Source organism: Boleophthalmus pectinirostris, unplaced genomic scaffold (assembly GCF_026225935.1).
Source record: "Boleophthalmus pectinirostris isolate CB_2022bp ecotype Guang Dong unplaced genomic scaffold, ASM2622593v1 HiC_scaffold_23, whole genome shotgun sequence".
Classification (NCBI taxonomy): domain Eukaryota; kingdom Metazoa; phylum Chordata; class Actinopteri; order Gobiiformes; family Gobiidae; genus Boleophthalmus; species Boleophthalmus pectinirostris.
In genome coordinates this window covers 10460404-10532492 of record NW_026571207.1, presented here as the reverse complement: position 1 = coordinate 10532492, position 72089 = coordinate 10460404, and the positions used below count along the sequence as shown (strand labels likewise).

Here is a 72089-nt window from a genome sequence, read left to right as displayed (position 1 = left end):
ATTATTATTCAGTACTTGCCTTTACTCGTCTGTACTTGACTTTGGTCTAGTATTTAGGGTTTCGTCTGGTGCAGGGGATTATAAAGAGATCGAGTTTGACAGCTGAAAAATTTTAAATGAGTCTCAAAGTTCAGACTGTGGCCTTTAAGTTCTGCTCATCACTCAGTGCAGTGCAGAACGTTCACTTTGACTTTGTTTACTTGAATATGCGGGACCATCGAGTGAGTCAGTGTGCAGGCAATTGTTTGTTCCTGTTCCATTTCCAAGAATATTTGAACGCTGATTTTCTATTGATACTTGTCCAGCAGTTTCCATTGTGACACAATGCACACATGAGCATCGGCCATAAATGGTTTGAGATTGACTGAAAACCCAAGAAAAAATATTTTAAAAAAAAGTTATTTAAACAACACATTCTTTTCAGGAGCCTGCGATCAATACAAGTGAGTAAGTACGTTTCTTATTTATATAGCGCTTTTCACAGACATTTGTTACAAAGACACTTTACAGAGCATTATACAAGCATTCATCGTTGCTACGTAACTTTTGACTGTAATGTTATTTGGGAGGGACTTGTTAAAGAGCACAAATTAGATCGCCTGTTGTATAGTCAGATTGTGTTAAAACAAAGCTCAGATAAAAGTCTAACTTGACAGAGCAATGCCTACAGTTAGCATCACACCCCCAAGGGAATGTTGATGGCATCAGCTCCAAAGTATCAATACTGATCCAGGGTCCCATAACATTTTGCATAGAATTCTTATCTCTTATGTGCAAAACTTCCACAAACTGTTTCACTTTGGGTCTCTCTGAGCACGATCTTCTTTCTCATCTCTGAAAATCCCAAGGCCAAAAGTTCTGAATTTTTGGCCCAGGTCATTCATTTCCAGAATACACTTTCCAGAATCATCAAGCAAACAAAATAATGGGAAAAAACTATGACACTTTGGCTAAGTTCAGACTGCAACCTGAAGTGACCCAAATCCGATCTGATTTTTTCAAATGCGACCCATTCAGTCTGAACGGCCAGGTCACATTCATCTCACCTACACGTCAGGCTCGGAGTCTAATCAATGGACGGAAAGCGAGGTTAGTGAGTTCATATTCATTCAATTCATATTTGGGGGGATCTCTGTATTCAAGCTAGATTGGAGGGTGTCAGGGAATTCTACCCAAAAGACATTAAAAATACATTAAATAAAGAACACACCAGAAAGAGACGGTTATAATTATACTTGCGCAAGGAGAGTCGTGAACACTGTCTGTCAGCTCCCTGACCGACTCTGCTCAACAACTCTCCAAGTCACACTTTTATTGAGAATCATTTCACAGATAAGCATACTTGATGACATCACAATACATACATTTCACATGTTATCTTATAACTAACAATCGTCAACTGAACCACCCTCCCATTTCACACTTGATTACATATCCCAAAGATAGACAATTGCGTGGCTCCCCAAGGCCTTTAGTTTTAACATAAGATGGGACAAACCCAGAATTGTTGGCGCCCATAGTAGATTAGCTTAATCGGTCAGTTGACATGTCATTCATCTGTTTTCATGTCACGTACATCCTGAACTAAACCAGACCCAAAGCAATGTTGATTACACCATGATTAATATTTAAATGTTTCACCCTTTAAATGATTAATACTTTAATGAAAGAATTACATATATAAATGAGTAACACTTTAATGAGACTTTGAATCAAAGAAAATACATTTATATCATAGAATTCTCTAACAGAGGGGTCTTATCGGAACCGGGCGTTTTTTTGAAATGGTTGCCAAAGAAATGGTCAAGCGCAGCTACAGGTGGCCCTGGCTCCAATGTAAATGAAAAATAAAGAGCCAAATACAAGGAGCCTAAAGACTCAAACAAACAAGGCCACCATGGACGTGTAACCTGTTCATTTTACGAAGAACTGGACCCTATTCCAACGTTTAGGCTACTTCTGTAAACACTGAGTATGCTCACTGCGTGGGACGTCGTCATGTCCTCCAATGTGCATGCGGGAAACTTTGGGTTTAAAGTCCACACTGGAGATCACATACAAGTCAAATTTAATTGGAAATGTGAATAACCTCGCAAAAAAATTTGGATTTCACAAAAAACCTGAGGGGCAGTGTGTGGAGTTAAAAGATCAGTGAGTTCAGTGATTTAAAAACAAATAATAAAACTAAATAAATAATACAATTTTGAAATCAATACCGCATTTAACAGGTAACCAGTGGAGTTGGGCTAGGATGCATGTAATCAGGTGGTCTTTGTTTTTGGAACCGGTGAGCAGTCTGCCAGTAGCATTTTGGACTAACTATGACCTATTGCATGATTGTTTCAAAGTTAGGAAACAGGGTTAGGATTGGTTTTAAATTTAGCGATTTATTTGTCTTACCTGAAAAAAAGCTAGTTTTAACAACATTTGAAATTTGTTTCTCAAAGTTTAAAAGAGAGTCAATAAGGCTCTTTACAGAACTGTGCAAATTTGAAGCGGCCCAAGGTCAGATATGTGGGTGTTAGTGTAAGGTCCAAATAGAATAACTTCAGTCTTATTTTCATTTAGCTGGAGAAAATTAAAGGACATCCAGTTTTTCATTTCTGCAACACAAGCAAGGAATGAGCAGTTTTTTTTGGCCCCAATTTTAGCCCTAAATCATACCAGTTAACTGAACTAACAGCACCCAAAGATACCATACTTATCTGAAAGTTATGACCAGTCCATATTATGACCATAGACTGTATAGATACCATATTTTCCAGACCATTGAGTGCACCTGAATATAAGCCACATCAACTAAATTTTAACAAAATTTTAAAATTGTACATATATAGACCGCACCTGAATATAAGCTGCAGGAGTCCACGTCTTCAAGAATGCTTTCAAGTTCGGGCCGTCTGCTTTTATCGCCTCTGAAAGCTTTTGTCATCTTTTTGCATTGAGTCAGTTCATCGCTGGCGTCGCTCAAATCTCACCGACTCACTGATGCCGAGCTCACGTGCAGCAGCTCGATTTCTTTCTTTCTTCCATAGCCACATCAATTGTCATTAACTTAAACCACAGGTGTCAAACATAAGGCCCGGGGGCCAGATGCGGCCCTCCAAGACCTTTAATCTGGCCCTCGGCTGATTTTCTACTAAAATATTTTAATTATAGTTTTCTATTAAAATATTGGTAATTTTTTGCGGTGCTTAGCATAGTGGCCCCTCCTACCAGAGCAGCACAAATGAAGACTTGCCTCTTTCCAAACACTCTTAAAGGACGATCGTTTTGACCTCATCAGCAAAATGTCAAAAATGAGAAAAGTGGACGCCAAGTGCAGGATTTTCCAAGAAAAATTGACTTATTCCTATTTGCATACAAGTTAATGTTAAAACATTGTGTTGAAATTGCATTTTTTCCTAAAGTTTCAGGTTGTTCATAATATTATAATGTTTTGTAAAAGAAAGAGTTCATCAATTAAAAAATATTTCTGTAATAGATTTGTGTTTCTCTGCACAAATATTTGAACTTCATGTGTTTTCCATGAGGAGGGTGTGTGTATGAAGTGCAAAATAACTGATCAAAATACATCAAATGAGCTTCTTCCTCTGCGCATCTTCCCCATCTCTCCCCCGCAGTCTACGGTACATGACTCCAGCACGAGCTGCTGTCCTGTTTGTCTTCATGTAGGATTTCAGGTAATTTCAGACTCTCTCGGGGGCGGGGCTAGTTCTATCAATGAGGTATGAGTGGATGTCTGGCTACTGAAGTTTGAGACGTTTCCTCTTGTCATTTACGCATACGGGTAAGACGTATCTCCCTCACTAATGTTAATTTAGCATCATAACTTACTTTATCACATGGCGATAAACTATTTGAATGTGCTGACAATATTGCCCGCTGGTGTAGCAACTTAGATCAATGTGTTAACCGCACAGACAGCAGCGCTTTCTGCACTCAGGCTGTGCGTATACGCTGTGTTGCCAAACCATAGACCGTATATAAGAATGGACAATGTGCCAAACAAAGAATCCGTCCATATATTCGATGTATCATTTTATTAGCTGCAGGGTTCAGAGTGTGAGAAAAAAGTAGCGGCTTATAGTTTGGAATTTATGGTACACATATAAATGATGACCACATTTAACATTATGAAATATGTCTATGCAAACACACGTTCAAATTTAAACAAAATATGAAACATAACACAAAATATTGACCTTATTATTTTTTATTTAGGTCAAGTCAGGGAGTGTGGCACACTTGCACCCTTTATTGATCAGCCGCCACTGCCTTTAACCTTGCCTAATGCTATCACCTCTTTTTGGAGATATGTTTAATGTTGTACTGTGGAACATTCTAGGCAAAGCAATAACATCTACGTGGACACAAGCAGGCGACTGACCCTTCTAAAGAAAAGTTATGATACAGTGTGCCTTTATAAGCCACCAATTTACAATCGTATTTACTATAAAGAGTTGGGGTTAGGTATTTTTCCCCTGGTCCATTAATCACAATATTTTAATGTTGCTTTTCAAATCAGGGGAGCAGGTTCCTTCACTGTTGCAGCCCTCACCAACAGTGTGAAATGTAGAAATACGATTAAACTGTACACTCCTTTGACAGCCATCACTCAGTCTTGAGAAGGGCAGTGTCAAAGACATGTCAGTACAGCTCCTCCATGTAATCAGGCTCTGTCACTGTGCACTGGGCTCGACACAGTACTGAGGATAATGGCAGGTGTCTGGGAACAACTTCACATCAAAATATAATAAGCCATATAAAACATTAAAGCCCCACTGTTGACAATTTCAGACAAATAAACTAAAGCATTGCACTAAAATACGTTGATGTAGATTTTTGTTATTATATAGTGAGTTCTGGGGTTCACTCAGAAATGATCAGGTTTAACATTTGTGAATCTATTTTGTGGACATTTTTCATCTGGTGAGTGAGTATGACATTACATTCTAAAATCTGATACACACAACATGAGCAGTATTAGTTTTACCTGGTAGTCTGTAAAAATGTTACCTCCTGTAAAGCCCTGTTAGCGCAGGATAAGTACAACCTGGGGATGTCTGGTAATTTGCAAATTACCGCCCTACCTCTGTGTTACTTGCAGCACTTTTGCACGAGATAACCAAAGTCTGTAAATTACTCTATTTTACTGACAATGACAGAGAGATTGAAAGAGAAAAGAACGTGGCAAGAAAAGAAAGAGATAGAAAAGGTGTGCCAATACAGCAACAAACACTGAGATGCACTAGTGTTATCACTGGATGTTTGTGTTTGGTGAAATATAGTAGGTAATTTGCGGCGAAATTTTTACCCTGCAATTTACAGACATGGCACATTCGCACGGGATTCAGCTCTCAGGCATCCTCCGTGATTATTACAAATCACCAAAGGTCTAAAGGTAATACTAATCCCATACAAATAGGGCATAAAACTTATAGTGATACGGCCAATTTTAGGTCCAAGTACCAATTAAATCAACAATATTTATTCTCCACAAACAATACTCTAACCCAGTTATTGTATTTTTCTGCTATTAAAAAGTAAAAAACATAAATTAATCAAACTACGGTAAAGACATGACCCGTATATACAATCCAGTTGTTGTGGCAACTGAGGACCAGTAACATAGAGCCTCTATGGATAAGTTTGTAATGGACAGGCTGTACGGTATGAGTGGATTAAAAGAAAGACTGCAGCTGTTTCATAAGAAATCTGGTTGTGTGGATGTAACTGCGTCAATGTGTAACATGGTGTTTGAAGGTGCATTCTGCTGAAAAGAAACTTTTAAAAAAAGCTTTGTTGGCGACATGATGGCTTAAAAGGTTCTTGTTTTGTTGTGGTGTGTTTATCAGTCGTCCATTTTCTAAATAAAAGTCCTATTCACTTGGAATTAGTGTTACCATTTGGACATTTGGTGATTTGTAACAATTGCAGAAGATGACTGAGATCTTAATCCCGTGCGAATGCTCAATGTCTGTAATTTGTAAAGTAAAATGTCTGCCGCAAATTACCTACTATATTTCGCCAAACACAGGCGTCCGGTGATAATACTAGATCTGCATGAATCTGCATCTCATTGTTTGTTGTTGTAATTGCACACCTTTTCTATCTCTTTCTTTTCTTTCCACGTTCTTTTCTCTTTCAATCTCTGTGTCATTGTCAGTATAATAGAGTAATTTACGGACTTCGCTTATTCCATGCGAATGCACTGCAAGTAACACAGAGGTGGGGCGGTAATTTGCAAATTACCAGACGCCTGTGTAACCTGTAAAAATACAGGTTGTATTTGTCCCATGCAAATAGAGCCCAAGTCTGTAAAAGCAGGTAGTTTACTGACATGGATAATTCCAAACAAATGTCATGGGGTCATTTGAATTTCACAGATGTCCCTAGGTAAAACTAATCCCATGCAAAAGGGGCAATGCAAAGTCCAGTTACAAAAGAACCCAAGTGCTGAGTTTCAGATGACTTCACAACATTCTATAGGCAATAATAATGGGCCACAGCTAAAACGTTCAAATGTTGATCTTTGTTGAAACATCGCAAGTTCGATTATCAGAGCACTAATAGAAATGATCTGGTTCAACATTTGTGAACTTTTGGATATTTTATCACAAAGTACAAGATAATGAGTAGAAGGATAAGGAAAACTGTCTCTTGCCACCATCTGGGAGAAAGTACCCACTTAAACTCCAGTTTTCGCATTATTTTAACCCATTTGCACGATGTGGGTCATACCTGGGTTTCTGCATGGACACTTTAATGATTGTGTCTTCATCAATGGGTGCGCCAGATGGATTGGATTTCCCATCATTTTATTTCAGAGCCCAAGGGACACATTTTGTCCACCACAATTCTCAAAGATCTGTCTGTCAAACACATCAGTGCTTTGTGAAAAGGCTCTTATATGGAGCCTCAGATCAAAGCTCTCAGTGCTGTATGGTTACATCATATGTACAGGGCATTACTTATGGCAGTTATATCACAATACTAAACCAAAGTTACAGTGTGGTGGCCATTTTATAATTTTCCATACAAATAAGTCACTGATGGAAACATGCCATCTACAGCCATTGTATACAATGATGTACTTTGTATACTGCTCAAAAATTAAAGGAACACTTTGAAAACACATCAGATCTCAATGTAGAAAAAAAAAAAGAGTTGAATATCTATACAAATATGGACAAGGCAATGTCTTATGAAAAAAATAGATGGCACCTTTGCAACCTTGCATCACATGAATCATTGCATGTTGAGGGACTATTTTCTCAGCAGCAGCAGCAGCAGCAGCAGCAGCAGCAGCAGCAGCAGCAGCAGCAGCAGCAGCAGCAGCAGCAGCAGCAGCAGCAGCAGCAGCAGCAGCAGCAGCAGCAGCAGCAGCAGCAGCAATTTTACTTTGCCGGCAAGGTAGGTGCTAGGTGATATCAGTCCGCCGCTGCCAAGCTTTCTATCAGGAAGTACAACTCACTGCTGCTGCTCAGACATAAATCCTTCAAATGTAAGGTTGGTTTTACTTCTAAAATTATTCTATCAACACAGACATTCGCGTCAACAGTCTGGTGTTATAATTGTTTTGTTTCGCGTGCTTGGTGGAGTGGGTAAGACTGTTTTTAGTGGCAGGATAACTATGGTCATTGACATGCCTAGCACCAGCGACCTCTGCAAATACAAGGACTGGATGGAATATTTAAAAAAGCGTCTTCACGCGTCTCCTACACTCTGGTTAACTAGGAAATGAGGTCCTATGTCCAAATTTCTGGACTGTCCCTTTAACCATACAGAAGTTGCACAGATTGTCCAACTTCTCCAGGTCCCCTCTGCTGCTTTTGCAGAATTTAAAAACACGTTGGCACTAAGTAATGTCTGGCACATATTAAAAGCTTATTCAAGAGAATATAGGTTCTGTTCAGAAGTCTAGAACTCCTTTTCAAGAATTGATTACCTGCTTATATCAAAAGAACTTCTTCAGAACGTGGTAGACTCATGGATACAGAGTGTTATTATCTCAGATTATGCCTCAGTGTCAACCTGTTTTTCTTTTGTGATGACCAAACACAAGTGTGAGCAGTGGAAAATTAATAACTCAGTTTTAAAAGGAAGATTTTACCAGTCACCTGCATGTTAACATATTAGAATTTATAAAAAAATATCTAAACTCTGAACCCAATATTCATCCTTTGCATTGTTACGACTATGCTAAAAAGGAAAAAAATAAAAAATGGGAACAAGGTGGGAAAGATGTTAACAATACAACTAAAGCAAATTGAATATAGACATTGCATTTACCAAAATGGCACTCTAATTCATGATCCAAAGGAAATAAATCTTTAGACAATTTTATTCAGCAGTTTATAAATCAAAGTACAAAACTAAAAGTAGTGACACAAATGCATTAAAAAAAAAAAATAAAAATCTTTCTCCCGACCTTAAATTGGGATCTGAAGCATAGGTAAAATATGCTCTCAGAGTCCTCTTATCTCCAGGTGAGGATGGATTCGGTATAGAGGGATTATCAGACTACATCACTTCACACTCTCCTGCGCATGTCTCCTTCAGAAAAAGCAGCTGTCCTGTCTTATCTTGCCAGTATCCTGTAGGATTTCAGGTGATTTCAGGCTCTCTTGGGGGAGGGACTAGTTGTATCAATCAGATATGGATATCTGGCTACTGAAATTTGAGACATTTTCTTGAGACATATTTAACACATATGGGTCATTAAGTCATATCCCACTCACTAATGTTAATTTAGCATCATAACTTATTATATCACATGGTGATAAACTGCTTTACTATGCTGACTACACTAGCTGGGGTTGCAGCTTCATGTTAACTGCACACACAGCAGTGCTTTGTGCATCCACTGTGCATCCACAATCCATCTATAGAAATCTTTAAAAGCTTCCAGGACATACTCGAACATTGCTGTTCAATGACCTAATATCTAACTAGTAACAATGCGCTCTGCTGTCATTTCTTTGATTCCAAACCCTGGCAAGGATCTGCTGCAAATGGGAAACTATCGACCATTAAACCTACTAAATAAAGATTACAACATTTTTACAAAGATTATTGCCACAACTTGGAAAAAGTTATTCCTTCTTTTTATATTGACCCAGGGGCTTATCCTTGAACAATATGACAAATCTATTTCACGTAACGTCAAAGGCTTCATCATTTTAGCATCCAGCGGCAGCTGTATCACGGGATGCTAAAAAACCTTTGATCAAATTGAGTGCCCTTTTTTATTTGAAACACTGTCCAAGTTTGGGTTTGGAACAAGCTGTATGAAACAGATAAAGGCCCTCAATCATGCACTAGTGGCACATAGTAAGTCTAATGGTGCTATATCCCATCTCTTTCAACTCTTTAGCTCGAGGGGGGTGCCCAGTCTCCGCAGCCCTATTTATTTTGGCAGTGGAACCATTAACTTGCGCTTAAAGGGCAAACCAAAATATAGAGGGTATTAACCTGGGAGGACATCATTTCAAAGCCAACTTATATGCAGCCAGTATTTTGTTAACATTAACCAACCCAACCTCTTCTATTCCACAGTTACTAAATCCTTTGGGAAACTGGCTATAAAGTAAATTGCACCAAAAGCGAAGCAATTCTCCTTAAGCGCCACACATTTTCATTCCATTTAGGAACTGCACCTTTTGTCTGGAAAAAACTACAATATTAAAAATTGCTAGTGGGGATCCAATTTCTTTTTCTCATTTACCACTTATCACTTTTGAGACACTTTCAGTGGTATGACAGATATTAGAAAAATAAACTGAGGCATTATGTTCATTTTTTATTACCTCTTTATCTTTATTATTACCCTTTTACATGAGGACAAAGACATGGCTGACCACCTCCTTATGTCATCTTTAATGGTCTTAAGGATGTTTGGGTCATTTAGTTCAAATATTTTATCAACTGGTGATTTGATGATGACTCTGAGGCATTTAATTCCTTGTGGTTGCCATGTCCACAATGTAATGCATGATTTGGCACAAGATCTGCTCTTTGTAATCCTCCTCTAGCAGTCTTTCATCCAGGCCAAAAAAAACCTTTTTTTTTTTTTTGTGTTTTTCTGCAAAAAGTCTAAGTTAAAAAAAAAAAAAAAGCTTGAGAGAAAGGTAGAAAATGCCAGCCTGACTGTCCTTGAACCCACTGTCAGACCCTACGCTGGTGCAGTAGGTCCTGAGTTCCTCCTGATGCACAACCATGTCTGGCCTCATGTGGCAAGAGTCTGCAGGCAGAACATGGAGCATGGAGTTGATACAGTTGAATGGCCCTCATCATCACCTGACTTAAACCCGATAGAACACCTCCGGGACATAATGTTTGGGTCAATCAGACGCCGCCAGGTTGCTCCTGAGACTCTACAGGAGCTCAGTGATGGGCTTACACAGATCTGGGAGGACATCCCACAAGGTGCCATCCGTCATCTCATGAGGAGAATAATGTCAAATATGCATACATGCACAAGAAGGCCACACAACAGATTGAGAAGCATTTTGAGTTGCAAAAATTCAATTTAGGCAAAATGGACTAGCCTTCCACATTATTTCACTTTGATTTTCCATAAAAAAATGTGGCATGCATCTGGTCCTAAGACATTGCTCTGTCCATATTTGTATATCCAATGTTTTTTATTTATTTTTTACATTGAGATCTGATGTGTTTTCAAAGTGCTCCTTAAATTTTTTCAACAGTGTAGCTGTTTGCGTATTCCTTTGAGTGCACAGAAATGCCATATCTGCAGAGAGAACAGGAGTGTTTCCATCATTTGCACAAGCAATGTGCATGTTATATACCTATACATAAGATCTTAAGAGGTTATCAGGCACCACAGAGTTTAGCTGCATTTGCATATACTTAACGGTTACCATGGTAACTTGAGATTTAACATTTGCTAGAACATATGCAATCCACAGGATAAGACCCACTACAGCCACTGATTCCTGGATAATTTTAAAAGGAACTGTATGTCTCCTGTGGACCACAGAGCCTTAACACTGTATATAGAGACACATAGACTACAAGATGTCTTGTTTTTCATTAGTGTATGGACAGGCCATGCCTCATGTGAAAGCTCAGAACCTCCGATATTCCCTGACTGGGCTGCAGAGGCTGCACTAGCACTAGGGTTTAGGTAGTGACCATTCAGATCAGAGGCGTTTTAGGTTTAAACCAGCTGGATTTCAGCACTGAAACTCTGATAATCACTGATAATCATCTTGAGAACCAAAACAACCAAATTCTAACTAATAACTTGGCTATCATTTCCAATGTTTTTGAAACGGAAAGAAAAGATCAGCATTACAACAAGCTATATCTATTCAAAATCTTACTAGTGTTTTCTGACTACGATGACCTGAAGAGGAAGTTAACACTATTGATAAAAACACTGGTAAGACTTAAGTCTCAAATGTGTTAAAAACAAGATGCCAAATGTCTGAATGCTTTATTTAAGATTAGAGGTTTGACAAAGTAGTAAGCAAAGATCCTGCAGTTAAAAGAGACGCTCCAAAACAGAAGGTGAGGCAGTTGGCAAAGTCCTGAAGGAAAGAAACACATGATTAACTACATTCAACCAAGTACTTTAAAAATCTACATACCAATTTTTTACTGCCTTAAATCTGGGAAAAACAGAACTAGTTCATTTCAAATAGTTTGCAGTGGTACAAAGTTATTCCTCACCGACATTCTGAGCATCCTAATTATTCACCTTGATGAGTTCATAAGCACATTTCACAAATTTGATAGAGTTTCTAAATAGATACAGACAGTACACAGCAGACTTCTTTTGACCTCAAGAGCTGCTTCCACACAATATCTGTACTGGGTCAAGACAAGACATGGAAAATCTTTTTTTTTTTTCATATTTGCACAAAATATTCATTTAAAACACACAGATATTGTGGCCTTGAACAACAAGTCAAAAAATAACTTCAGGAAAGAAACAAGAGGCATCCAAATATAAAACACTACAGCGGATATAAAGGAAAGGGTAGGACCATGCCTCACTGATGGGACAGAGGTGGGCTGTCCACACTTTAATTTTCAGCTTTAATTCCAGCTGGAACATACAGTAGATGTAAAGCCATAACTGTTTCCTCGCAACCATAAGGCTATAATGACATGGCTGAACTGTTCAATAACCATGATTAGTTTATCGATAATTAAAATACCTTTATGTTACAAAAATGTCTGAAAAACATCTTCCTTGTGTGTAAATGACTGACAATTGATGTTTCGGTGTTGATGATGACATAAAATGTGTTCAAATATCCACCCTAACCCCTGAAGTCTCAAACACTACATAACCCAGTGCTATTAAGCGGACTATTTAGTGCCCTCATTCACAGAACGTTTTGGACACTCCGCTCAATAATTTCAGGTCACACTAAATATTGATTTGCAATAAATTATCAAATTTGGCACACAAGTATTTATGGATTAATAATAATCATACACTTGTTTGTAAAGTCTGTAAATCTCATGTAAATTGATTGGTTTGTGGAAATCATTGCTCTTTTAACTGCTCATGTTACAGTAAGCGACTAGCAGCATTCTAGCAGCATTTCACAGCAACGGTTTATTTAAGAGTGGTTTATTCATAATCACGGGCCAGGGCAATGCACCAAGATACTGACCGCTCTATTGACCAGCACTGGGCGCTACTTCTCAGGGTGCATTATGGGAGATTTTTAGTTCACTGCTTCACTGGACACTGGACACTGAGATGGTACTAAAAACTGTGTGACCCTTGAATAGTGTGAACATTTGGACCAGCCATGGGTACAGGTAGCCAGGCTGGCGCCACCTAGTGCCTCAGTTTGATTTCTCTCCAGCAACTAGGTCAGGAATCAGAATACACTAGACGGTTCGCGAAAACCTTGGAAGTGCAAGTTCGGGCACCAGCCAATCAGTGAAGAGTGCTATATTCAGTTTCGTCAACGATTCCCGAGATTGAGGATTTAAAGCCAGAACAAAGAGAATGTTTGGTGAATTTTATCAAGGGCAAAGACGTTATTGCCCTTTCTTCCTACAGGATTTGGGAAAAGCTTAATATACCAGTGAGTCCTGTTAGCGGTGCATTACATACTTCACAACCAAATAGCAGGGATTGATTAAATGATTAAAAAGTACCCGCCTACTGCGAGCGAATGAATTCTAACACTGTGAGGTCAGACGGTTTCAAGTGAAACCAGCTGATGAATTAGGCTAGGGTATAGGTACTACTTTCTGTATTTTTTAACCTTTACTTTTTTCCACAATCTGCCACTTGAAACTCTGATACTTACAGATTCTATTGGTAAATGATCATATGTTTATATAGCGGTTTACATCAAGGAACGACTCACCCATTCACACACATTCATACACCAGTGTACACAGACACTGGGGGTGGGTTAAGTGCGGGTTTAGTGTCTTGTCCAAGAGCACAATGACAGTATTCATCTGTGGGAGCTGGAATTGCAACCAACAATGTTTATGTCAAGAGCGGGATTCAAATTGCCAGCCTTCGAATCAATGGACAAACACTCAACTGAGCTACTGTCGCCTTATTGCACCAAACCACTTAGTAATTAGAAAAACATGAACATCTGTACATCACATGTGCACAGTCACAAAATAAAACCAGAACAGTGAATTCCTATGACACAACCCTTTCCATAATCTTTTTTTATTTATTTTAGGGTTTTGGAATTCAGTATTAGTTTACATTCTTTGTGTTTCAGAATTGGTGTGTGTGACTAGCCATGTTAAACAGGACTGATAATCTAAGCATTTGTTTTACCTTAATCTCCTTGAACACGAGCGATCCCCAGAGAGCAGCCACCAGACCATATCCCTGTGAACAGAGGAGACGATCTGCAGTGTAAATGATAAGGAAATGTTTCCAGTTATCAAGAGGTTTTAGACTCCAACCTAAATGGGTGGATTTATAACTTTTTTGTTTTGCTGATATAGCCCATTGAGTTGTCAAACCATTATGTACAGTACTTACAGTGTTGACAATGGGGAAGGTATTGGCTGGGCTCAGGTAGTGATTGGCCAGGGACCAGCTGTATGTGGCTAATGTCCACATGAGGCCGGACAATAGACCTGCAGAGCACACAAAGTACACCTGGGATGTGACAGCGGTACTTATCCTGTCCATGAAACAGCCAGACACACAGACAGAAGAGATGCTCAGTCTTGACACCTGTATGGCCTTTAGACACAAATACCACATGTCACTGTCACATGTCAACACGCTGCTGCTTTCAGAGGCCATGGACAAAAACATATATTCATCATCAGTGATTTGTTTGAGTGCACTTTGGCTTTTGGACTCATGATTAGCATATGTACACAGGCAATTCATTAAGACCAGAGAGAGATCCTGTCTACAGTGTGGCCGTGTGCTCACCTGGGAGAATCGCTCTGGAGTACACTCTGGGCCGGTTACTTCGGGCAGCGCAGTAGATGGCAAAGTATACTGTACTTGCCAGGAAGATACCAGAACACTGAGCATAAATATAGTCTAGATCTATAAACAAATAATCCTCCAGTCATCACATTCAAGAGCTCTATATAAAGAAAGTAATGATTTTATTTGAAGCATACTGATGATATTTACCAGAGGGATACAAAGACCCTTTAAGCTCTGGGTAATCAACAGAAAACTCACCGTACACACTGGCTCCATGGAATATGCTGTCATGACAAGATGAATGGCTCTTAATGTAGAGGATGGGGACCAGTGAAGATCCATACAGCAGGCCTGATAACACTGCGAGCAGGCAGCCGCTGAGCATTTATGTATGTAGTTTTACAAAAAAATAAAAAATAAAAAAATCTCATTAGTCTCAGGGATGGCTAAAGGCAATGTTAAAAGCCTGAGGCTTGTTTCAATTGCTTATGTTGTTGCTGTTCCCTGAATATGTGCATGAGTCATCCTTACATGAAGCGTCTGCTCTTTGGGCCGATAGAGTCCATCCAGAACTCTGGGCAGGGAGGGCCAAAGCTGCCAGAGTTTGTTCTCTGCAAGAGCACACATTCACAGAGTCAAGCACAAACTAATAGCGTTCTTTAAAGCTTTAAAAAAAAAAATAAATAAATATATATACATGAAATGGTAAGTGTTTTAACAAAGTTTTTGTGACTCAGAAAAGTTTTACATTTCACAACCAAAGCAGTGACTCGCATCTAACATTGTGAAGTGATAAAAAAGTGGCACACTGAAGCCAGCTCTGGGCTGATGCAATAGGAAAGGAGATTGAGCAGAGAAAGCTCTGGTAATTGCAATCACAGCCTTGCAGTGACTACAGTCTCTTCAGTGGACTGCCCTAAACAGATTAACAGCGGTGTAAAACACCAGCCTGGTCATTCTCTCACTTTAACCTTAAGGATTACTATAAAAACTTCAATCACATCTCAGGTCAGATACTGAGTGAAAATGTCTCTTCAGTGCTGCTTATTCATTGATAACCTTAACAACCTGAGCAACCTATCACTGTGTGCAGTACCACTGGACTGCACTGCAGTGCTACATTCACAAGTTCAATAGAAGAGTAGTCCAACCTGCTATGTGTACTTTAAGGCTGGACAAACAGTGACTGCGGGTTCAGATAGAATCAGTCTTCAAGAAACTGATGCAAGTCAATGTAATTTCCTCATAAAGCATGGTAAGCCAGCGAGTGAGTTTTGAAGAGTCACACTCACCCTGTCGAACAGCAGGGGGGTAGATTCAGGTGGAGGATGCAGCTGTGCGTCGGTTTTCACAAAGAACAAGATCAGCACACTGGGAGCACAAACACTTTCAGTTGTATTATACTATATTCTAACAGTCACTATGGTAAATGATCACATTTTATACAGCACTTTTGCACTGTCAAGGCATTCCAAAGCACTTTACAACAAGGAACCACTCACCCATTCACACATGGGTTAAGTGTCTTGCCCAAGGACACAATGACAGCAATCTGTGAGAGCTGGAATCACACCAGCGCCCTGTGGGTCAGTGGACTTGACCACTCAACCAATGATGTTTATGTCAAGAGCGGGATTTGTACGGCCAGGTAAACCGCATAACTGGCCTAGTCCAACTTAAATCGATTTATCAACATGAATATCAACCCAGGAATGAATGACCTGTGATTTAGATGTTGTAGTTCAAACCTCCAAAATCCCAATAACACATCTGTAGAAGCAGATATGAACTTGGATAACTGTTGCACGTGACGGTGCAGTCCATTACATGAGGCAAACACCAGCTGATAAACCACACTCCCTCTACAGCAGAGCAGCACATGTTGTGTTTTGGTCTGCTATGATAAAGTGAAAGTGAAATCTACTGTAGCTGCAATGTGTTTATTTGTGTGGAGGAGAGGTTTGTGTGTAGCATAGTTCTACACATGTCTGAAAATCAAATAACATAAAAATACAAAAGTGTGGTTATGATGGTCATTTGAATTAGCATTAGTCCCCCCGTTCACACCCATTTGTGTCTTTGACCTGCTGTACACTGGGAAAAGTAAAAGGCAGTGGTCAAAAGTAATTAATTTGGTTGTGTAGTGCACTCTGAGTTCTCTGTGCATGCAAACATAGTGAGTAAAAAAGATTTAAAAGGAACACCAATATATTCTGAGTACACTGTAGCCTCTCACTGGAGAAGGTGAGCTAATCTAAGAAATCCAATGTGGATAATAGTCTGGTGCAGATCTGGGGGAAGATACTCCACTAACACCATCCCTCGACCTCTAAAATACAAATAGAGGCACATGAGGGCCATACAAAATGACTTATGATCAGTACAGATTAACCTTATGCAGTATTTCTACATCAACCTTTCTCGAACTCTGCAGTGCCTTGTCCATCTGAAGATCCCACAACAGTACTCCTGAATAAAAATGATTTCTACCTCGATTTACATGGAAAAATAAAATGAATGACTGTATGCTCATCACCAACTGAAGCAGAATAAGAGTGAAGCTAAGAAAAAGAGCTTTTGTGTTGCGTCTCTAGAGTTTGCGTGGCTCCCCCTAGAGGCTGGTTGTGTGATGTCCAGGCAGCAGGACACGGGGGACACTTTGAAACTTGACAACTTACTCTACTCAGAGAGGATCTGCGGACCCTACCTGACCAGTCCTCCTGTTAAGATACACTGAGACCTTTGACTGAGATGTGCGGTGGAAATGTTTGTGCAGCTGAGCTCAGTTTACTCGGTGTGCTTCTGAGAACTTGGGAGCCCTTTGGGAACCATTGCCTGACCATTTTTGGGTCTAGATGTTTATAATTTTTTCACTTAACCTTTCACAGCAAGATGTATTCTCACGATATTTGTCAGTTCACAAACTCATGAGACCCTCTCATTGGCAATCCTAGAGCGTCGGAGACTAGACCATTCACAGAGCATCATTGTGGTTTGGGGCCAAGGCCAAGCTCCCAAAGAAACCAAAACAAATGGCAACGCCAACAGACATGTTCTGGCCTATTTAAATGAAAAAGACAAAACAAAACAAAAACTGACTGATTTGTTTGTGAAAAATGTATAGAAGGCAAAGCTTTGTGCATTTGTGGAAGGGAAAGATGTCTTGTGCTTACCTGTCACTTCAATCTAGCACTTCAACAAAATAGACAGGGGAATTCAAACATCCCTGTGGACCTGGCTACCTTCAGGGAGAGTTGTTCCAGATAGATAATGTGCAGAATTTAGACTCATACACAGATCACTACCTATTCTATAATAGCACTTTTTTGTATTCACAAACATTTTTCTATGCCTCACCTGAGCAGACACATTCCAGCACCGCTGTAATTCAGCACAGGCCTTGACACTGGTGAAGCAGCAATGCCGAACCAGCCAAACCTGCAACATGACTGAGTCTGAGATGCCTATTTATTCCACATGTTTTTTATTCAATGTTACAATGTTCTGCTGACCTTGAACTGGCCCAGGCCATCAGCAGACTGGAGGTTCCCCAAATAATGATCCCAAGGCCAAAACCTACAGTTTTCAAAATGGAAACTGCTGCTATGTTGCCTGAGAACAACAACAAGTACATGGAGAGTTAGCAAAATGAGAATCAAGGCTTTGCAAGTTATAGTATGTGGTTTCTCCAGTAAATTACAAAAATGCAATTTTTTGGACATTCATCAAGGACCATCTTTTAATTAAAAGACTACAGCAATGAAACCCATCTAATTTACACAATAGCTGACAGATTAACAACTTATTTGGTTAAATTCATATTTATGTGCATTAATTGCCCCTGCATTTTGAATGGACAATACATTAGATTTATATAGTGCTCTTCAGGACACTCGAAGTGCTTTACAGTGCATTCACTAGCAAGGACCACGCCACAACAATGGAATATCATAAGATATTTACTGACAGTGAATAAATGCAATGGCTGGGAGGAGACTCTGGGTGGGGACTTTCAGAGGCCCCTTTCCTTAAAGATTGTTTTCTGACAGAAGGATGGACGAGAGACACAGGGTGACCTTAGATTTGACGTCACGTCCGAGCTTGAAGCGTATTATTATGTTTTGCATGTCGGACGGCCATTAAATCAAGTATTTGTTCAATATTGGTCTCACCACAACACTGACTATCATACCCATAGGCAGTGATACGGACACAGTAAGGTATTGCAGTAATAAGAGTGACTGAAATTGTCATTTAAACCACCGAAGTGTCCAAACAAAATGAAAACAGTTCATATTGCTTGGTCTACTTTTTCCGCCACCGAGGCCTGAGTTGCGCCATTTCAGGAAAAGGGGTGTGTCACGTGTGTCGCCAAGCAACTTCCTCGGAAAACCAATTTGGAAGGATAACAGAAGGCAGAGTAACTCCACTTATTCACTTACACCACACTTTGTGTTGGTAAGCCACTACTCTAACCACAGCTGCCCTAGGAACTGATGGAAGTGAGGCTGTCAATCTGCGCCAATCACCACCAACACTCACACACATTCATATTAGGCAAGGTGGATGAAGTATCTTGCACAACAACAGTTTTTGGTACTGACATCCCACTGTGGCACCTAATTTTCCCGGTGGTCTCCCATCCAAAGCTTTGTCAAGCTGGTATGGCCACAAAGACAGAAGAATTCCTTTTTTAGAACTCTGTGCTACCTCCAGTTTCTTCCCCCCCCCCCCCCCCCCCCCCCCCCCCCCCCATCTCTTTACTGCCTCTTCGCTTCATATTTATTATGATAAACAGCATGTTTTATTCCACCAAATGAAGTCATAATTTTAAAAAAAATATAAAAATGTCATACTCACTTTTAAGATCTCAACACTGAGCAGATGGGATGTTTTAATTTAAATCTAGATGTGGCAACAGACTGATAATGATATATTTTCAAAAACCACAGCCTCAGATGAGGTGCTTACCTGTGGCCCAGATGACTCCTCCAAGCATCGCCAGCGGGTAGAACTTTGGCGACTGAAGCATCAAATCTCCAATCAAAGAGACTAGCCATATGGCAGAGCAAGAAACCCAATGAAAAAACATCCCTAAAAAGTAAAGTATTTTAGACTTGACGCTGAAATAGTAAATATAAAATAAAACAGCAATGAAAACTCTTACCGTCTCCCATTTCTATTCTCTTCACAGGGACATAGTTGGTTCCATACAACAGCACTGCAACAACGTTAGCTGAAACTCCATAAACAAAGTGAGTGACATTTGTAGAGTTGAATGCGTATTCCATTATTTCTGAAAAAAACAACAACAAACAAACAAAAACAAAAAAAAACACACCACAAAAAAAAAAAATTAAGGCTTAAATTTAGATAAATTAATTTGAGGCCTTTTCTATAACCCAAGAAAATCCCAACCCAATCATCAAGCTTCCTTCTGTTAGATCTATAAAATGTACACAAGTACACATATTGCATTTTGTTTTGGAAAATTTGCAAAACAATTCATATTTTGCCTCTGCCTGGAATGTTCTACCACCTAGTGCCTCTGCTCAATTTCATTTCTCTCCAGCAACAGGAATTGGAATACACTAGACGATTAGCAAGAACCACAGAAGTTGTAGACTGCACGTTGGCCAATCAGTGAAGAGCTGTGAAGCCATGACATCAAACTCAAACGCCTGTCTGGGTCACTTTTATGGTACAGCACAACAGTAAACAAAGCGGTCGAGATGGATGTAGGCGAAGCCATACATTCTGTGCAATGATTCCTGAAATTGAAGATTTAAAGCCGGAACAAAGAGAATATTTGGTGAATTTTATCAAGGGGAAAGACTTTATTGCCCTTCTTCCTATGGGACCAAATAGCAGCGAATGGTTGAACAAAAAAAGTACTCGCCTACTGTTGAGCGAGCGAATCCTAATGCTGCGAGATCAGACAGTTTCTACGAAGTGAATCTGACTGATGAATCAGGCTATGGATGTTCCACAGTATGGCATTAAATGGCTCTACTTTACATTTATTAAATTACAGCTTGTTTTACAGCTCAGAAATACTGTCACTTGGTCTGGTTTGGTCTCCAAGATGACAGAAAGGTTTAATACCAAACTGTGAAACATTGCACCTCAGGGACCGGCCTCGTGCTGGTGCCCAGAGTCACGACTAAACAAGGGGAGTCAGCGTTTCAGGTTCATGCAGCTAAAACCTGGAACAGTCTTCCTGAACATGTGAGACAGACTCTTCTGTGACGCTGTTTAAATCCAGGCTCAAAACATTTCTGTTTAACTGTGCATATAACTGAAAGGTTTTCATTACGCACTCTTCTCTCCAATTTATGTCTCTTTTTTAAATTTTAATCTTCATGATTATTTGTGTTTTGATTTGTTTTTATTATAATTTTAATGTATTTCTTATTCTGTAAAGCACTTTGAATTGTGCTATACAAATAAACTTGCCTTGCTTTGCACGCAAAGCAATGACAACTCCATGGAGAAAAGCATTAGACAGACCCTCCACCAGAAACTTACTCAATACACCTTTAAATTAGGCTCTTGTGAAAATGAAGTACAATCATCTTCAAAATCTTGTGAAGTACTCTGGGTCCCTTTAAGTGATTGGACAAGGTTGAAAACAAACACTACGCTACTAGTGGTACTTCAAAATTGTCAAGCTCAATTAACCCAAGTAATATTAAAAGTATTTTTTAGGCATGTAACACTTTATGCAGTACCAAGTATTGATGAAATAATATATATTACTATTACATATTTTAAAGCCCATGATAAATGATGAACTTCAACAAATAACACATAATTTTTTTCAAAATAGTGTCTGTAACTTGTACTTTATGATAGCTGATAGGGAGGCCAAATAATTTAAGTTATCTTACCCACCTTTTTGGACGTTTTAGCCGAGGATGCAAATTCACAAATGTAGTACACAACTTGTCAGTGAAGAAGTAAAAAATAACATTGTGCAGTTTCCATGCTGTATTTCATAATTCATGGAGATATTGAGCAGGAAAAGAGGTCATGAAGCAGGTCCCAGTCCACAGCAGGAGACAGGTGGAGCCAATGGATAATCAGACAGTGTGTGTGAGTGTGTGTTTGTTGTGTGTAATTGGGGGCCTGCTCTACTACTGAACCGGTGTACTGCGTGATTGTGTAACCTGTGGAAATTGGACTCTTTTCCTCTACAAGCGCAGATGGAGGAAAAGTACTCTGCTTTGATGTACCAGTGCAGGGAGTTTTCTCTCATTGTCCTGACCTTGTGTGTGTTCATGTGCTCTGGTGGGATGCTGAGTACACACTAGAGTGGGCTGTATATGTTTGTGACTCACTGTTCTGAGCAGAAACTATAGAACTATAGCTCACAGCATTGTTTCCCCAAAGACAGGGTCATGACCGTCGAGTGATTCTCAATTTTAATTTTATTTATTTATTTTTTTTATTCAGTTCTGTTCAGTTCAGTTATACAGTTCTGACACATGTTGAAATGTTAAGATGTGTTTTTTTATTATTACCTCCGCCAAGGAGGTTATGTTTTTGCCGGCATTTGTCTGTTTGTCTGTTTGTTTGTTTGTTTGTTTGTTTGTTTGTCTGTTAGCAACATAACTCAAAAAGTTATGGACCGATTTTGATGAAATTTTCAGGATTTGTTGGAAATGTGAAAAGGAAGAACTAATTTCATTTTGGGGGTGATCCAGAAGAAATCCTGGATTCTGGATCACTTTGAAATTTTAGTTAACATTGTGGTAAATGGGGCCAAAAATTTTGTTTCTCAATATCTCGGTTAATTATTGACCAAACCCCATGAAATTTGACTCAGGGATGGACAATGGGATCCGCTTTCATATTCCAAAGGCTGATCCGGATCTGATCCAGAAGACTGATTTTATCGCAATTTATATAAAAAATGGGGGTAGTCCTTGGCGGAGGTCTGCGCTCTCTGAGTGCTTTTCTAGTATTATTATTATATTACTCATATTACTCTCTTGCATTTAGTTGAGTAATTTTTTGAAGAAATTATTTTAAAGAAACTTTCGGAATAGATTTCTGACATCATACATATACTCCAGTTTCAGTAATATTTTGTCTGAAGAAGTGGTACTTAAAGCCTCTCTGAGTAAATATTTTTGGTTACTCTTCACTTTTATAGTGACAAATTGAATTCCACACAGTTTAAAGATTTGAACCTTTCGCTTCTAACACCTTACATTCAGACAAGATTGTTTTGTAATATTTGTCTGTTATTTTTCCAAAATATGTCCGAAAACTTTAACTCATAAATCAGATTTTAAATACATTTTATGTCCAAAATGTTACTCAGTACTCCACTTTGCCAAATACTTTAAAATGGTAAATGGTCACATTTTTATAAAGCGCTTTTCCACCTTCAGGCATTCATCAAAGAGCTTTACACCAAGGAACCACACACACACTCACACACACACCAGTGTACGCACACACTAGGGGCAGGTGGGTGAAGTGTCTTGCACAAGGACACAGCACAGGACGACAGCATTCATCTGTGGGAGCTGGAATTGCATCAGCCAACCTGTGGGTCAATGAATCACACCAGCTCAACCAATGATGTTTGTGTCATGAGCGGAATTCGAACCACCAACCTTTGGATCAAAGGACAAATATTCTTACAACTGAGCTACTGTTGCCCCACTTTATAAACTACTTCTTTAAGTAAAAAAGTAATGAGCAAAAAAAAAGTTAAAAAGAAAAAAGGATAGCAGGTGTGTTTAAGATGGGCCCCTGACAAGCTGCAGGCGCCTGACAAGTTGAGTGAAGGCAAGTGAAAGCGGGCGAAGGCGGGTGAAGGCACCTTCACTCGTCTTCACTTCATGGACTACAAAGCAAATGTATGATGGGAAATGCAGTACTGTCAAACACATGCACTCACGGCTCATTGGACCTGATCTGTTTTGATGAAACGTGATGCCCCGCTCCTCTGGAGTGTCCTTCCTGACTCTTTCTTCATCTCATATCTCTCCACTTTTATATCAACACAGATGTAAGAAAGAGACAGAAAAGGGCCCAGGTGATGCACAATAAAAGTAAAAGTTATTTTCATCCTGCCAAAGCATGAAATAGGAGAATGCATTGACAAAGTTTGATGCTATTTTATGGAGTGCAACACTTTAAATAAAGCTGAGATCTGTCCTGTCACCAGGAACACCTGGTTGTTCTTAGACTTGTGGAGTGACCAAATTGATCTGAGCCTTTTCTTCCTTCCCTCTGGTGTAGCCGCCTGCTCTCGTGGACGATCCAGGCGAGGATTTTGACATCTTAAACTCACGTAATATCTGACATGTGACAAGTATGAAGTCACAGAATAAAACCTCCCACCTTACGCCAAAAAAATAAATAAAATAAAATAAATAAATAAATAAAGCATGCATGAATGTCCTGTATGTCCATTGTCTGCACTAGACTGGACTCTGACTATATTAAGAATGAAAAATGACACGTTGGCATTTCAAAACACAATAGGAGACGGGTTATTTTGGTATCATACTCTTTAAAGCAGGATGTCCTCTGGCTGCTTGCACTGAGCTGTTTCCTGTACCATGAAGACTGCACAACCTTACCACCAAAACCACTTTTAATTATATCATTTTAACACATCCATGGCTACCTTTTGTGCATTTTACTTGTTTGTCAGGTCTCAACATTTGCATGGGTTAAAGTAATGGCCAGCAGGTGTCATCAGAATCACAAAGATGACCCAGTTATTAAAGTAAAGGTCAAAACCCCAAACCTTGAGTGTCTAATAAAAAATAAATAAGGAAATAAACATGGATGGGTAGTACTCTTTTCCATTTAATCAAGTACTTTTATGTAAGTACCTTATTAAGTGTACACAGAATAGTTCTCTGACACCATACTTTCACTCCAACTTGAATAATATTTCACACTGTGACATTACTCTTTCTGGAATAAATGTGTATCTGGATATTTTTGCTGCTTTCATTCATTTGATTTTTATGACCATTATTTATTATTCTTTGTTGTTATAATTTATGAGCTACTGTGTCAAAGTAATTTCCCTGGTGCATTTATAAAGTTTGTCTAAGTTTATTAAATCTTTTTGGCTTCCTTCCATCACTCCTTTCTGGAAAATACCAAATTCTGTGAGTCATTTGTCCTCAGAATTACTTTAAATTTAAAGTATAAATCATGTCACATTCAAACTGTTATTCTTACGATTAGTTTTGAGTAATTTCTTCAAATACATTTTACTGTCACCGGTAATTTCTTGAACCATTACTATGTGCTTCTACTTGAGTAATTTTTGAAGTATTGTCTGTTTGTTTATTTCATTTATAAAGTATAAAAATACATCAACAGTGTCACAACATCAAACACACAAGAAATGAATAAAAAGGAGCAGAAAGAAGAGTCACCTTATGTTATCTGCTCCCTTTTCCTTTTTCCAGACAATACATCAACACCAATAGTTACTTTAAAATATTTCAAATCAGTACATTTTAGTTCAGGCACAATTAAAATAACGGTAAGTAACGGTACTCTTACTTGAGTAAAACGTTTGGGTACCCACCTCTGGAAATTAAGACAACTGATTGCAAAAAGTATTCTCAATAATCAGAGGTGGGTAGAGTTGCCAAAAAGTTGGTCATAAAGTAATGTGAGTTACTAAAGTTAAAGATAATTAAACATAATATTACTGAAGTAGAAGTACAAAGTAGTGGTCTGAGAAACTACTCAAGTAACAGTAAAACAGTATTTGGGAAAAGTACGACGAGTCTGAAGTAGTAACTGTTGGTGTAGCATCTTATTTATAACTTAAAGGTAGTGTAATTGGAAAAACAAAACATTAAATCTGCAAAAAACTTGTAATTTCAAAGGAAAGATACTTAAATGAGAAAAACAACATTATATCTAAAGGAGAGATACAAAGTAGAGGTCCAAGAAACTACTCAAATAAAAGTAAAAAAAAGTATTTGGGAAATGTATAACTCAAGTAACATTAGAAGCACGCACATGTTGTATTTTTAAAGGAAAGATACTACAATGAGAAAAACTACCTAGAATCTGAAGGAGCGACGCAAGAAACACAAATGTTCAAATAATTTCATAATGTCATAAAGGTTTTGCCATTTGCAGACTTGCTCACAGTGGGAAGAGTCACCAAAACGCTGTCCTTTTACTCAAATCAGAGTACTGTTACTTTAATAAATAAATATATATTACTCAGGAGTAGGTTGTAGGAGTAAAAGTATGCTGCTAGAAAAATACTCAGGTACAAGTACAATTTCTTATGTGTTGTCAAGTAACTGCAACTGAGTAATATCTATATCTATCTCTCAATAATTAAGATACAAATGGTGAAAACAGCTTCCACATCCACCATTTTGCAATATATAAAGACAAATGTTAATCCCAAGTGTTGTCAACTCACCAGGGATAAAGGAAATAAACTAATGTTAAAACTGACCTAATAGTTGGCTAATAATAAAGCAGTGGGCAGTTGCTTAATCCGCGCGTGGGAACTCCATACGTGAAATTCCTTCATGGTGGGTAGGAGGGGGTTTCCCAGCTGACCCCCTCTGAACAGATGTCTCATCCGGCCCGTCCTGCCAAAATGCGCTCGGGAAGTTGTCTGCGCTCCTCCCTGCTAAGTTTGGGCTAAAACTTCTCCCAATGAAAGCCAGATAGGTTCTAAATGGGGAAGTGTCGCTCTACGTGGCGGCGCTTCCCTTTAACCAAACTGACCAAAACTTTCCGCAGGAGCCCCTTATTGAAGAAAACTTTAATTATCGCGAGCGTTTGTGCGGTTTATCTCATTTTCGTGACTTCGCACTTCGGAAGTTCGTCGCAGGACAGAACGACGGCGCACGATGACGACAAGAGTGGACATTCGCGTGGATTGTATCATGCGGGAAACAGTGAATCGATTCCCGTCGCTGCCGTGGCTCCGACCCGGCCCAACGTGGTGTACATAACACTGAAATCGAAGCGTCTGAAGCCCGCTAACATACGAGGAACTGTCAGGCCGAAGCTGAGGAGAAAGACGAAGACGCACAAGACTGGCACGTTTGCTTTTACGCACGGCCGGGGTGATTCTTCGGAGCGTGACGCGAACCAAACCATTGCGCTACACACTCCCTGGAGCGATATAAAGAAGCTGGATTACAAACACGTGGATATCCCTGGTAAATATGACACAAACAATGATTATAGCAGCGTGAGCACTATTCGGATCTACAGCCAAAAGCCCCCGCCATGGTTCACGTCAACGGATGTCCAAGCCATGCGCTTTCTAGCCGGTGCCAAAGTTTTAGGCGTCGGAAAAGTCACGCACGGAGACGCACAATCTGTTCTGATATTCGAGGGGGAGATGAGAGAGTCTCCCGTGTCTCCAAAGCGCGGAGAGTGGGATAGTAGCGTGTGCGTGGGCCGGTGTGGGATCATCCGCAGCCCCGTGGACAATACCGAGGTGTTCGCTTTTCACCTGGACAGAGTGCTGGGGCTCAACAGGACGCTGCCGGCTGTCAGCAGAAAGTTTACGCTTTTTGCACGGTAAGATTATGGGAGCGTGCCTATGTCCACACAGCCTTATGTTCCCTCATTTCTAAGCTTTCCCCCCCCCCCCCCCCTTTCCCAGTGTAGGCCATATGTTCCCACGTTTCCTTTAATCATCAATTTGCATCAGATTTCATCCCAGTTTTTCCCAGTTTGGTAATCAGTCACACCCAACCTATGATTCAGCAGCATTTGACTACAGATGTAATGTAGAGGTCATGGTGCAATGGACTCTAGGTTGAAATGACTCTGAATCATTCCCTTGTGGTATAAAAATAAAAATGTAAAATCTTAGAAATGAGGGAACATAGGGCTGAGGTAACTTCTAACACACATAATGCCAACAATGTGACATAAAAGTGGATTTTAAAGTTGCAGAATGGGACTTTTCTGGTGAAGGGTCACTGTCTCCATGGAGATGTTATTCAATTTCCTGTTTAAAAACGTATGCTGCCCCCATGGAGTCATGCAGGAGAAGCAGCCCAAGTTACAGCTCAGATCAGTGGAGAGGCAATCCCTGTCGTGGTGCTATATATGTTTTATAGGAATTAAATACAAGATGAATACATGTAATGACATACTGTAAAACAGGAGTGTCAAACTCAACGTTCACAGAGGGCCAAAATTAAAAACTGGCACTAAGTTGTGGCCAAACTAAATATTTATTGAAAAATTTCAACAACATCTGCATGTTTTCTCTTCTTTCGAGATATGTAATGTTAAACTTTTTACTTATTAAAATAAGTGTTTAATAATAGTATTGCTTAAACATTGAATCCAGAACAAGCATATGTAGCTTTTGGACTCCTTTTAAATTATTATTATTTTTTTTTTTCACAAGCCAACAACCAGTCAAAAATAACAACTTGCTTCAGTGAAAATCCAATCTTTCAACTATGAACAGTCAAAAATCATAAAGAAAACATTCATCTAAGCACAGTTTGCTAAACTGTGATTTACTCTGATGCACATGGGTCTAAAGCAGATACAAATACTTGGCATCTCTTCTTAGATACAAATTCATCAAAGTAGTATTATTATTAGTAGTTGTAGTATTAGCGGTGCATGTGTCATACTGGAGCAGCAGCCAGCGGGCAGTTCTAATACATATTTGATATGAGCTCATGGGCCAAATATAATTCTACTGCAGGCCAAATTTGGCCCCTGGGCCTGAGTCTGACATGTCTGATGTAGAACATGCCGGGAAAGCAATAATATCTCCAGTTTAAACAAGCAGGTGGCTGACCCTCCATGGGAAAAGTGACATAGTGCCCCTGTACACACTCATGGTTAGATGGTTCTTCTTGTGCACACAGAACTGTACAGATTTAGTTCAATACTGTACAGAAGTCTGTCATTAAGATCTGGTTTAGACCCGCTTTTTACTTTTGTATACCTGGTTTTTAGAGTTAAATTAGACATGATGAAACCCTGGTTCAGCCATGATTATAGTCTTTGCTTAGTCCTGGTTCAGTCCTCAATTGGTCCTGGTTCAGTCATGACTCAGTAATGATTTAGTCCTGGTTAAGTCCAGTAATGGTTTGGTCCTGGTTTAATCGTGGTTTAGTTCTGGTTAAATCCTGATTTAGTCTTGGTTTAGTTCTGGTTCAGTCATGGTTAATCCAGGTTTAGTCATGGTCTAATCCTGGTTTAGTTTTAGTTTAGTCCTGGTTCAGCCATAGTTTAGTCCAGGTTTAGTCATGGTTCAGTCCTGGTTTACTCCTGGTTTATTCCTAATTTAGTCCTGGTTCAGTTATGGTTTAGTCATGTTTTAGTCCATTTTAGTTCTAGTTTAGTCCAAGTTTAGTTTTGCCTCAGTCATGCTTCAGTAATGGTTTAATCCTGGTTGAGTCCTAGTTAATTTGTGGTTCAGTCCTGGTTTAGTTCTGGTTCAGTTCTGGTTCAGTCATGATGTAGCCCTGCTTTAGTCCTAGTTTAGTCCTGCTTCAGTCATTGTCCAGAAATAGTTTGGTCCTGGTTGAGCCTAGTTCATTTCTGGTTAAGTCCTGGTTTATTCATGGTTTAGTCCTGGTTTAGTCCTAGTTTAGTCCTGGTTCTGTGAGACCTCATTTGTTTTCTTCTTAAAACTTCATAAATGAATCCCTTTTATAATAATTTCAAAATAAATACCTTTTACATCAGGTCAATTATCAAACAGTCAACACTGAACAAGATTTCATTTGAAACTCTGCAATGTAAATGCAAAATTACTAGAGAAAGTTTCAGGAAATACAACCGTAAAAGTCATTTTCTTCGACCCACACTCACTTAGACAGATGGCAAACACACATTCATTTATTTCTGACATTTAACACAAGATTACTGCTTTCCCAACTTATATTCATTCTTCGAAATATTCCAGTCAAATTTCATCGCAAAAACCAGTCATATAATCATCTTAAAAGGGTCATTGCCGGTCAGCCGTGTGGTTTGTCTTTTGGTTCTGATGTGGCTAGGCTTGGTCCGCCCTGGCCTCAGAAAGCACAGGAGGACACAGTGGGTGGGCACAAGCAGAAGACTTACAGACAAAGCAGCGGAGATGGTGACTCAGTTTTGGAGAGATTTCATTACTGTAGTAAACACGCTCTGACTGGTTCAGTTTGACGTCAACCTATTCTGCAAAAAAATATTTTTCAGAGCTTTTAACCGTGTTATAGTTGTTTCCTCTCATCATTTCTCATCTGAACTTGATTTTGGAGTGATTTGTGCATGTTTGAGCAATCTTTAATTTTCAAGACGGCATATTGAGAATAAACCCTCATAAACTCCTCCAAATCCAAGGCCATGATCCTCGACCGGAAAAAGGTGGCTTGCCCTCTGCAGGTAGGTGAGGAGTCCCTGCCTCAAGTGGAGGAGTTCAAGTATCTCAGGGTCTTGTTCACGAGTGAGGGGAGGATGGAGCGTGAGATTGACAGATACGCCTGTCAATCTCACGCTACGGTACAGCATCGGCAGTGATGTGGTATCGGACCATTGTGGTGAAGATGGAGTTGAGCAGAAAGGCAATGCTCTTGATTTACTGCTCAATCTACGTTCCTCGCCTATGGTCATGTGCTCTGGGTAATGACTGAAAGGATGAGATCACGGATACAAGTGGCCAAAATTAGTTTCCTCCAAGGGGTGGCTGGGTGTTCCTTTAGAGATAGAGTGAGGAGCTCAGTCACATGGGAGGAGTTCGGAGTAGCGCCGGTGCTCCTCCACGTCTAGAGGAGCCACCTAAGGGGGTTCTGGCATCTGATCCGGATGTCTCCTGGGTGCCTCCCTGGGGAGGTGTTCCGGAGGTCCCGGTAAAGACCCAGGACACACTGGAGGGACTATGTCTCTCGACTGGCCTTTGGGGTCCCCTGTAGGAGCTGGAGGAAGTGTTCGGGGTCAAGGAAGTCTGGGAGGCCCTGCTTAGACTGCTGCCTCTGAGACCTGGCCCCAGATAAGTGGAAGAAAATGGATGGACAGTACACACCCACTGCTCTTTACTTCTTCTACAGATTTATTCTCTTAATTGGAGATACAAACTGGATTCAGCATCTTGCAGAGTTATTTCTACTTGCTAGTGTGATCTGCAGCAACTTTATGCTTCTTTGGTGTGATGACTTTTAGATGAATATTGCGATTTAAAATGTGCAAATTATATGATCCACGGGTGTCAGAGATAATAACTATATGGCAGACACAAGCACAGTATGTCTTCTTTGTTGTTTCATGCTTCTAATTTTTTATTTAGATTGGTGGGCTAGTACCTGTCGTGAATATTTATAATGGTTTTACATTACATTACAAACAAAAGACAACTCCATGCACATTTTTGATGAAGTAACAACATTCTAACATGACTTAAAGCTCACTAGAGTCAATTTTGTCTAATAGAAGACCTTTAAACACTTTTTATAAAGGAGAGTCCAAATTTAATGAAGTTAAGTTTTAAGTTTGTGAGTCTGAAGGACAAGCTGTTCCTGATTTTTCAGATTTCTCTTTCTCAGAATAGTTAACTGAAAATAAGTATGTTACAGCTTCCAGTTTATGTTTTTCATGCACATGGGCTCAATAGGACTCTTAGACAATGATCAACAATAATCAATAAGGAAAAAAAAAGAATGCTATCTTAGACACATATAAGAGCTTCTTAAGTGAAGTATTGAGTGTGTATTCCAGTAGCACACGATAATAATGAACAGTGAAAAGTATTGATCTGATGAGAGCCAACAGTATAATGTGTTTCCACTGAACATGTACATCTTGTTATCAAACTTTCTATTGGTCGCCTTTCCAGAAGTGGCAGGCGTCTGAAGCATGGTGGTCCTGTCCTTTCTGGGAGCCAATAATATGATGTTGAGATATTGAATGTAATACTGGGGTTGAAGATTTCCATATGGGTCTATCCTGCGTCGCTGAAATCACATGAAGGGATATGTTAATGAACACACAAAATAGATTCTTGTAGATTTAAAGGGACAGTTCGGAATTTTAGCCTCATTTCCTAGTGAGCCAGAGCATTGGAGACGTGTCGAGACACTTTTTTAAAATATTCCATCCAGTCCTTGTATTTGCAGAGGTCACTAGTGCTAGGCTAGTGCATGTCAATGACCATAGTTAACCTGCCACTAAAAACAGCCTTACCCACTCCACAAAACAAAACAGCCTAAAACAAAACTATTATTACACCAGACTGTCGATATGAATGTCGATAGAATAATGTTTGAAATAAAACTAACCTTGCATCTCATGAATCGTCGCATGTTGAGGGACTATTTGCTCATATATCAATCCTCTGCTGCAAAGTTTTCTATCAGGAAGTACAACTCACTGCTGCTGCTCAGACATAAATCCTTCAAATGCAAAGTTGGTTTTACTTCTAAAATTATTATATCAACACAGACATTTACATCGACGGTCTGGCGTTATAATAGATTTTCTTTGGGTGTTTTGTGGAGTGTTTGTGGACTGTTTATAGTGGCAGGATAACTATGGCCATTGACATGCACTATCCTAGCACCAGCGACCTCTGCAAATACAAGGACTGGATGGAATAGTTAAAAAAGTGTCTCCACACGTCTCCAACACTCTGGCTCACTAGGAAATGAGGTCCTATGTCCAAAATTCCGGACTGTCCCTTAAATCTATATAATACCTAAAGTTGTGTTTCATTCACACATCTGCATTGTTGTGGTTTTGAAGTTTAACAGGTTTTACCTTTTACCTTTTGTTCAGTAGAGATTGGCAATTCGAGGGCAATTTCAAGGCTGAAAGTATTAGTATGATTCCAGTGAAGGTGTATGGGATTTAAAAACATGGTGGCACTGTGTATTACCACTGGATTACCACATGACATCACAAGGTGGAACAGAGTGTTTTCTGTTTGAGAGAACTCCATGCAGGGTTTGAGCGTTAAACGTGTGAATGAAACAAAACACAAAAAACTCCATATATGTTTTTGATGAGAAAAAGAAAAACAATATAACATAGACCTCACATTTACCTAGATCAGGGGTCATCAAACTAAGGCTCGCGGGCCAACTCCGGCCCTCCACGCCCCTTTGACCGCCCCCCCAGCCCCTCTGCCCCCCACCACTTGAACTGGCTCTATGAGGCAATCCCCAAAAGTTGTCATGGCCTATTTTTAAAAAGATTTTTGGCAAATAATAACACGTCTGCATCGTGTATTTTGTTGATTTTTTCAATATTTTTTTTTTTAGTTATATGAAGTATTTATATTTATAGTTAAATAATTATATGACGTATTTACATTTGCCGCCAAATTTTTGTCACCTGACAAACTCGAGATCAAACAGTGACAGTTGACGCACGCGCAGAGTTCTGTAGTGCAGTTAAGGACAACAAAATGGCAAGTGTTACAGTAACAGTTACAGTAAAAACTTGACAGAGTGCCGAGTTTTCAAAGAACACTGGACCGCCGATTATTCAGTGTAAGGACTATGCAGTTTGTCTGGTCTGTACAGAAAGTGTGGCGGTTTTCAAAGCATATTATGTGAGTCGGCAGGATCGTACAATTCTGTTATACAGCCAACCTGACCCTGGATCCCCACCACTGTCAGGAGCGATAATGTGGCCCCCAGAGAAAAAAGGATGTTCAGAAATCAAACTTTTGTTAAATCCAGTTCAGATAAAAACACAGACATCTTTCTTTTCCACTAATGCACAAAGGGCTTACATCTGCACGCTTTCCACAAACAAAATAATCTGTGTTTTTACTGAAATAGTCTGAAGTATGTGTTTCTGCATCACCACGTTCCTTTGGGGGGTTTGTTTTTTAGGTTATTTTCTGGCTATACCATAAGATTTAAGCTGTAAAAGGTTAAATCAATAACTTCTGCAGATGCAAATTAAGCACTGAAGTGTTTCATTCTGCTATTTATTTATTGCAGCTTGAGTTTTTTTTAACAATATTGTAGCTTTAGAATCCTTTTTGAAGGCGGTCCAGCTTTAGGATTACATTGTCAGTGGTATAAATTTTCAATATTTTCAATATTATCATTTCTTCAACAATACATCGCACTTCAAAATTTGCGATAGTGGCAGGCCTATTTAATTCTAGGGATCCATCTTTCAGTTCCGATACCGAATTTCGATACTATAGCTTGAAGTATCTGCCGATTCCCGATCAAGCAATATCAGAGCAAAGACTAAAAACAGCATTTTTTTTCTTGATTCAAAATTAAAATAAGAGAAAACTGATCCAAATGTTACATAACTGTTATTTATCTCTCAAGTAATCCACAGAACAGCTTTGTGTAAAGAAACATTCCAGCATTATGAGACTTTCTAGGCAAATTATGACCAATAAATGATCTTATTACATGAATTTATGTACCAAACTAAGATGTCAAGGAAACTGATTTGGAAGTCGATATCCGATCCAGCAAATTCTTCCGTTTAATTCCATTTCCTTTCACCACAGATCTAATCCTCCCTCCGCTCCTTCTCTCTTTTCAGATAACAGTCCTTGCCCGGTGGTGCAGTGGGCGTCCTCCCCTCCCTCCCCTGTGCACATCACATGGGCACAGTACCAGCGCTCGCTCAAGCACAAGTGCTGGCTCAAGAACATCTCTCCAAAGTCTGACTCTGACTGTTCCTCCATCCATCACCACGAATGGAGCAGACTGGCAATGTTCGACTTCCTATTACAGGTAACCCCATAGACTCTTTAGATGGACATAACTAACCAGCCAGCCGCCTTGTTCCAAATAGGAAGTGTGAATGGGGGCACTTTCGGCTCCATCGACTCTGGATCCAATTGACTTTACAAAATTGTCACCCCTGTCTCTAAAATGACTGCAGTGAGCCTTGTTATTTTGGTTTTGAAATGTGTTTTTGAACTACAAATCTCAACAAAACAAAACAAAACCTGCTCTACATGATCCTGGTGTTTTATTTTTGGTATTTTGTCCGTTACACTTGGCTAATGTTTCGCTCCTGTAACTGCCAGCCTTGGTGAGCTTCATTTGACTGGAAGTCTTTATACACCCAACTTTGGTAGATGCGTCACTGTTAATCGTGTTATAACTCTTCTCTCATTATCTTACTCAAACTTGTATTTCGATTGATTCATGCATGTTTGAGTAATCCTGTGTTGTCCTTTAAGCTTGAGTTTGTGTCTGTTTTCACCTGTCCTCCTTTCCCGCCCACCTTTCTGTACCTTTTTTTGTAAACATTTTTTCAACAGTCAAAAGATGTAAATACATTTCCATCACTATAAACACTTAACGCTTATCAGTACTGCAGCCTTGATGAGGAAGTCTGGTTCTTTTTCTGTCATTAAGCATTAAATCAATCGATCGATTGTTCAATATGTGTGTTTCCAATGAACAAAATTTAAACACAGACAATGTAAAGGGACTATGCAATGCCAAAGGGCCCATTTTATGATATTTACTGATCAATGTCCAGTGTTTCCTGCATAAAATTGTTTAGTCAAGATGATGTTCAGGGGGCGAGGTGGCAGAGATACCATGCTGGCGAAAGTCGAAAGTGAAAGCCAGGGCGCAACAAATGTAGTTTTGTGAGGATTCGCAGGGATGTAGTCAAGGTGGGGGGCAATTGTTTTCAAGGCGGCCTCCCTAACTATAAAGTGCTGCAGGAAACACTGATGTCATAATGTTGTTTCTAGAAATAGATGGATATATCGGTTGGGCAATATATGTGTCTGATATTTAGAAGTTTTAGCATTGGCTAGCGGCATTAAATCTCCAGCATAGGCTGATATTTAGTTTTAACCATCATCATCATCATCAGACTTTTATTTCAGACTCTTAGCCCAGAGTATGCTTGCCCTGTGTGTGCCATATATAATGTAGTACAGTATGCTTTAAAAAGTGTCTTTTGCATTTTCAAACGTGCACGAGCATGTTAACGTGCACATACATCATGTGACATTGTCTGTAGATATCCTCCTCATCTGACATCTGTCAATATTCTGTCTACAACATACACACAAAGCTTTATATTTGGAAGTATTTATAGAAGAGATAGCTGCTCCAACCATGACTACACCGATCTCTTAAAGGTTCGACCAAAACATATCTCAAGATATTTGACTTCACATGGAGACGTCATAGTCGAACAAAGTCGGTTGAAGGCTCTCAGAGGTATTGTGTGTTGGCCTGTGCGTTGATCTTTACTGTGTGGGGAGGAAATAGTGTTGCTTCTATTTGCAGCCCTCCTCATATCTCCAAAATATATTTCACAGTCCCAGACAGAGCAGTGCTTTGGGGATTCATATCAGTGTATAATGTTTTGAGGTCACTCCTATACAGTAATATAATAATGTGTCTCTGTGGAATTGTTTACCGAAGATAAAAATGGTGGAAAGCTATTACGATGATGGCAGCTGGAAATAGGGCAAAAATTGCTTATATTACTTGTACATTTTTTTTTTTTTTTTTTTTTTTTGACGAAACTCGAAGTGGTTGGCTACTCACTGGCTTATGTTTCATACACTACCTTATAGGAAAGGCCTATTCAAATCTGATTCTTTTTGTCTTATTTTTTCTGCTTTCTACATTTTGTATACACACAGAATACATAAGATATATGAAGCAAGATATACTGGATATGGAATTATTTAATAAAGAAAAAAAAAATATTTCTTCAAAATTGTTTTCACAAAGCAAAAGGGTACTTTGAGGATATATGTATTTCAACCTCATTTAATTCTGAGTTAGTACTGGTTTAGTCCTATAAAGTCTAGTTTAGTCCTGGTTTAGGCCTGGTTGGTACTTAAATTCTGATTGAGTGGTGTTTGGAACTTTAGCTGAGCATTGTTGATAAAGACTATCCCCGTCTCTGGCTCATAGAACATTAAAAGTCCTATCTTACACAAAATTGACTTGTGAGATTTAAGTCATGTTAGAATGTTCTGTTGTAGGACTTAGTTGGGCAGAAGTCAACTCAATGACTAATGACAGGCACTGAGCAAAAACAACTATGAAACAGAAAAGTACAAGGTAACAACACCGTCATAAGTGACAAGCCAGATAAAACTGTCCACTTACCCTCAAAACAAACGCTAACTCATTCAGCCCACGCATTCTACTTTCTGGTGTTGTGCGTGAAAAAACAGTAATCAGGGCAGTCTTGTGTTATGTCATGCAGTACTTGAAACTGGAGTGACCCCTGAAGGCAGCACACAGAACAGAAAGCTGCAAATGTATCAAGTTTGCTCTGAAATTACCAAAAAAGGACTAGAATGTTGACTGAGTGTTTAGTTCTACTTAAAAAAAACTACATTTCCCATGGATTAGTCACATTTAAAACCTGATATACACTTGTTTTAGGCCATGTTTAGATCTAGATTTTGGCCTGATATAGTCTGGTATTTCTGTTGGAACTTGGAAAACCAAATATTATCTTTGGTGGAACCACAATTTTAGAGCAAATCATTTCTCCAAGTTTTTTGCCTTTTCCATCACAGCTGCGTATTTGAGAAAATGAGATTAAAATAGCGGAAGGGGCGATGTTTCCTTTCGCATATCCTTTAATCATTCAGAACAAAATTTCCAACTTTTCTGTGTTTCATGTTTGCTTTGATATGGATGTAGTTAGGGATACGTCACCCCAATACCGGTATCAGATATTGGCGCCGATCCTAACAAATTTTCTGGGATATCGGCTTCCAAATATCATATCAGCCACTAAATTGATATTTCAGTTCTAATATTTACAGCTGGATTCTTGCATTCCTATGTAATCTTGGTTCTTGAGGCAAAGCAAGTGGTGGAAATAAATGAAGATAGTCATTTTTGTTATTTATTTGATTTTATTAGGAAGCTGTAATTTGTGTATCTGTAATCATTATTTGTAAAAACATAATTTATTCTCACAGCAGGCCTAATTCTGAGCCACCCTTAATGAAAAGACAAATAGCCAGTGTTACTCTTACAATCTCTGTCTGGGCTGTAGAAAATCTAAAATCAATACAGCTTAAAGGCTGCTGTAATGAGCTCACTGGAGAAAGTCTTTCTTTATAGTGACCAATGGGTTCTTCAGTTCTACAGTTAACAAACTGTAACGAACGGCCTGTTCGTTACGTCATAATTACACATGCACTTTCATTCACTTTGCACTTTATATATATATACATTGCACAGTATAGCACGAGGCACTTATAAGATACGCTAATTTGCACATATTAACATATTAAGAATTGCACACATTTGTATTGTTTTAAAAAATATATATATTTATTGAAAACATCGTTGGGTGTCACGTGGGCCGGTCGGACGGGCACTTCCGGGTTTGGCGGCCGCCGGTCTGCGGAGATACACCAAAAGTTACAATTGGTTAGTGTGCAATATATGTGCCGTGTTTAAATTAGTTGTGTCTTGTGTGTGTTTGCGTGTGTGCCATGTGGGTATTTTAGAGTGTGAGAGTGGTATGTGCGTGCATGTTTGGTATTTGTTAGTGCTTTTACTTACCCGTGTCTTCTGTCCAGGTGTCTGGCGAAAAGATTCCCCGGGGAACCAGACACCTTTTAAGAGTTCCGGGCCAACTCATCACGGCGGATATCGGGGGGGAATAGCACTCGTTTTTAATTGGGATATTCACGTTGGGTTTTATTCGAAATTAGTTTTAGGGTTTTATTATTTTTGTATTTGGGTTTTATATAGTTTATTTGGCTATGGGTATTTTATTGGAGGATTTTAACTTAGTTTTATAGAGCTAATGTTATTTTACACCCCTTGGAGTTTTAATGGTTTTATCCAGTGGTATATAAGGCGCCTAATCAGACCATTCGATGTTCTGCTGCTGGAGAGACCTGCTGCTCCATATCCTCCCTGCACTTTTTGCACCGCACTTTGTTTTCTGCACTGGCACTTTGGGAATTTTGGAAAAAGAAATTTAAAATTTTGTGGACCACGCTAAACCTGCCTCCATCATCTGTTCTCGGTTTCTCACTGCAATCCAGCCGCTCTACCCGTTCTGGTCACACAAACCATATCTGAGCGGGCATCATTGAGTTTTACTTCCTGGCACAATGTGAAGCCTCCACTATATCATGCCTCAAAGTTCCCATATTACACTATTTTCTGATCTATGTTATAATGTTTCCTCATCGTAAATATACCTGGAGTTGAGTTTTGTTTCATTCACACATGTCTGACACACCAACCCTGCATATTTAGGCTGCGTTTGCTCAAACAGAAAACACTCTTCCTCCTTGTTATGTCATATGGTAATACAGACTGTAGACAGACTAATAATAAAGGGTTACTCAAACATGTGTGAATCAAACAAACACAACTCCAGGTATGTTTTTGAGGAGGTAACAGCATTATAACTCTTAAAGCTCACTAGTCAGTTTTGCGTAATGTAGGTCCTTTAAGTAACACGGTGATTAATGATATGATGGACTTTTTTCGCTGTCTCTTTCATAATATTTTAATCTTGTGGACACATATTATGCACTACCAGTCAAAAGTTTTAGAACACTCTAATTTGTTGCAATTCAAGTCATGCAGGTCCAATAAATCACTTGAAATGGTACAAAGGTAAATACTGAACAGCCAGAGGTTAAAAAAAAGATAAAAGATAACAAAAACACAAGTCCAAGCTCTGCCAAAACTCAGGAAAAAAGAAAAAGATGGTAAAGCTTGAAAACAAGGAGTGTCTGGCACAGTCTCCAGACTTAAACTCCATCGAGGTGGTTTTGGGATGAGCTGGACAGAAGAGTGAAAGTCAAGCAACCTACACACATTTATGGGAACTTCTGCAACAGACTTGGGAAGAACTTTCTGGAAGAATATTTGATTTCTATTGTAAAAAGAACGCCATGAGTGTGTTCAGCTGTTATATTTGCCAAAGGTGGACACTTTCATGAATCAAAAGTTTAGAATTGTCACAGTTCTGCCTTTTTGTTTACTTTTTTCCCCAGTCCAGTTCCATTTCTGAGTCTGTTCCGGTCCTCCTTTTGCCACCTCCCTCCTTTCCCTACAGCTGCCCCTCATTCTGTAATCAGCCCAGGCCCAGTCTATATATACTCCCTCTGCTCCCTCAGTCTTTGCCAGATTGTCGACCTGTTAAGACAGACATTCAAGCTCTGAAAACCTGAAACCCCGAAATCCCTGTATTCCCTGGATCTGTTCTGTTTGTGACTTCTTCAATTCTGTATTTCCTTGTTTGTTGTCCCTGTTCCTGAGTTCACTCCCAGTTAATTTCTTACTAGTGTATTTCCCAGTCTTGGAGGATATTTCCGTTCTCATTTTATATCATATATTCCTCTGTTATATTTTCAGTCTGAGTTTCCATTATTACATTCCCTGTTATAGGACACTTTCTGTTATTTAAATAAGACTTTGTTTGCCTGAGTACTTGTGTTGCATTTGAGTCCAATTTACCTGCGTGATAAGAATACATTTTGGTCAACAGAAAACAGTAAAAAAAATTTAAAAAGTGTAGTGTTCTAAAACTTTTGACTGGTAGTGTATATAGTGTATGTTTGCATTTTATATCATGTTATTACTTAGTATTTTTATATCATTCCATATAGCAACCTTAATCTTGTTCATTATCTGTTTTTTGATATGTTTTTTCTTGATTATATAAGGTTAAAGACCTATTGTGTTTGTGTCTGCTATATAATTATATTCTATGACACGCGTGGATCATTATGTTATAATCTGCACATTTTAAATCCCAATACTCATGCAAAATGACTTAATAAAAGAAACAAGTCCCCTGTCTTCTGTGTGAGAAAATTGCGGTGCCCAATAGAAGCTGACGTCACGATACACGTCATCACAATAATTAAAAAAAAGACAAAAACTTCATATTTGTTCTAAAATTAATACATTACGCTGCTGAATCCTACACATATCACAGATTAAGAAAATAAAATTGAAGAAAGAAGTACGCAGAAGAGAGCAGCGGGCATTTGCCGGTGGCTGTGATTTGCTCTGCAGTATGACATCTTGAAAATAAGCGATTAAAGCATGAATCACTACAAATACAACTTTGAGAGGGTGAATGAAAAGGGCAAACAAATATAAAATGGTGAAAAGTTCTGAAAAGGAATATTTAATTGTCCCAGTAGGGATAATGTGTCCTCTGCATGGTGAAAAGCTATGAAAAGAAGATTTTGCGTTATTCTTTAAGGAACAGGTAATTGTCCCAGTAGGGATAATTTGTCCGCTGTCCCTGATTAAGGTCCCACGCGGTCACAACTAGTATTAGTATAAGTTGTGTCTTTTGCAATGAAAGACTTCCTAATGCAGATTCAGTACCTCTGATTTTTCTTTTGTTGCTACCAAATTACGTTTTTACTGCTATCCTGAAAAACACCGAAGTTACAGTTACAGTTACAGTTACAGCAGACCCACTGAAGCACTTACCTTCCTAATCAAACCAAATCTAAGGGTTTGTACTTTCTGTAGCAAGGACACAGATTGGCCTGTCAAAATAATTACCATATCAATTTATGGAACAATAGTTTTTGGAGCTCAGAATTTATCGTGTGTATAATTTCTTTGCAACAATGGGGAGATTTTCACCATTTTTCTGTACTATGGTAAGATTTGAGCTGTAGAGAGTAAACAAATAAATAACTAAGGCTCTGATGTCTTGTACAGTGGATGAGGAAACCCATGTCTTCTTATGAACTAGTTTCATAGCATTAAAGTGAAATGCACAAATTCACCCAAAGAGCGATATACAGTACTTCTATAGGGGGATGTCTAATGGACTTTTATGAGCCTAACCATGTTGGAACAATGCTCTTTGATCTATCATCTAATTCATGCACGTTTGAGTAATCCTGTACTGAGTTTGAGGATTGAGTGCACAGAAAATAGTTGTTTTTCACCTATCCCATCTCAAAAATGAATAACAATTGTATAATCTAATATGTCAACAAAATACACGCAAGATAATGAAAGCTCTATTGGCTCTATTCATTTTCAGATTTACACAGACACAAATATGGTAAATTGTCACATTTTTATATAGCGCTTTTTCATCTTCAAGGCACTCAAAGCACTTTAAAACAAGAAACCACTCACCCACTCGAGTACACAGACAGTGGGGTCAAGGTAGGTTAAGTGTCTTGCCCAAGGACGCAATGACAGCATTCATTTGTGAGAGCTAGAATAACACCTCCAAACCTGTGGGTCAGTGAATCTGACCACTCAACCAGTGGCATTTATGTCGAAAGCAGGATTCGAACCACCAACCTTCAGATGAGTGGACAAACACTCAACCAGCTGAGCTACTGTCAACCCTATATGTGGAATTTTGGTAATTGTTTCACCTAAAAGGTTTTATTTCTATATACAAATATTACATGATGAAAAAAGGATTCAATATGTTCACACATATTAAAGAAAACTACAGTACGTGTTTCAAATAAATATATCTAAATGTAAAGCTTTTTGTTTTGCTTGTGTGTCAGAATCACCGGCGCTTGGACCCTCAGTGCTGTGGCTTCAGGCCTCGTCTCCAGGATGAGTGTGGAGGCTCAGGGTGCAGCAGGCTGGAGGACATGGAGCTGGAACATCTCACCCACACTGAGGAAGACCCACGACACCTTCTCTTCACCCACAACACAGGCTTCTTTGACCACAACGAAGACAACCTGGACTTCAGACTGCTGGAGGGCATCACAGAGTGAGTTTAAGAGGTCAAGAGTCATTTTAGAGGTGCACTATGCAACTTTTCTGGTGGGTAGCCCAGCATCTGCAGGTCTTCATCAAATGTTAATGTTTTGCCTAGAATGTTGCCCTGTAGTATGAAGTATGGCATTAAATGTGTTTTTCTTCCATTTATTGCACGTTTTTATTGAAAAACAAAGAAACGTACAAAGCCATAGTTTGATAATATAAGCAAAGGCATATATGCTTTTAGACACTTATTTTCAGTACAGTGCAAAAACTTTGCCAGCATTACTTTTATCTTGCATTGTAGTGAAGTGTGCTCTCTTTTTTCTGCAGGATGTTTAGTTGTTAAGAAAGTCTCTTCATGTCTGTGGTTATAAGAGTCTCTGTGTAGCAGAGGTGTTCTGTCAGCAGTTGTCAGCTGAAATTGCTCCACAGTTACACTTCCAATCAGAGGCTGATGCTCTGTGGATGTAATCCTAGTTGGACGTATGAATTGATGTAATAAGACTTTACTGCTTGTAGTTGATCCATAAAGTTTTGTAATGTTTTATTTATACAATGTTTTTTGGATCAGTTTCACTTTAGTTTTGTTTTAAGGAAATAAATGTTGTTTTCAGTCTCTACTATGGTATCGGTTGAAATTGGTATCAATAGACACTTAAATGTACAGTTTGGAATTTTGGACATAGGACCTCATTTCTTAGTTAGTCAAAGTGTTGGAGACGTGTGGAGACACTTCTTTAAATATTCCATCCAGTCCTTGTATTTGCAGAGGTCGCTGGTGATAGGCTAGTGCATGTCAATGGCCATAGTTATCCTGCCACTAAACATTATTTGGAATATTTAAAAAAAGTGTCTCTACACATCTCCAACACTCTGGCTCACTAGGAAATGAGGTCCTATGTCCAAAACTCCAGACTGTTCCTTTAAAGGTTTAGTAACAGAATAGGGACTAATAAAGCTGAATCTGAATCTGTGCCTCCCTCATCACGTTTAGTTCCTGCTTGACTCGCTTGGGCTCAAGAGGGAAGAGAGATCAGAAAAGTAAAGTAAAGGCTCGTTATGTGGGGAAAAAAAAGCTCCGCAGCTGGGTTGAATCGTGCCGAGTAGATCTGAGTTTAGTCTCATGGTAACAACCTGAGACGTTACATGTTGTGATCAATAAATCAGTAAACCCAAGGAGACAGTGTGCGTGCTCCAAACATGGCCACCTGTGATCCTCATCCATCCGTGCTTCTGTTGTGGCATTTGAATGAACTTTGAAGCTTATGTTTATCTGTGAGCCATTCAGCTTCTATTAAGTTATCTTTTGTGACTGCCAGTAATTCCTCGCCGTTTTTGAATCCTTTGTAGATATAGGTATTTTCATTACTGTGTTTGACTTTATCAAATTGAAATCATCTGACACTAAGCACCTTCGCAGTTAGATAAGCTAACCTCCAACAACTGTGAAGTCAAAGAGTCGACGCAGATTGCAGTTTTCTCTGATCATATTTTAGCTGTCAGTTTTTACGTCTAGGGTTTTTCTTCTCTGAAAATACGTCTTTAGATTCACAGCGAACTCCTCAAACTGTTACTGTCACAAAGCATCTGATAAGAGAAGCATAAAATAAATTGTGTGAAGGGCATCTGGGCTTCAAAACCTATGTGCGTTTGTGATAAAGGTGTACTGTTCAGTTACAGGTCAGATCTGTGCCAAGGGGAGCCTACTGAGAGGAAGAATCTGTGTTTTTATAATTATGATTATGCAATAATAATATCTGTAAAATAAATGCTAAATACTTAAATGCTGCAGATCATTCCAGGCAAAGCAATAACATCTTTACAATAATATGGAGTCAACAAGTTGGTGGAGCCTCCTCTACAAAAGAGTTGTATGGTGCATCTTTAAAATATAACCATGGAAATCAGTCAGTTAAATGTGCATGTAACTTGCCCTGTTTAATGTCTATTATTTTTTAGTTTAGCCTGTAACTAGGGCCTGCCAATCATGTAAGATGCAGCTTCAGATGAAATTCAGCGTATGGCATAGATCAAAGATAAATGTACATGACTGATATCTCAAACATCCATCCATTTCCCAGACTCCCAGACTTCCCTTTCCACGCACACTTCCTCTAGCTTTTCCAAGAGGGTCCCGAGGTATTCCCAGTCCAGCTCAGACACATCGTCTCTCCAACGTGTCCTCAGTTCCGCCCCGGGGCCTCCTCCTGGTGGGATGTACCAGGAACACGTCAGGGAGGCCTGAGCCACTTCAGCTGCTTCTCTCGATGAGGAGAAGTAGCTGCTCTACTCTGATCTCCAAGCAGTGACTGAGCTCCTCACCCTCTCTCTAAGGGAGCCCAGCAACTCTGCATAGGAAACTCACTTCAACCACTTGTATCCGCGATCTTCTGTTTTCGGTCATTACCCAAAGATCATGACTGTAGGTGAGGGTAGTAATGTAGACAGGAGCGGTAAATTGAGTGCTTTGCCTTTCGACTCAGCTCCTTCTTCACCACAACAGTTTGATACAGTGATAGCATCACTGCAGACCATTTTTAATCAGACAGTATCATTACAAGGCCTGAACTGTAACAATTAAATAACGGAATGCTCTAACAATCAACCATTCAAACCTCTACAACTCAAATCTTATTTCAATACAAATGGCCTACTGGAGGTCAGATTTTCCATGTTCCACTTAATGACAATGCTCTGCAACGAAACATAAAAACCTGTGGGTTATTTTTCCTTTAGATGCTCTTTACTGATCGCCCACTTGTGTGAACCTGCTCATGCACAACCGTTGAATCTTTGCAGTTATATCTGCGCTCTGTGTTCTGTTATACTAATGTTACTAACATGTACATCAAGCTCTGTCAACAAAAGCAAAAGCAAAAAAATAAATAAAAATAAAATAAAATAAAAAATAAAACTCTCATATTATTTCTGAGTTACTTAACCTAGTGGTATGCTCATTTTGTCTGATTTGAGCATTTTATTGTGTGTAATAAATGGATTTTTTTATTTGACAACTTGAACAGAAACACTCATAGATGCCACTGACCTCTGCCCTCTGAGGACGATACACATCTTTTAATCACACTGTTGTCAAAATGCTGTTGAAACCCATGAATTGTGTCTATAGTTGAAAACACATTATGTATTCTTGTGGCTTTTAATTCTCTTTTAAACATTCTTTTGTCACATCGGGATACAGATTTCACATTTTCTAAATTAAAATAATATCTGCATAATGGAAAAATATACTTTATACACATAGTTTCAAATGTGGCATCCGCTGTTTGCAACAGGAATTTTGAAAATAAACCGTTAAAGTCCTTAATTTACCTGACCAACCAGAACTGCATGCTTTAACAAAACTTTGCATAGACAAGTGTGTCATGGGTGAACATGATTGACAGTTGGATTAACCAATCAGAGAGAGACTCATGGCTCTGCAGACTCAACAATTGAAGCACTAAACTCTTATTTAGCTCAGGTTAAAGAAGTTCTATACTTTGTTCTATGTTCCGTGCTTAACCCCATCTCCCTCTGAATGTTAATGTTCTGTCCACATCATGCCTGATGCAGTGCACCCAAATCCTATTTGTGTTATGGTTCATGAAACCGCTGCTTTTAGAGTGCGTGTGTTTCTCATAATAACACTAAATCACCCAAACAGATAAATGCATTTTAGGAGATGGAAAATCTTTTGGACATTTACTGTAGCCTTGGACAATACATTGCAAACCAACCTTGAAACTGAACCTTGGAAAGTGCAAATATATTCTATACTACCTCTAGTGCACTGTGTCTCCATGGAGAAGATATTGTTTTAGTTGGGCTGTTCCACAGTATGGCATCAGTTTATATTCAATTACAGCTGTTTTTTTTATGGTAGAAATGGACCTGAACTGTCATAATGCAGATTTCTGTGTTGTATTTGGTGAATATAACTGTAATAGTGGCCTTACCCTAATTAAACAAAACTTCTTCCTTGTCAGCACAAATGGACACAGACTGCAAGTAATGATGTACACTGAAATTATTTAAATTTCTATATTTAGGTTCACATTTCGCTGTTTTCTTACTAACAATTTAAAACATAATGATATCTTTTAACGTGGGTAAAAGGTCCTCAAAATATTAAATAAAATATAAAATGGGAAGCTGAAATTAGGGATTGGCCAATATGGATTTCTGGCCAGTGGCTGAAATTTGATAACGATATTTAACTTTTTACTTTTGAACAAGTTAAAACAAAATATAGTATTTATCTGGGGTATACTTAATATAAATTGATTTATAAAAACCTAAACCCGTATAATGCCTTTCTATTTACATTTTTACTCATGAGCCTCTTCAAAAAGAAAAATCCGATACCAGTCGATACTGATGATATGAACAAAATCAAACGATATCGACTGATACAACACAGGGACTAATGTATTGCCCATCCCTATCTGAAACCGATGGATTGAAATCAGTGGAAAAGTGCTTTTAACACAGCAACTAAATACATCTAAATATTCAAAAATTACAAAAAAATAGGGAGTATTTGCATGAGTTCCTTAGATTAATCATGATTTATCACATCTTATACGCAAAATCCAATATTGAATTCAAAAGTAGCGTGTAGCACACTTTTATTCAAAATGTAAAATGTAAATGAAAGTGCCATACATTTGTTGTGCCAAAAGCATTTCTTTATACAGAAGCAGGGCACTAGTCTGTAAAGTCCAAGTTTATACTTCTTCCTTTGGAGAATCTCACTCAAAAAGAGAACGAATTTCAGTGCAGCTTGTAAATTCCTAGAATTATACTTAATTAATTGATTTCAAAAGTAAAGTGCATATGACATCAACAGAGTGTGTTGCATTTAGGTGATATTTCAGATTCGTGAAACTCTGGTGATAAGACAGTTCAGCACGGCAGTCTTACAAATGACTATGACTCTGTCAACTGCGCAGTCTGGAAGAACTTTAAAATGATGAAAATGGCCATGTAAATGTTCCTTACTCTTCTCCATGTTTGTTTATCCCACTTTCTTTCTCTCTTTTCTTTGCCGACTGTTTACTGTGAGTGCAGCAGCAAGCAGCATTCTAGGATTGCTCTCGATGGTAAATGGTCACATTTTTCTATAGCGCTTTTCCACGTTCAAGGCACTCAAAGTGCTTTACAACAAGGAACCACTCACCCATTCACACACCAGTGTACGCAGACACTGTGGGCAAGGTGGTTTAAGTGCCCAAAGACACAACGACAACATTCATCTGTGGGAGCTGGAATCACACCAGCCAACCTGTGGGTCAGTGGATCTGACCGCTCAACCTGTGATGTTTGTATTATGAGAGCTGGAATCGAACCACCAACCGCTCTACCGACTGAGCTACTGCCGCCCACTGCTTCAAAATAAAAGCCACTGAGCAACAGACATTTACAATAAAAAAAATAAAAAATAAAAACTGCATTAAGGGGGGAATGCATTAGTTAATGCAAAAATCCCCAGCCCCCCAAAAATTACATCACTTTTATTATTGTTTCTCTACACAGACTTCCAGCTGCTGCGGTGGCAGTGCTCCAGAATGGCAGGCTGAGGGAGCGGCTCCTTCAATCCCTCTTCATAGACCAGACGTTCTGGGAGAGCCAGGGCGGGAGACAGGGCATCGACAAAATCATCGGAGTACTGGAGAAACGCGCTCAAGTCCTGCTCACCTACATCAATGCACACGGAATCACACTCACCCCTATCAGCACATGAGGGACCTGCACAGAGATGAAGGAACACAAGAAATGACGTTTTACTGGATTCTGGATTACTTACTTGTAAACTGTGATTGGTTATTTAAAGAGGGAGTATTATAATTTCATTGAATTAACTGCTAACACATAACATATTTAGATCACCATGTTATCTTTTATTGTTTTGAAAATGCCGAAAACATTATCTTTAATAATAAGTTTTAGTTTTGTTTTTCATTTCATTCAGAGTTACCCCTCTCTTTGCTCCCCATGTTAAGTCACTGCCCCTTCAGAGCATGATCACATTTCAATCAGCATGCATCCTGCTCATGAAACTACTGCACATTGCATTAGGTTTGCGAAGTTGTAGTGTATTGTTTTGTATCATGCTTTTGTATATTTATGGAGAACTGTCGTGTAGGAGCATGGGTGATGTAGGCTTGTGGGCAGAGCTTTGGACAGCAACAACTTTTTGTTGAGGGAACAACATTATAACATGGCAGGAAGCTCCAAAAAGTAAATTTACAATAATATTGCCTCTTTAAAGGTAGTATGTAACTACTCTGTTGGATGTTTTTGCTTGTTTCCATAGAAATTATTTTGCTTATCTTGGGATGTTCTATCTAGAGACAAACAGGTGCCACAAGATCAAGCTACAAGTTAGATTTGTGACGAGGCAACCTCCCACTTAAAAAGAATGTATGTTTGTGAGGCATTTTTGAGAAATAGAAATGCCTATAATGAAGATTGAAATGTTTAATGTAGGGGTGGAACATTAATTAACATGAATTGTCAGTGCACTATGTCGTGGTACATCAATTATACTGACACACAGTTCCAACTACAACAACAATGGGGCATGAAAGCTCTCTGGGTCTGATGCACAGTAAATTTGTATTCAAAAAACTACCTGTTGAATGCAATGACAAAGCCACTGTGCAGGCAAGTACTGACAAAGGCATTGTGCAGAGAAGTTTGCATATTACAGAAGCACCTCAAACCTACAATACTATTTAAATGCAAAACATGTCACAGCGAGCACAGAAACTGCTGGAGCTGTTGGCGGAAACAGTCCTGGTCCAAGTACAGACAAGAGGTCGTAGGAGCCCAAAGTCGAACAAATGGCATGCTTCAGGAAGAAAATTTGTAAATGAGTAAGGCAAATATTGTTATGTGATTAAAGCCTGATTTCTGAAGTCCCACCCCTAGTTTAATGCCTCACGGTCGAAACATTTCTACCTAAACAATAAAATTTCTTTGTAAACAAGCAGGCGGTGGACCCCTCACTAGAAGAGTTACATATTGCATCTTTGAACATCAGAGTGATGTGTTAAAGATGCATAATAACTGCATAATCATTCTATCATTACTGTATTATTCATCATAACACTTGTATTTTACAGTTACATTACTTCTGCTAATATTGTGCCTATTATACACTACATCGCACTGGGGGTTCAGCAGCTTCCATGGTGACACAAACAATACCAAACACTCTCAAAAAAGTTTTTAAATCATTTGGAAACTCAAGAAAAACAACATGGATTTAAACATTTTAAGGAGCCCGTGATCAATGTGAGCATTCCTGATCCTGTTTAGAGGTTTGATTTTACAAAAAAAAAGATGAGTGACTGATAAACTTTTGACTAAAGCGATAGCTTGTGACTCTAATTTTATGTGTACGAGACTTGTTTAACAACACAAATCAGCTCACGTGTTGTAGTTCCAGGCAGTACAGCCTTTTCTGGTCAGATTATGTTAAAATAAAACTGAGATGAAGTCTAACTTGAGGAACAGACCTTGTAACAGAGTAGTGCTTCCAGTTAGCTTCACACCCCCAGGGAATGTTGATGATATCAGCTGCAAAGTATCAATTGGCAACTCTTAATAATACTGGTGCAATACTATTCATGCAAACTCATAACAGATTTCAACCAGAGGAGGAATTTTCTCGCATATTTGCCTCATAAAAAAACTAACTTCCAGTTACTTTTTTGTGTATAAAGTTATAAATGCTTTTGTCTTAGAGATAAAACCAGCACAATTACAGTGGAATGAAATAAATTACTGTTGAAAATATTCACTGCTGTGTGAATTGAATTTCTATGTTCATAATTTGTCATAGCATAAACTTGAACCTCTTCAATACTAAACTATGGCTAATGCATCTGTATTCTTTTTCTTTTGTATTTCACAATAAAAGTGTGTTATTTTTAGGGTAAGAAGAGTCAAGTAAGAAGAGTTTTTTGAAAGCGGGGACATGTTCAAGATGTGAATGCTATTGTGAATGAATGAAGAAATGTATTTAAAAAAGACTACATACAATGAAAAGATGGCAGTATTTAAGGCATTCAGATTTGAATTTTGTGATATTCCTATCTCAGATGTGTACCCATTGGACAAATACATTATAAATGCTAAACCTTTTGGCCTATACTTTATATTACGGAACAAATTGCATTAACCTTTAATGCAAATTGAATATGCTTTAAATGCTCATTTTGCCTGCAAACACTACTGGCAAATGGAATTAACAAAAGATATAGAATAAACTTTGGACACATGGACCAGGGTTGAGCAGGCAAGGGCTCAGTGGTTGAAGCGTTCACCCATAAACCAAAAGCTCAGTGGTCTAGATCAAGCTCTGATCAGTCATCTCTAAGGACGACCGGGCAGAAGGAGGTGGTCAGTCAGAACCATCTGCCAGGTCCGTCACAACACCACCAAGATCGGTTCTGAGTATGGCTCATATTAGCACCCCAAACATACATCCATCTTCTTCTGCTCGGATGTGGGGGCAGCAATCTAAGCAAAGACCCAGACTAACCTCACCCCAGACACTTCCTCCAGTTCCTCTTGGGAGCCCAAGATGTTTCCCAGACCAGTCAAGAGACATGGTCCATCCAACATGTCCTGGGTCTTCCCCGAGGCCTCCTCCCGGTGGCACAGGCCTGGAACATTCCCTGTGGAGGCATCCAGGAGTCCAGAACAGATGCTTGAGCCACTTCAACTGGCTTCTGTCAATGTGGAAGAGTAGTGGCTCTACTCCGAGCTCCTCCTCACCCTATCTCTAAGGAAGCGCCCAGACACCCTGTGGAGGAAACTCATTCTGACCACTTGAATCTGCAGTCTTGTCCTTTCGGTCATTACCCAGAGCTCATGATCATAGATGAGGGGATGAATGTAGATCGACTGACAAATCGAGAGCTTTGCCTTTGGATTCAGCTCCCTCTTCACCACAGCGGTCTGATACAGCGACCACATTACTCCAGACGCTGCACCGATCCGCTTGTCAATCTCACGCTCCATCCTCCCCTCACTCGTGAACAAGACCCCGAGATACTTGAACTCCTCCACTTGAGGCAGCCCAAATATGTCAAGGTAAATACATCTCATCGAAGCTGTCTGCCTAAAAGAAAACCAATATAAGTGTCATAAATGAAGATGAGTGTTACCAAAATAGTAACAGTTTAGTGTCTGACTGAGTGACAGGTGGAGTTCAGAAGGGCTGAGGGTGCAAATGTGTTGTCTTGCTTTCATTAGTCTGCATCGGAGCATCTCTCAAGTAGCTTAATTAATGACTACAATGTGGTTCTTTTAAAGACTGTCCTATATTATGCAAAATTTACTCTTGCTAGAACTTTATTACCTTATCAAAAGCATGCCCAGAGATGTATTTTGTTTCATTCACACATGATCATCAAAATGCTCTGTTCCACCTTGTGATATCATAAAGTGGTAGTTTTCAAGTTAACAGCTAACACGGCTGATTTATCCAAATGATTCTAGTCAAGGTGGTCACAAACACAGAGGAGCGCGTCCTGTCTTACCACGTGACATCACAAAGTGTTTTCAGTTTGACAGAATAACTCAGCCTAAATAAACAAGCAGAAATAAAGCACAACTAAAGAGATGTTTTTGATGAGGAAACAACATTCTAACATAGATCAGGAAATAGTATAATAAGGGCTTTTTTATGTTGATGGTATTTCTGGTTAACTAGACTCTTACTGTGCAACATAACATGTAATTTAATGTAATGTCATTTATGGTTTAGCTAATATACTGCTCAAAAAAGCTGAAGGAACACTTTGAAAACACATCAGATCTCAATGTGAAAAAATAAAAATATATGTTGGTTATCTATACAAATATGGACAGGATAATGACTTAGGAACAAAAGGATGGCACTTCTTTTAATAGAAATGAACAACAGGTGGACTAGAGTGGCAACAATGAGACAGTCCCTAAAACAATACATTTCAAGTTTCTCCCTCTTGTTTTTGACTGGTTTTCCACTAGTGCTGCTTCGGCGAGACTGATTATCACTACTGGGAGTAAGAGGCCATTCCTTAGCCCTACAGATGTTGCACAGATTGTCCAATTTCTCCAGGGTGACACATCTGGACGTCCCATGGCAAGGAGATTTAATGTGTCTCCTAGCACAATTTCCAGAACATGGAGGAGATTTCAGGAGACAGGCAGTTACTCTAGGAGAAAATGGACAAGGCCGTGGAAGGTCCTCAACCCATTAGTAAGACCCATAACTGCTCCTTTGCGCAAGGAGGAACAGGTTGAGCACTTTCTCAGAGTTCACTGTGTTGATATAGATTCACTTTGACACCGTGTTTCTCTTTAATCATTTTCCACCCAACCACAAACACACTCAGACTCTCTCTCTCTGTCTCTCTCGCACACACACACACAACACGCACACACACGCACACATTATGAGGTGAGAGTGTATTACCACTGTTCACACATGTAGCTGTAAGTCGCTTGTCTCTCTGAGATATGGTTCTTGAGACATCCCTGGAGGCAAGAGCAGGCTTTCTTTTTCCCAGACTTGTGTGCAGTGCAAACTTGTGACTAATGCGTCAGGAATGTATTGTGAGCTGATTCTAAGTGTTAAGGTGCTCGACTGGAAAGGATAAGATGCATAAGGTGAATTCACTTAAAACTCAGAATATTAATCTTTTTTTTTTTGTAATTTTTTGTGAATTTTCTGGCTACTTTAATTGTTTTTGTTTCAGTCCAAAAAGGTCTGTAAGATTTAGAAAGAAAAACGTTTTTCTTGTGCTGTCTCCATCTAATTATAAAGCTTTTTACTGTCAGAGAATCAGAAAGTGCACAGATAGCATGGTAGTGGTTGTTATCTCATAGCATCTCATAGCTCTGAGCGATGAGAGTTCTGAAAAACACTTAAAATTAAGTGAATAATTAGGATGCTCTGAATGCATAAGGTGAGTGAGGAATAACGCTTTAATTGTTTCCTATTTTGCACAAAATGACAAGATACAGTGTCTAAAATCTAACTCACCTCATGAGATTAATGTTCTGAAGTCATATTAACTCACACTATTTGAGTTTAGTCTAGCATCTTTATAATAGAATGGATTGAAACACTGAAAGTAATTATTCAAAAGCAAAGAAGCTTTTGTTTTCACTGAATACGCAGTAATGTGGGTGGAAATTATGCTATTGTTAAATGATGGATTTCTATACAATTGTTCTCTTCATTACCTGATCTACAGCATGCTGACACATTTATTAGTTCATTAGATTATATACAAGGAAGAAAAAAACATCAAAACATAAAAAAAAACAAAAAAAAAAACAAACATCAAAAGCATTATTGTCAGTGAACAAAACTAAAGCTAAGGATGTGATGTGATGATGTGTGTCGAGGTCCAGAAAACACACTTCTCCAATACAGAACTTTATGAAAGTGTGAGTCTCATAACTGGTAAATCTCCATGAGTTCAGATGGATGTCAGGAACAAATATGGCTGCTTACGGGGAAAAAAGAATGGAATAAAAAAAATCATGTATTTCTGCAGAATCAATGAGCGTAGCAAAATTCAGTTTTGTTCATAATGACGGGTGACCAGTGAGCACATTCGTTTCATGTCTGTCCATGGCATAAACTAAAATCCGATTAGACAGTCACGTTTGACTGGCTTAAGATGCAACAGAGGCAGTGGGGTCCAGACTGATATTCCTCCGTGCAATAAACAAATTAAAATAATTGTAAAAGTAAAATATAAAATATGGAGTGTATAAAATTTAGTTAATTGACATGGGGACAGGCAAAATAAATTGTGTCTCTACCATGGGACCTTGGCCTTTCATTGCACGATTAGTTTCAATATTTATGGACTTGTCGATTCTATTCACGTATCTATCGTATCTGTCTTGCATTTATTCATTCAGGTGTTATATATTTGCCCCAGTACAAAGAAGCTCTTGAGGTCAAAATAAGTCTGCTGCATCCTGTCTGTATCTATTTATATATCTATCCATCCCTTTTCTTCCGCTTCATCCAGGGCCTTGTTGTGGTGGTTGCAGCCTAAGCCCAGACAGCTCCCAGACTTCCTACACCCTGGACACTTCCTCCAGCTCCTCGTTGGACTCCAAGACGTTCCCAGGCCAGCTGTGTGTGTGTCTGGACTTCTTCCCGGTGGGACATGCCCGAAAAACCTCCCAAGGGAGGCACCCAGGAGGCATCCAGAAACACCCGAGCTACCTCACCTGCTCCTCTCGACTTGAAAAAGCAGCGGTTCTACTCCAAGCTCCTCCCGTGTGACTAAGCTCCTCACCCTATCTCCAAGGGAGCGCCCAGCCACCCTGCGGAGGAAACTCATTTCGGCCGCTTGTATCCGCGATCTTGTCCTTTCGGTCATTACCCAAAGCTCATGACCACAGGTGAGGGAAGGAATGTAGATTGACAGTAAATCAAGAGCTTTGCCTTTCGGCTCAGCTCCCTCTTCACCACAACGGTTCGATACAGCGACCACATCACTGCCGACGCTGCACCGATCCACCTGTGGCTTGCCCTCTCCTTGTGGGTGAAGAGTCCTCGCCTCAAGTGGAGGAGTTCAAGTATCTCGGGGTCTTGTTCTATTTATATATAAACCATTTATTGTTCTATAATAAGGAAGTGCACATTAGCATGCTAATTGTTGTTCTCTTTACTCTGATGATAAAACTCAGCACTGGTGTCTTAAGAGTTGTTAAAATACCTATAAAAAATACCTATAAAATCATCTCAGTGGATAATTAAGATGCTCAGAATGCGTAAGAGTTAAATGGAAAATAACTTTGAATTTCTGCCAACTGCTTAAAATAAACTAGTTCAGATTTTCACATTTTTAAGACAGTAAAAATCAGACACAGCACCTTTAACATCAGTCATTTTGCTAGCCCAGTCTTAAAACAGAATGTCTATTAAAACCCTGCAGCCAAACATAGCAATCTGGTATTCCAAATGGAGCCGAACTGGACTTTGAAAGGTGACCCTGGAGCGTGCGGTCTGCCTCCCTGTCATAAATATGCTGTGTTCAGTCTCATTTATGTGCTGGGGGGTTGGACTGTTGCTGTAGAGGTGGTGGGGGGCTCGCGCTTTCACTCCCCTGTTGTTTTAACCTTTAGTCCGTCGTCTGCGGGAGCTGTTTTTGTAGGAAAGACCACTCTATAGTTCCCAGCCCTGAGCGCACCGGATCTCGCACCTCGTCAACCCACAGGAGCCCCAATCTCCCACAAAGACAACGTGACGGGGGCAGAGTGAGAGCAGCGGGTTAGCGAGTTCGGAGTAAACTTAACAGGATTACAACGATCTTTGGTAACTGTCTACCCGCTTCCATATGTTTAACCCGCTCCGGTGCCTGGAGAGTGGGATCTCCATTTAGTCTCCGGTGAATCATTCAGCCTGTTCGAGGACAAAGGAAATGGGACACCGTTAATGATACTTTTATACTTCTATAGAGACACTATTGTACAATGTTGCAGTAATGGACGGTAATGAAGTTGAAGTAGTACTGTAATGTTCTGTACAACAACTCACCTTTATATAACAGATAATACTCCCAACAACTGTACAACAACTCACCTATGTCCTGTAAAAAAAAAAAACATATTGTTGCACTGTCTTCCTTTGACCTCTTGTATAAAGCTGTTTTTTGTTTTTTTTAATTATCTTTATATTTTATTTTGACTTGTACATATACATTTATGGTCAGTGACATGAAATTTTTTTGTACAATCGCAATTTCTTCAGTTAAAAAGGTTCAAATTTCATAATAATTCACCACATATCTGTACTACCTTTAAACTCCATGGAAATCATTAGTTTTATGCATGTTTTTTGTACTTAGTGTTAAAATGTCATGTGGTGCGACCGTCCTTTTAACTTCTTTAAAACCTTTTCTTCTTTAATTTTAACTTCTTTAAAATTACGCTGAGGGCCTGTTTACATGAGAACGCTTCCGAGTAAAAACAATAAAATACTTTATCGGAAGTGACTTTCGTTTAGATGGTGATGGTGTTTTTGGGGTTTAAACACGCAAAAACCCTCCAGACTGGAAAACTTGAATATGCTCCGCCGTAGTGTTTCCATCTACACTGCCCAAGACGCAAAACTCTGGTCAGAACTGCTCACATCTCGTACGCGTTTACGTCACATATATCACCCCCTACCGTCACCACCAAACCGCCTGGCATGCATACCCAGTTGAATTCCCAACACTTTTGCGTCACCATATGCACACACTCGTCTAAACGCGGAATAAAAAGTGAAGACACGACGCCACTTTTGCGCCTTCTGTTCAGACGTCATCATATAAACATATCCTCAATCTAATCAAATTTATTTTCTTTCTTTTTTGGCATATTTTCTGAAGTATTTTGTAGTCCCACATGACATTTCAGCTTTCTCAAATATTTCCCCCATAATATACAACCAAATATAGTCAGAGCGTGTCCATTTTTTCAAATATCATGTGGTGCGACCATCAAGAAATGACTATTTTGGAACTTTTATTTTGGATTTAACTGAAAGAGAGGAAGTTGCATCATTCTTTAGGCTTTTTTTTTTACATTTTTTTATTTCATTTTACGAAGAAAAGAACATCATTTGGACGTCAAAAGAAAATATAAATATGCATCAAAAATCAAAAGAAATGCCAACAGTTTGTTTCATTACACTCCATATTACTCAGAACTTAGATTAATATCCCAACCATGTTTTAGAAAATAAAACTTTTTTGAGGTTATTCTTGCAACACATGACATTTTTGAAGGTCGTAGCCAATTCATGTACATAAAAAACACTAAAGATGCTTAATATAAATGTTAAATATAGATTTGTGCATACCTGACTTTGTAAATATTTGGAAAAGTTGAACAGAAACAAATATTTTTTTATATTTTAAAATTTGCCTGTTGAAAATCCTTATATAATTACAGTATATCTTATTTGACACCTGTCTCTTCCTTTTTTTTTTTTTTTTCTACTTATTTAAAATTTATTATAACCATTTATATTTTTGCTCTTTGGGTTGTATTATAATATTTTGAGCTACAATGTTCAAATTATTTCCCTTGTGGATCAATAAGTTACAGTACTTAAGCATAAATTCTAGGTTTTTGTACTTTCCGTAAAGGTCTCAGGATCGATCTCAGGAATCATTGCCAACACAGAATGTCTGGCTTCATCTACGTCCATCTTGATCGCTTTGTTTACTGTTGTGTTGTACCACAAAAGGGACCCAGTCATGGCTTCACAGCTCTTTGCTGATTGGCTGGTGCGCGGTCTACAACCTCCAGGGTTCTTGCAGACCGTCTAGTGTTTTCTGATTCCTGACCTATTCGCTGGAGAGAAATGAAATTGAGCGGCGGCACTAGGTGGCGCCAGCCTGTCTACCCTTTTAGCTCTTAGGTATTGTAATAAAGTTTTATGCATATTTTTAGACCGATAGCAGATATGCTAAAATGAGCACGTTATTGGTAAACAGATATATTGTCTTTCGTTAACCAATGAGGAATGAATAAAATAAAAGCTATTTCAGGAAGAGGGTTTAGTGTAATCTTCTTTGTCATCTGGCAGCTTTCTCCGTGATGATTGTTTCCTGCTTTACCAGACTCCCTTTAGACAGTGATTCATCGCTTTAAGCAAAACTACCCCAAGGCCAGAACATCACATCATTACAGCTGTTCACTTATTCAGGTCTGCACAAACAATCTGTCATTTGGGATAACAGTTGAATGAGGAGATTCAGGCAGATTACTGATGAACCAATGCACCTTTTCTGCCTTTCTGTTTGGCTATAGCGTGTTCTTGCTTTTGATAAGGCAAATTTTGTAGTTTCTCCTGACAAAAACCCTGGTGGAAGAATGGAAGCGAAGAAGAAGAAATGGAGCGACTAATGACTAATGTTTTCCTGCAGTGGTGGAGAAATCCTTGCACAGGAAGATGAATTCTCTCAATATTTGTGAGTTCGCAAGCTCATGAGAATTCAACTTGAGGAAATCCTGCTGTATGGTTCAAAATTGCCCAACAGATGGTGGATCAATGACAGAGCAGCACTAAAGTTTGTGGAGAAACCAAAAGAAGCTCCCACAAATGAATCAAAACAAACATGGCGATACCTACTGACGTACTTCAGCCTATTTTAGGAAAACAGACAAAATGCTTATTAACTGTACAAAAAAGTGCATTTGTTGAGGGGAAAGATGCCTTTGCTTGTTTTTTGTGTGTGCTCTTAACAAGATTTAATAAAAGTTAGATTTTTTTGGCTTGTTCCGCTGTTACCAGCTGATGAATCAGGCTAGAGTTTCACTTTGTAGAAACCGTCTGATCTCTCAGCATTAGGATGCATTTGCTTGACGGTAGGCGGGTACTTTTTTTCATTTAACCAATCGGTGCTATTTGGTCATGACATATTTATTGCACCACTAACGTGGCTAACTGGTACATTAAGCTTTTCCCAAATCCCATAGGAAGAAGGGCAATAACGTCTTTCCCCTTGATAAAATTCACCAAACATTCTCTTTGTTAAGGCTTTAAATCCTCGATCTCAGGAATCGTTGCCAACACAGAATGTATGGCTCTTCGCCGATTGGCTGGTGCCCGAACTTGCACTTTCGGGGTTTTTGCGAACTGTCTTCTGATTCGTGACCTAGTCGCTGGAGAAAAATTAAATTGAGTGGAGGCACTAGGTGGCACCAGCCTGGCTACTGTTACTCTCCCTATAAGATTTAAATATTCGTCACAATATTTCTAATAGTTTTTCTCATCATTTTCAGTGGGAGCCGTTCCAGATTGATGATGTGTAGAACTCAATTCAGAGTGACGCACATGTTAGTGTAGTGTGAGCCCGGGTTGAAGGAGAGTTGAGCAGAAATTGCAGGAAAAAGGACAGGACAGAGAGTACATTATATGAAAAGCGATTCTACAGTAATAGTAGCAGATAGATACTGTAATTGTAGATCCATTAATCGTACTCTTTTTGTCCTGTTTGACACTTTCTTTCTCTCTGTTTCCATTGATTTGTTCTATCTACCCCATATCCAGCTTGTAGCCTTGGGTTTCCTTCCAACTCCAAGCCCTCTATTCACACTTTCTTTCTTTTCTTTTACCATTCACCCAATATTTCACCCAATGTCACTGCCATTAACCCTTCTCAGAATAGCCTCCTACCCCGTGACAGCTGGTGACTTTCTGCATTCAGAACAGACTTGCTGAATTAAAAACTGTCGAGTCTTTGTGCGCTAGTCAGTCAGTAATAGGTGCACAATAAGTACTTTTTGAAGACAGACATCTGGGAAATTAGAACATTTATTATTTTTTTTATTTAATAATTAATTGGAGATTAATATGAGAGTGTGCCATGAATGGTCCCTGTGGTTTTAAACTTATCTCAAATGCATTTACAGGGGTTTCTACTGCTCAAAAATATCCTGAAAAAGCTAAAAATTCCTATTGTCAGTCCTCTCAACAGATCTGACCAGTAACTTGGCTTGGTTGCATCACCGCCTTGTCTCCATGGAGATATGTTTAATGACATACTGTGGAATATTCCAAATAAAGCAATATAAACTCCGTGGGTTGGACCATTCACCGGAAATTTTTCTTAGTGGACCTTTAAAACAAAAAAAAGTCTTTGAAAACATAGATTCTTAGTGTGGTTGGGGTCGCTTCTCCACAGACCCAACTTGTAACATAGCTCCGTGGCTACACCTGCTTCTCTTACGGTAGATAAGTTTATGTAATGTTACACACTCTTTTTGCTATTTTATTTATACTAACCATCCCAACCCGGGTGTGTCCCAGTTTAGAATTTCGATAAGTGGAACATTCCAGACAAAACAATAACATCTCCACTGTAAGAAGTATTTGAAAAGCCTCCAGCAGAAAAGTTACATAATGCACATTTATTTAAAAAAAACAAAAACAGTAAAATATTGGACTTACAATATTACACAAAAGTATGCAGAAACCACTACCAAGCAGAGCGGAAGAAGTACTACATTTTGTAACTTAATCAAAAATACAAATAAAGGGGCAAGTAACAACATAACAAAAAAATAAAAATAAAATCTTCTTGAAGTTACACTGTGCAACTTTTATGGTGGAGGATCCTGGAATGTTCCACGGTATGTCATTAAACATCTATCATTTATTCATTACGGGTGTTTCTGTTGCTCAAAAACACAATAATTCCTTGAATAGAGGCGACTCCCCACAGATCTGACCTGTAATGTAGCGCAGTGTTGTAACCTGTTGTCTCCCTGGTGATGGACAGGTTTAATCTGTACTGTGGAACATTCTAGACCAGGAGTGTCAAGTCAAATTCAAAGAGAGAGTCAAAATTAAAAGTCGTGGGCCAAACTAAATATTTATTGAATAACTTCAACAGCATCTGCATGTTTTCTCTTCTTTTGAAGTAATGTAATTTTAAACCTTTTCTTATTAAAATAAATGTTAAATAATAGTTTTGCTTAAACATTGAAACCAGAACAAGAATAATATAAAACTGTAACACAATTTTAAATAAATAATGTCTGTTGCTTTTGAACTCCCTTTATTATTATTTTTTTCAAAGCCAAAAAACTTCTGTGAAAGTCCAATCTTTCAACTGTGAACAGTCAAAAATCATAATAAAAAAATAAAAAAAACATTCATCCAAGCTCAGTTTGCTAGACTGTGATTTACTCTGATGCACATGGGTCTAAAGCAGACACACATTCTTGGCATCTCTTCTTAGATAAAAGTTCATCAAAGTAGTAGTATTAGTATTAATAGTAGTAGTATTAGTGGTGCATGCGTCATACTGGTGCAGGTGCAGGGGGGCAGCTTTAATACATATTTGATATGAGCTCGTGGGCCAAATATAATTATATTGTGGGCCAAATTTGCTCCCCGGGCCTGAGTCTGACATGTCTGTTCTCAGTCCACTTTATTCTATTTCTATACATTTCACAAACAAGCAGTTTCCAAAGTGCTGCACAAATACATAATAACAACAATAATAAAATTATAAAATAAACTACTAAAATAATCATACTAGTCTTAAAATAATAAAACCAGTAAAATAAAATAAGAGAGAGCAAAATCACAGAATAGCAATACATAAATAAAACCAATAAAATACAATAAAAATAAATAAAATAAATAAAAGACATAGAGAACCATACAACTCAAAGCCAGAGAATAAAAAACGAGACTTAAAACTCTCCACTGTGGGGACTGTTCGGATGTGGAGGAGCAGAGCCTTCCAGAGCTTAGGGCCGACCACAGAGAAGGCACTGCCCACCCTGGTTTTAAGTCTCGTCTTAGGCACCACGAGCTGGAGCTGGACCTTGGACCTCAGAGCACGCACGGGGGTGTAACTTTGGATGAGGTCCGAGACTACGGTGGGGCAACTCCATTCAAAGCTTTAAAAACAAACAATAAAATCTTAAAATCAATTCTAAAATTAACAGGAAGCCAGTGCAAAGACGCAAGGATTGGGGTAACGTGCGCTCTTCTTTATGTTCTAGACAAAGCAATAACGCAGTGCAGCTTTAAGTACTTTAGGAACAAAAAAAGTAAACATATTTCACACAGATTATTAGAGCTGCTTAGGTGTTCAATGTAATGATATTGATAAAGAATGATGTAGATTTTTTTAGTCAATAACAACAAAGCAAATCACATCACAGAAGGAGCGCAAAAGCACCCAGCAGAAAAGTTACGTAATGCACCTTCATGAAAAAAGTTTGAACTTGCAATATTATACAAAAGTGTATGCAGGAACACATTTTAGAATGATGAATCCTCTACAAAACCCCTAAATCATGAGGCACCATCAGAAGACTGCTGACTAAAAGCAGGAGTAAGTGCGCATTGATAGAAAATAGAAGTCGTTTTGTACCCGATGAGGCGAGAGTGCACGGATTGAAAGGTGAAGGGCTTATAGATCGAGAGGAGGAACAGTCAAAGAGCGAGCTGCTGTAAAAGAGCTGACAAAAGTCTGTGACTGGCAGGGGTACAGTACAACTTGAGGGCTGAACAGATCCGTCAATGTGCAAAATGTTTTCAACATGTTCCACTGCATATATCTGCAGTAAAGTGAAAACATAACTCAAGATTTTCTGTTTCATTGGCACAAGTATGGATTAAGCTGAAAAGGGGTAATGAATTGTACGTCATCCTGAAGTTGAATAATAATTTGATGGCTCAGCTCACGGGGTTTAAATATAATCTTTAAAACAGCAAGCAGTGTTGAAGGGCTGCCACTCAACAGATGGAGGTAAAACCCAAAAAGGTGGTGTGAGTTTAAAGTTGGGCCCCAACTTTATTCTTGTTTCCCATGGTAGTCCATATATCATTCGTTCATTTGTTTTTCAATATAAAATCAAAAATAAGAAAATGAAAAAAACAACAGTTTTCTTCATTATTTGTCTCCAAAACCAAAATGAAAAAACGGATAACGATTTGTTTTTTCAGTTTTCGATTTTGTGTTTAAATGAAGAATGGAAAAAACGGATAACGACCATTTCCCGTTCAAGTGACTTCTGTGACTGCGATGCTGGACTTCTGCACTGCATACGGACTGAACCAGGACTGATCCAGGTCCGGGACTAAAGCTGGACCAGACCGGGACCAGACGGGGACTGAGACCTGGACCAGGACCAGAGCGGGACCAGACCGAGACTGAGACCAGACCGGGACCAGACTGGGACCAGAGCAGGACTGAGGCCGAGACCAGACCAGGACCAGACCGGAGGCTCAGAGCCCACTGCAGCCAGCTCGAAGCTGAGGCTTGGACCCCGCGGAGGCTCGGAGTCAAAGCTCGGAGTCCGCTCTGGTCCTGGTCTGGTCCCGGTCTGGTCCCGGTCTGGTCCCGGTCTGGTCCCGGTCTGGTCCCGGTCTGGTCCCGCTCTGGTCCCGCTTTAGTCCCGGCCTGGTTCCAGTGTGGTCCCGGACCTGGATCAGTCCTGGTTCAGTCTGTATACAGCGGGGATCACAGTCACGGAAGTCACGTAAACGGGAAGACATTTTTTTCCATTCTTCATTTAAACACAAAATTGAAAACTGAAAAAAAAACAAATCATTATCCGTTTTTTCATTTTGGTTTTGGACACAAATAATGAAGAAAACTGTTGTTTTTTCATTTTCTTATTTTTGGATTTATATTGAAAAACAAATGAATGAATGATACACAGATTCATGGTGTATATTGTAAAAGACCACTACGCAATGTCACAAAATCTGTAAACTGTGCTAGGCTAGTGACAGAGGGGTGTTCTGACTAGTTTTCTACAATTTATCCATGGTTCAATTTGTGTCTATACTGTAAAATCTGTTCTAATACTTGGGAAGCTAGACCCTCCATCGCAATTATTTTGCTACTTTTTTCTTACTTTGATTTTTCATTAGTGCACATCTTTTGTTTCAACGCAGCCCCATTCAGTGTCAGGACCCCCAAATCCCCTTCTGTGGGACCCGCCTTTTGTGAAATAACATGAGTCTGTTAAAAATGGTGCTATAGTCATAAACAGTGTCATTGTCAATTAGAAACGAAGAATACAACAATATAACCTTATAGGAGTTTATGCATTTCTGTTTACAGTTATTAGACTATTTATAGAAGTAACTATTAAAAAATGTATTCTCAAGTGCAAATCCTCTCCCCAAACTAACTGACTGTGACATATTGGCATGGAATTACTTCATGTAAATAAAAAACTTTTATTTATCAGCTTCAAATCTCCAACAGATCACTCGCTATAACAGAAATAATCTTCCACATCCCCAAACACACATTTTAGGAAAAAAATGCAACTTAACTTTCATGGATTTGATTCAAACTCGGCACAATTTATATATCTTTTAAAATGTTTGAGTTTTGGGGGGTTTAAAAGAGTGGCAGGGTCAGAATAAGATCTAGTGGAAAATAACCTGAACTGGACTGTTTATGGTTTTGGTCAGTGTAACATGAGTTTAAAGCAACATCAGTGTAACTGTGAGATATGATCAGTGACATAATTCTATTACAGTTCAATCATTTGTTATTTATTGAAGTATAATCTTATGTTACTTAGTGAAATGTGTTTACATCTCTATGTGTTTTCATTTCATGTGGTCACAGGTTTAACACTGTTGTCTGAAGTACAGAGGGTAATAATGTTGTGTACAGCTCTTCGTTTTATACAGACGAGGGGTGGAATCTGCTATAAAACCCTGGGTAGGGACAGCAGCTAGAATCTTTTTTTTTTTATTTTTATTATTATTATTATTTTTTTTTTTTTATTAAAGACAGCAGAATATAACATTTAAGAAAATACAATAATCAACATAAAAACAAAACACAAAAACATAGAGCAACACCTACAACAAATACAAAACAACAAAAACTGCCCACCCCAAACACACACACACTGACACTGAAGTTTAATTAAATAAAACAAAAGTAATGTGGTAGTGCAGCCATAACCAAACTGCAAGCCCCTTTATATTAATATTTTAATTTATTAATTAATTTTTAATAAACATTTTTAGTAATTTAACTAATATTATTTTCACCATCATCATGTCCTTTCAACATCTTTTACTATTCATGACAATCTTAAGCATACTTTTAAAAGCATTTTTTCTTTCTTTCTTTCTTTGTCTTTTCTTTTTTATAATTTTGGGCTTATTATGTTTTTAATTAGTAGCTATACCGGCTTGTCAAAGCCTGATCCCGTCAGATCTCAGGAGTTAAGCAATGACGGGCCTGGTTAGTACTTGGATGGGAGACCACTGGGAAGTCCAGGTGCCACAGGGGGGTGCCAGTCACAAAACTGTTGTTGTGTCCTTAGGCAAGACACTTCACCCACATTGCCTAGTATGAAGGTGGTGTGTGTGTGAGTGATGGTGCAGATTGGAAGCCTCACTTCTGTCAGTCTGCTCCAGGGCAGCTGTGCTACAGTAGTAGATTACCACCAGCAGGTATGGAGTGAATGAATAATGCTCTGTAAAGTGTCTTTGAGTGTCCAAAATAGTGCTATATAAAACTGATGCATTAACTGATAAAAAAACAAAACAAAACAGGGTGACCTTCAAACTAATGTATTATGGACCTGCTTCAGTCTGAGTTCAGATGGCGACTCCATGCACACATGTACTTCGTGACGGGATGATGTCATTTGGTACAAATTATACTTATAATGTGGTATTCACATCATAAACATACCTCTTTTGATTTATTCATATATGCTTAAATAATCTCACACATTTAGTTCTCTCCAGCTCCTCAGATCTCAGTAGCATGTTGTATGCATCAATCTCTTCAAGTCATTTCCAGGTATTTCCAGAAGACAACAAAGCACACAGTTTCACAGTATTTCCACAACATTTTGTCTAGAGGCAGATATTTTGTTGACTGCGTGTTTGTGGTCAGACAGGTAGATCGTGCAACGCGATAACGTGACACTGCAATCTGTTACATCTGCACCAACACAAAAGCTCCTAGCCATAACATGCCTGCTTGAATTCTCACACTATTCTGATACCAACTCACATCTGGATTTCCCAAGAATGTCAACATGCTCCAAAACTCCAAATCCTTGTGTGATTAGCCACTTGGTGATTTACAGTAGAAGAAGATGCAGATACAAGGAATAAAACATTACTCAAATAACAATTTCATGAACAATTCTACTTCAGTTAAAGGGCATATATTATAATGTTTTCTGATCTGTGTTATAATATTGCTTCCTCATCAAAAACAAACCTGGAGTTGTGTTTTGTTTCATTCACACATATTTAACACACAAAACGTGCATATTTAAGCTGAGTTTTTCTCTCAAACAGAAAACACTCCACACTTCCACCTTGTGATGTCATGTGGTAGTACAGGAAGTAACTCCATACACCTTCACTAAAATCATTTGGATGATTTCAGCTCTGGAATTGCTTATCTCTACTGAAATAAAGGTACAGTAAAATATTTTTGTGTAATATAGGAAATACTGAAGTACCTATTTAAAAAGTACTTTAGGAGTAAAAAGTAAAAGTATTTCACACTGATTTTTACAACTGTTTAGGTGGTAAATGTTGTGATATTAATAAAGAATGTGCAGATTTTTGGTCAACAGTAGCAATATAAATCAATGCATTTTTTTTCTATTATACTACATGGACTAGAACTCAAACTCTTTAAAGCCCAGTTTATGGTTGTGTGTTTAATCGTCTGCGTTATGACACAGAGAGTCTGCATCGCTGTGAACCCCCTCTGCAGAGCGTCTGTATCGACAGACGTGCACCTCCGAAATGTTTTAACTATGAGCTGAAACAACGCAGACAGCAGAGGAAGCAATGCAGACAATAAAGTCTGTGATTGCTCCTCTCTAACACCGCTCTAGATACATTTCTGGTACTTCACTTTTCCCACTTCATTTGTTAAATACGAACGCGTTTACGAACAAGTTTTAAATCCTATAGCCTCCTAGTGTTGAGTCGACACAGAACTATAATTCGGCCTTGAATGTACTAAAAATGACCCCTCAAATCAGATGAAATATGCTTTTCTGCCCAGTTCAGAAATGTAATTGAGTTGAAAGTACAGATACAGACATGAAATAAAAGGTATCCACTATAAAATACAAATATCAAAAAACATTTGTGAGTACAGTCTTTTTACTTATAGGCGAGGTTCATTGTTGACAAAAGCGCGCGTTGCATGCTGGGAATTATTTTGGTCGGCGGCAAGAAACACTAATTCAACATGACGGAAGGAGTGAGAAAGCACGTAAAGGGTATTGATCCCGGATATTTATCCACTCTAACGGCAGAGGACTGAAGACAATTTGACCAGAAATTGGTCATAAGCATCGATGGAGCCAAATCACCCTTTTCAACCCCTGCAAAGCCTGGACCAAACCAAATTTCTGGTCAGAATTGCCAACTACCTGGCCAAATATTCACTTCGGCGATATCCACAATAAACACTCCTGGGCCATTCACAGCACAAAAGATGAAAGCCTTCAAGAGTCTCGATGTGTTGTTGAACTTGTTGGAGTCCACGGTTTGCTCGGATCTTCTACGTTTGCTCTGCGAATGTTTGAAAGCCGTTTAATTCACCGTTAGCGGTTCTTTTCACTCAGAATACAAAAAACACATTTTCCTTCTTCTGTGCTTCTATTTGTGCATCTGATAATGTAGCAGGAATTTACCATTATTGGGGATAAATACACGAGGTTACGCACTGTGTTTGACGCTATCGTGTTTCTTGCCTCTGACCAAAATATTTCCCAGCATGCAACGTGGGCTTTTAACAACAATGACGTCAGCTGAAACTCACCTATACTTTGTTAAATTCCACTACAGTTGATTAACCAAACAGATGATTTCTAATTGCCTGACCAGCCAGTCCCATCTACATTCTGTTTGAATCCAGAAGGGACTGAAAACAGATTGGACATAGAGTGCGAAAAAACTCAAAACTTTAGTTGATACAACCACAGCTGCTAATTTGTAGCACGAGTCCCTCAAAGGAGGAAGACATCTCCTCCTCCTCTCCTCCCCTTTGTCTCCTTTTGTACGTGTTAGCAGCTACAATATGTTGCTATGCATGTTTTTAATGTGAACGAACCATTCTTCTTTCTGATTGGTTAATCCGCTTGTCAATCACACCAGGTAAGATATCTAGTGCAGTGGAGACTTTTTTTTGAAGGCATGGCTCGTTGCCTGTATCTCCTTATCTTCGGGTGTGTGGAGGGATTTAGCAGCTAAAAATATCTCTGCTTGACAATCTCACCTCACAATCCATGAACGCTCTTACGTATCTTCACTTCAGTGGCAACTGTAATCTCCTTTAGCCCTGAGACTCCTTGAAACATTTCCTCTCACATAGGTTCCAAAAAGCATCACAAATGCCAAAAAGCTTTTCCCAGCTGTGACTTCCTTTTTTTTTTTTTTTTTTTTAATCTCCGGTTGCCTATGGATGGGAGTATGTGGTATTTAGAAGGAAACAGTATCCAGCTTAAAGGTGCATTGTGTAACCTTTCTGATGAAGAGGCCGTCAAATGCTTTTCTCCATGGAGATGTTATTACTCTGTCTGGAATGTTTCACAGTGTGATAAACCTTTCTATCTTCATTCCAAACCAAACCAGAGCTATAAAAAAAAAAAACCCCGCAATTTACTAAATGTAAGGTAGAACTGTTTAATGTCATACCAGAGTCCTGCACCAGGTCGGGTACAGGGTTAGGGTTAGTTGCTGAAACAGGTGGGTTTTAATGTTCTGGAATTTTCCGGGTGGGAATGCGGGCGGGAAGTGATTACACACGGGCGGGTCAGGTGAATCAAATGAACGACAAATGGGAAAAATACTTGACCTGCGTCCAGGACGTCCGTTGCCCTGGAAACAAGTGGCATTTTCTGGATTTTTCCTGGAACGATGGACCAAGCTGAGGCCCCGTCCACACTGGTACGCATTTGAATCGTTTTCATTGCAGATGCAGTATTCGTCCACACTAATCCGATGGAAAACGGCTCCAGAGAGGGAACGATCTGATGCTGCCAGCTCCTATGAATTCATCTGAGTACGGATCTGAAAATGGCCTGAAAACGCTGATGTAGGTCTATGCACTGCGAAGTAGCTAATTCACCGCCAAAACGCTAAGAGGCTAGAATATATTCATATATACGGTCTATGCATATGACCTGCAGACGTATAATCTCTGAAAATTTTCACATGAATCATCTCCAATGAGATAGAAGCACAGAACAGACTCACCATTAGCAGAACACCCCTCTGTCACAGAAAGAACACTCATATTCCACTGAGTCGTGTCCTTTAGTCTGACAGAAGCTGAACCGCATCAGCGCACAATAGCAAACTGTTTTTTGAGTGCTTAGTTTATGTAAATTAGCCATGCGGTTTTAAGTTTCATTTCTGTAAAATGTAAACAAATATGTTCAACGCTGTGTGGATTGGGAAGGATTGTGGAACAGAAAAAACGTGTCTGGACATAGATCATTTCCGATAAGGTGGTATGGTGATATGTGGAATTGTTTGAGTGTAAACGGGGTCTGAGAGTGACTTTAGTGTATTTATTACATTACATCATCAGAGGAGGTGATTGGGTCAGCGGCTGTGCTCCTGAATGAGTCCTGGTTTAGACCTGGTACAGCCCTGGTGTAGTCCTAGCGATCAGTTCAGTGGTTGAGGCTTGTATATAGCATGCTAATGACACTCCTAGGTCCTGAGTCCTGGGTAAGTCCTGGTTTCGTCCTTATTTAGACCTGGTTTGTCCTCATTTAGACCTGGTTAAGTCCTGGTTTAGACCTGGTTAAGTCTTGGTTCAGTCTTGGTTCAGTCCTGGTTCAGTCCTGGTTTAGTCTTGGTTCAGTCCTGGTTCAGTCTTGGTTCAGTCCTGGTTCAGTCCTGGTTCAGTCCTGGTTCAGTCTTGGTTCAGTCCTGGGTCAGTCCTGGGTCAGTCCTGGGTCAGTCCTGGGTCAGTCCTGGTTTAGTCCTGGGTCAGTCCTGGGTCAGTCCTGGGTCAGTCCTGGGTCAGTCCTGGTTCAGTCCTGGTTCAGTCTTGGTTCAGTCTTGATTCAGTCCTGGGTCAGTCCTGGGTCAGTCCTGGTTCAGTCCTGGTTCAGTCCTGGTTCAGTCCTGGTTCAGTCCTGGTTCAGTCCTGGTTCAGTCCTGGTTCAGTCCTGGTTCAGTCTTGGTTCAGTCCTGGTTCAGTCCTGGTTCAGTCCTGGTTCAGTCCTGGTTCAGTCCTGGTTCAGTCCTGGTTGAGTCCTGGTTCAGTCCTGGTTGAGTCCTGGTTCAGTCCTGGTTCAGTCCTGGTTCAGTCCTGGTTTAGTCCTGGTTCAGTCCTGGTTGAGTCCTGGTTCAGTCCTGGTTCAGTCCTGGTTCAGTCCTGGTTTAGTCCTGGTTCAGTCCTGGTTTCAGTCCTGGTTGAGTCCTGGTTCAGTCCTGGTTCAGTCTTGGTTCAGTCCTGGTTTAGTCCTGGTTCAGTCCTGGTTTAGTCCTGGTTCAGTCCTGGTTCAGTCCTGGTTCAGTCCTGGTTCAGTCTTGGTTCAGTCTTGGTTCAGTCCTGGTTCAGTCCTGGTTCAGTCCTGGTTTAGTCCTGGTTCAGTCTTGGTTCAGTCCTGGTTCAGTCCTGGTTCAGTCTTGGTTCAGTCTGGTTCAGTCCTGGTTCAGTCCTGGTTTAGTCCTGGTTCAGTCCTGGTTCAGTCCTGGTTCAGTCCTGGTTCAGTCTTGGTTCAGTCTTGGTTCAGTCCTGGTTCAGTCCTTGGTCAGTCCTGGTTCAGTCCTGGGTCAGTCCTGGGTCAGTCCTGGGTCAGTCCTGGTTGAAGTCTTGGTTTAGTCCTGGTTCAGTCCTGGTTTAGTCCTGGTTCAGTCCTGGTGAAGTCTTGGTTCAGTCCTGGTTCAGTCCTGGTTCAGTCTTGGTTCAGTCCTGGTTCAGTCCTGGTTCAGTCCTTGTTCAGTCCTGGTTCAGTCCTGGTTCAGTCTTGGTTCAGTCCTGGTTCAGTCCTGGTTCAGTCTTGGTTCAGTCCCGGGTCAGTCCTGGTTCAGTCCTGGTTCAGTCTTGGTTCAGTCTTGGTTCAGTCCTGGTTCAGTCCCGGTTCAGTCCTGGTGAAGTCCTGGTTTAGTCCTGGTTCAGTCCTGGTTCAGTCCTGGTTCAGTCCTGGTTTAGTCCTGGGTCAGTCCTGGTTCAGTCTTGGTTCAGTCCTGGTTCAGTCCTGGTTCAGTCCTGGTGTTTAGTCTGGTTCAGTCCTGGTTCAGTCCTGGTTCAGTCTTGGTTCAGTCTTGGTTCAGTCCTGGTTCAGTCCTGGTCAGTCCTGGTTCAGTCCTGGTTTAGTCCTGGTTCAGTCTGGTTCAGTCCTGGTTGAGTCCTGGTTCAGTCTTGGTTCAGTCTTGGTTCAGTCCTGGTTCAGTCCTGGTTCAGTCTGGTTCCTGGTTTAGTCCTGGTTCAGTCCTGGTTTAGTCCTGGTAGTCCTGGTTCAGTCAAGTCTTGGTTCAGTCTGGTTCAGTCCTGGTTCAGTGAAGTCCTGGTTCAGTCTTGGTTCAGTCTTGGTTCAGTCCTGGTTCAGTCCTGGTTCAGTCCTGGTTCAGTCTTGGTTCAGTCTTGGTTCAGTCCTGGGTCAGTCCTGGTCAGTCCTGGTTCAGTCCTGGGTCAGTCCTGGGTCAGTCCTGGGTCAGTCCTGGTTGAAGTCCTGGTTTAGTCCTGGTTCAGTCCTGGTTCAGTCTGGTTCAGTCTTGGTTCAGTCCTGGTCAGTCCTGGTTCAGTCCTGTTCAGTCCTGGTTCAGTCCTGGTTCAGTCCTGGTTCAGTCTGGTTCAGTCCTGGTTCAGTCCTGGTTCAGTCCTGGTTCAGTCCTGGTTCAGTCTTGGTTCAGTCTTGGTTCAGTCCTGGTTCAGTCCTGGTTCAGTCTTGGTTCAGTCTTGGTTCAGTCCTGGTGAAGTCCTGGTTTAGTCCTGGTGAAGTCCTGGTTCAGTCCTGGTTCAGTCCTGGTCTGACCCCGATTTATCATGAGCATGGGCGGGTAACAGGTGGAATGTGGTGGATTTAATAGAATGAATGAATAGAAACAAGCAAAAACTACCAAAAAATTACATAGTGCAGCTTTAAATGTGCCTACGGAATTTCAGTGTGTACATGACACGTTTTCATGTTTTCTAGTTTTTACTTGGCTTGGTAAATAGTATCTGTGGTGACTATTTATCATACTTTTATATCAATTGATGGTCCTATATTGTGCAAAATTCAGCCATGTTACAATGTTGTTACCTCCTCAGAAACAAACCCTGGAGTTGCACCGGGGAGGTTTGCAGTCGAGTGTGAAGTGGCTGGGGTGAAGGTCGGCTCCTCCAAATCCGAGGCAGTGGTTCTCGACCGGAAAAAGGTGGCTTGCCCTGCCTCAAGTGGAGGAGTTCAAGTATCTTGGGGTCTTGTTCACGAGAGAGGCGAGGATGGAGTGTGAGTGTTTTCTGTTTGAGAGAAGACCTCAGCGTAAATAT

At 39.5% G+C, this 72089-nt stretch overlaps 2 protein-coding genes and 1 pseudogene across 12 annotated transcripts in view; 2 read left to right on the top strand and 1 right to left on the bottom strand.

The window, feature by feature from the left end:
* Positions 1 to 21895, bottom strand: part of tmem144b (transmembrane protein 144b) — a 22890-nt gene extending 995 nt beyond the window's left edge. Inside the window, exons 1-12 of one of the 11 annotated variants that reach the window (XM_055159271.1) lie at positions 21313 to 21895; positions 19590 to 19718; positions 19394 to 19516; positions 17935 to 18034; positions 17780 to 17860; positions 15715 to 15793; positions 14954 to 15033; positions 14681 to 14799; positions 14420 to 14539; positions 14015 to 14221; positions 13805 to 13878; positions 11448 to 11558 (exon numbers count right to left, since the gene is read on the bottom strand). In XM_055159271.1, coding sequence (XP_055015246.1) covers positions 11475 to 11558; positions 13805 to 13878; positions 14015 to 14221; positions 14420 to 14539; positions 14681 to 14799; positions 14954 to 15033; positions 15715 to 15793; positions 17780 to 17860; positions 17935 to 18034; positions 19394 to 19516; positions 19590 to 19713 — 1191 coding nt within the window. In that variant the 5' untranslated portion in view covers positions 19714 to 19718; positions 21313 to 21895 and the 3' untranslated portion in view covers positions 11448 to 11474. Of the gene's footprint in view, positions 1 to 11447; positions 11559 to 13804; positions 13879 to 14014; positions 14222 to 14419; positions 14540 to 14680; positions 14800 to 14953; positions 15034 to 15714; positions 15794 to 17779; positions 17861 to 17934; positions 18035 to 19393; positions 19517 to 19589; positions 19719 to 21312 lie in introns of those variants that run through there. The other 10 variants (XM_055159277.1, XM_055159276.1, XM_055159275.1 and 7 more) reach the window with 10 other exon arrangements.
* A 4175-nt stretch (positions 21896 to 26070) lies between these two features.
* gask1b (golgi associated kinase 1B) lies at positions 26071 to 49854 on the top strand. Its single transcript, XM_055159280.1, has 4 exons — positions 26071 to 26610; positions 33929 to 34122; positions 41877 to 42091; positions 47620 to 49854. Exons 1-4 carry the CDS (start codon positions 26121 to 26123, stop codon positions 47825 to 47827), a joined length of 1107 nt encoding a protein of 368 aa, XP_055015255.1. The 5' UTR covers positions 26071 to 26120; the 3' UTR covers positions 47828 to 49854.
* A 14926-nt stretch (positions 49855 to 64780) lies between these two features.
* LOC129410771 (5S ribosomal RNA) lies at positions 64781 to 64898 on the top strand (annotated as a pseudogene).
* The last annotated feature ends 7191 nt before the right edge of the window (positions 64899 to 72089 follow it).

What these genes read in the sequence shown, in the direction of transcription:
- gask1b (XM_055159280.1), top strand. Translation starts at nt 26,121, where the DNA reads ATGGGGAAGTGTCGCTCTACGTGGCGGCGCTTCCCTTTAACCAAACTG. An exon ending in CAAACACGTGGATATCCCTG is followed by an intron (nt 26,611 to 33,928) that starts GTAAATATGACA and finishes CTCTCTTTTCAG; the next exon opens with ATAACAGTCCTTGCCCGGTG. An exon ending in TGTTCGACTTCCTATTACAG is followed by an intron (nt 34,123 to 41,876) that starts GTAACCCCATAG and finishes CTTGTGTGTCAG; the next exon opens with AATCACCGGCGCTTGGACCC.